The sequence below is a fragment of the Silene latifolia genome, chromosome 1, assembly GCF_048544455.1.
Source record: "Silene latifolia isolate original U9 population chromosome 1, ASM4854445v1, whole genome shotgun sequence".
NCBI classification, from domain to species: domain Eukaryota; kingdom Viridiplantae; phylum Streptophyta; class Magnoliopsida; order Caryophyllales; family Caryophyllaceae; genus Silene; species Silene latifolia.
Genome location: NC_133526.1, coordinates 192,533,644 through 192,605,732, shown reverse-complemented (window position 1 = coordinate 192,605,732; position 72,089 = coordinate 192,533,644). Strand labels below are relative to the sequence as shown.

The 72,089-nt window shown below is 42.7% G+C and overlaps 4 protein-coding genes across 6 annotated transcripts; all 4 read left to right on the top strand.

The window, feature by feature from the left end:
• Window positions 1–23,014: 23,014 nt before the first annotated feature.
• Window positions 23,015–25,497, top strand: LOC141614483 (uncharacterized). 2 transcript variants are annotated; one of them, XR_012529341.1, is made up of 4 exons: window positions 23,015–23,407; window positions 24,025–24,707; window positions 24,789–24,893; window positions 25,117–25,497. XR_012529341.1 is itself a non-coding variant. In XM_074433230.1 (2 exons), exons 1-2 carry the CDS (start codon window positions 23,335–23,337, stop codon window positions 24,378–24,380), a joined length of 429 nt encoding a protein of 142 aa, XP_074289331.1. In that variant the 5' UTR covers window positions 23,015–23,334; the 3' UTR covers window positions 24,381–24,769. The 2 variants fall into 2 exon arrangements, 1 of the variants encoding a protein (XP_074289331.1); XM_074433230.1 differs by lacking the exons at window positions 24,789–24,893; window positions 25,117–25,497 and having other exon boundaries at window positions 24,025–24,769.
• Window positions 25,498–32,032: 6,535 nt separating this feature from the next.
• On the top strand, window positions 32,033–33,465 carry LOC141614476 (uncharacterized). The gene is made up of 2 exons (XM_074433223.1): window positions 32,033–32,187; window positions 32,776–33,465. The coding sequence occupies exons 1-2, from the start codon at window positions 32,118–32,120 to the stop codon at window positions 33,114–33,116; spliced, it is 411 nt and encodes a 136-aa protein (XP_074289324.1). The 5' UTR covers window positions 32,033–32,117; the 3' UTR covers window positions 33,117–33,465.
• Window positions 33,466–34,297: 832 nt separating this feature from the next.
• LOC141614470 (uncharacterized) lies at window positions 34,298–43,301 on the top strand. 2 transcript variants are annotated; one of them, XM_074433218.1, is made up of 2 exons: window positions 34,298–34,496; window positions 42,672–43,301. In XM_074433218.1, the coding sequence occupies exons 1-2, from the start codon at window positions 34,427–34,429 to the stop codon at window positions 43,010–43,012; spliced, it is 411 nt and encodes a 136-aa protein (XP_074289319.1). In that variant the 5' UTR covers window positions 34,298–34,426; the 3' UTR covers window positions 43,013–43,301. The 2 variants fall into 2 exon arrangements, with proteins under 2 accessions (XP_074289319.1, XP_074289315.1); XM_074433214.1 differs by lacking the exon at window positions 34,298–34,496 and adding an exon at window positions 41,908–42,109.
• A 26,337-nt stretch (window positions 43,302–69,638) lies between these two features.
• Window positions 69,639–70,492, top strand: LOC141618596 (uncharacterized). The gene has a single exon (XM_074435709.1). It carries the CDS (start codon window positions 69,731–69,733, stop codon window positions 70,292–70,294), a length of 564 nt encoding a protein of 187 aa, XP_074291810.1. The 5' UTR covers window positions 69,639–69,730; the 3' UTR covers window positions 70,295–70,492.
• The last annotated feature ends 1,597 nt before the right edge of the window (window positions 70,493–72,089 follow it).

The following is a 72,089-nucleotide window of genomic DNA, read 5'->3' as shown; positions in this document are numbered from 1 at the left end:
AATCTCCAAGGGTTGCAGTAGACCACCAGGTCTCTAATGTTCGAACTTAACCTTCTGACAAACCAAGCAACGGCTCACAAACTCGGCGATCTCTTTCTTCATACCCGGCCACCAAAACTTAAGCTTCAGATCCTTATACATCTTATCACCACCAAGATGAACCGAATAGGGAGTACTATGAGCCTCTTTGAGAATCTTACATTTTAAGACCTCACAGCTAGGCACACACCAACGACCATGGAATCGTAGACCATCATCAGGTCCAACGTCGAAGTCTTTGGCACGTCCTTCGCTAATAGCGACTCGAACTCCTTCTAAGTATCCATCCTCTCTTTGCTTAACTCGGATCTCATGGAGGATCTCGGGTTCAGCAACCATCGCGCTCAAATCTAAAGTACCCGGAAGAACTACCTCAAGGCTCATCTTCTGGAACTCTTGACTCAAGTCATCTGGTAACACCAACACAGATCTCATACCATGGCACACCTTGCGACTCAAAGCATCGGCAACCACGTTTGCCTTACCCTCATGATACAAAGAAATCAATCTTGTAGTCGTTAAGCAACTCCAACCAACGTCTCTGCCTCATGTTAAGATCTTTCTGAGTGAAGATATAGTTCAAGCTCTTATGATCCGTATAAAAGTTGCAAGAGACCCCATACAAGTAGTGTCGCCACAGCTTAAGTGCAAACACCACTGCTGCTAACTCAAGATCGTGAGTCGGATAATTCATCTCGTGAACTTTCAACTGACGGGACGCATAAGCCACAACTTTACCCTTCTGCATCAAGACACAACCCAACCCAAACTTTGACGCATCGCAGAAAACATCGAACTCAACGCCATCTTCTGGTAGAGTCAACACAGGAGCGGTAGTCAACCTTTTCTTCAACTCCTGGAAAGCAGCTTCACAGGCCTCAGTCCAAATAAACTTGGATTCCTTCTTCATTAACTGAGTCATCGGTCTCGCAATCTTAGAGAAGTCATGTACAAACCGACGATAATACCCAGCTAGACCAAGGAAACTCCGAACCTCGTTCACATTCTTTGGACTTTCCCAATCGACCACGGCTCGAATCTTCGACGGATCAACCATAACTCCATCGCCAGATATCACATGACCCAAGAAGGTAACTTCCTTTAACCAAAAATCGCACTTTGAGAACTTAGCATACCACTTCTGCTTACGCAGAATCTCCAAGATAACACGAAGGTGATTCTCGTGTTCGGCCTCATCTCTTGAGTAAATCAGTATGTCGTTTATGAACACCACGACACACTTATCCAAATACTCGCTAAAAGTGCGGTTCATCTGATCCATAAAAACGGCAGGTGCATTCGTCAACCCAAACGGCATCACCACGAACTCATAGTGGCCATACCTTGAACGAAAAGCAGTCTTAGGAATATCCTCATTCCTAACTGGGATCTGATGGTAACCTGACCTTAGATCGATCTTCGAGAACACACTAGCACCATGGAGCTGATCAAACAAATCTTCGATCCTCGACAAAGGATACTTATTCTTGATAGTAACCTTGTTCAGCTCACGGTAGTCAATGCACAACCGCATACTACCATCCTTCTTCTTGACGAACAAAACAGGAGCACCCCACGGCGAAGCACTCGGTCGGATAAAGCCCTTATCGATCATCTCCTCAAGTTGCTTCTTAAGTTCTTGTAACTCAGCTGGTGACATACGATATGGAGCTTTCGAAATGGGACCAGTTCCAGGCAGCAACTCAATCGAGAATTCTACATCTCGCTCAGGAGGAATACCAGGTAGATCCTTAGGAAAGACATCGGGAAACTCCCTAACCACAGGGATATCCTCTAGCTTAGGCTCAACTGAAACACTATGGACACTGCACAGATAGATCTGATGACCCTTTCTACCCATGTTAACCATCTTCATAGCAGAAACCCACTTGACCGTAGGTGTAACCCTAACACCTTGATAAGAAACCCTAGAACCTGTAGGGCTCTTAAGCACGATCTTCTGATCACGACATAAGAACCTAGCGTCATAGCGAGATAACCAATCCATACCCAAAATCACATCAAACTCTCCGAGTTTGAATTGAACAAGATCGGCAGGAAGGATCGCCCCTGCGATACTGACAGGTACGTCCTTGAAAAGAAAGGAGCAAGAAACAATCTCACCCGTAGGAAGGGATATAGGGGTATGAACGGATGAAGAAGAAGAGAGTCCAGCACGGACGGAAAAGGATTCGGATACGAAAGACATCGATGCACCCGTATCAAAAAGAACAAAAGCAGATAAAGAGTGAATGAGAAAGGTACCCGTAATCACATCTGGATTAGCATCAGCCTCAGCACGACTCATAACAAACACTCGCCCAGTCTTGGGAGCATCACCTTGACGCACTAGTCTTCTTGAGCATCGGTCTTCGGCTTTTGAGGACAGTCAAAAGCTTTGTGACCCGGTGACTTGCAGAGATAACATGTAAGAACATTACCGTCGCAGTCCTTACCCGGATGGTAAGCATTTCCACACCGGAAGCAAGACCAGTCCTTCTTAACTTGACCTTGATCACGCGGGGCATACGGACGAGCCTCATACTTCTGCTTCTTATGGGAAGCGTTAGGAGCAACATAAGGCCTCTTCAAGAACTTACTCTTTGCACTCTCCTCAGCCTCGGTAGCAAGAACTGAATCATAGATACTAAGAGCACGATCATAAGCCTGTTGGAAAGAAGTTGAGGGAATGCCAGACATAGCAGTCCGGACCTTAGGAGCTAGATTCTTCTCATAGCGACGAGTCCTCGAAACCTCGTCCATGGCTACAGAAGTAACGAAACGTGACAGCTTCACGAACTTGTTGGTGTACTCCTCAACGGTCATGGAACCTTGCTGTAGACGAAGGAACTCCCCGCTCCTTCGCCAGCGCATCTCCTCAGGATAAAACCTCTTCTTCAGCGCTTCAGAGAAAACAGCCCAACCATATCCTGGTTGAACTTCCAGACCAGCTCTAGCAAGAGCCCACCAGTTGTCGGCCTCGTCCTTCAGATAATAGGTGGCGATATCCACCTTCTGATCCTCAAGACATCCAGTAGCGAGGAACAATTTCTCGATCTCTCGAATCCAAGCCTCCAAAGCAGTAGGATCATTCGTACCATCATACGTCAGAGGACGGTGACGAGCAAAGCGATCAAACACAGTCGGTTGTGGATGGTTGTTGTTGTTGTTATTGTTGTTGTTGTTGAGGTGGTTGGTGAAACCTTCAGCCATAGATGCCAAAGCGGCCTCTAGTCTCCTGATGCGGTCAGCATCGGTCTCACCATTAGCGTTACGCACCATCTGCAAGAACGAAATCTCGTTATAAGTGGTAGAACCTAAGTACCACTCCAAACAACTACTCATACACTTTACAAACATAAGGAAACCAACCAATCCTATTGGTTTCTACCCCATTTACTCTCACTCATTAACTAGGTCATTTATTTTAGTCATCAACTAAGCGAGAGTTGGGAGCGTGTTCGCTCTGATACCAACTGTAACAACCCGGATTATAAAACAAAGGAAAAACTTATATAAAATGAATATCAGAGTACGATGCTGATAAAAAGGGTCAAGGTGGCGGAAACACCTGACCAATCCGGTTCGCTACTAACTCCAAAACAAACTAATACATTATTCAAGGTTCTTAAAACATAAAGTAAGGTCCTAATTTATTATTAAGCTCGCTTCGCACATTCCCCAAGCAAGCATCAACCAAACAGCAACGAACTGAACAACCTGAAAGGGAGGTCGACAATCAGTCGGGAGTAACTAGATGCTCTCCCAGTCATGTTTACAACAATTGAATATAACTAACAATTATTAACAATTGAAATGCAAAACTAGTAAACATGCGAGACCATCTATACTCATGAAAAACTTGACAACAACTCACTACCAAAATAATGGCATAAAAAGATAAGTATTCAAATGTTTACTCCAAATCGATAAACATGTGACCAAACCAACAACCTACTAGAGCGTATAACAACTGCCTCTAATCACAAGCACGGTGTATAAAATGAACGCCTTAGAGCGTATAACAACTGCCTCTAACTGACGGAGCGTATAACAACTGCCTCCATCGGTGTGGACCGTATAACAACTGCATTCAAGGTACTATGTATAGCGTATAACCACCGCCTATATGTCTAAGACCTGGCGGACTCTCGGTGCAATAATCGTACACCGAACGACACTCGGGAATAGAGCGTATAACAACGCCTCCATTACCCCCCGACCATAGACCATACACTGGACCCCAAAGGGTTGCATTAGTTCATTCCGCTCGGTATATAAATCGATACCTCACGTCATCTATACAACCAGCCCACAAACAACGCACAAAGATAATCGACCATACATACATGTGAATAACATCACTATCAAATCATAGGATAATATAACTGACTATCCTACAACTATAAACAAGAGTAACAAACGATATATGCAAACATAACGTTATATAATGAAACTGAACACCACATAACATGTGAAACAAGTATCAACCATTCAATGTTATAGTAACCTCAGCTATAACTTTAACATTAACCATTCAATGTTATAGTAACCCTAACCATAACATAAACTCCGGACGCGAGGTCATAGTAACCTCTACATTAACTTTAGTATATATAACTTGAAGTTATACATACCTCAACTATAACCTTGATACGAAACTCAAAGTTATACTAGCATTAACCATAACCTTGAGCCATAAATCTCAGGGTTACATTAGTTACAGCTATAACCTTATCTCGTACTTCAATGTTATAGTAGGTCCAGCCATAACTAGAGTAGCTACCCAAAGTTGTATTAACTTAAGCTATAACTCTTGAATCATCATCAATGTTATACTAGTTTTAGCTATAACTTTGGAAAGAACCCTTGGCCGCCTATCATGCCGCCACTAGGGTTTATTCGTAAACCCTAATTACGCTCATGACACCCATAATAATCACATAAACAACATACGATATATAATTAATACATTAAAACATATATAAACATACGAAAACATAATTTAACATGATCATAAATAATCTAACATGTACCAATCATACAAGACAATCATTAAATCATATTAATTACATCAATTGGTATAAACACAATTAAAGGAAAACACCTAGTTACCTTATTAAGCAAATAAAACCCTAGAGATCGTCTTCAACGATATAAACGTCCTCTCCAGGAGCAACTTCCACGCCTTCATTAAATCATCCACGTGCCAAAGATAACAAATCTAATAAATATACTAACTATATATATATATATATATATATATATATATATATATATATATATATATATATATATATATATATATATATATATATATATATATATATAGAATTAGGTTCAACTAAGTCCACCTCCCTTAGATGAGTCCCTAAGTCCTATTTTACACCATTAGATCATAGAAAATCAACGGCTAAGATTAAAACCAAAAAAAAACTAAGATATAAAAGCACCAAACCCTATCTCTCACAAACCCTAACATACACACCTCTCTCATCTCTTTCTCTCTAAACACTCCCTATCTCTCTCTAAACTCTCCTCATCTCGCCGGCATCACCACCACCACCGGCTTGCTGTCACCAGTCCCTCCCTCCACCACCAGATCACCGCACCTCCTCACCATAAAAACACCGTCCTCTCATTCTCCTTCTTTCGTCTTCAGATCTGCCGCGCCTCTCCTGCCGCCTTCCTTCTCTCTGCCGCCTCTGCCACCAGCCGCCACCACAGCCCTCTCCTCCGCCGTCTTCTTCTTTTTCTTCCTCTTTCCCTTGATTTTTCATCCTCTCCTTGTCATAAAATCTGTCGTGAACCTTCCGCCACCATCAAAAGCCGCGCTACCACTCCTTGTCTCCCTCATCGCGTTTTCATCTCTTCCTATTTTTTAATGTGATTTTTATGGTGATTTTTATGGGACCGCGTTTTAATGTGATTTTTTTTAACTTTTGTTGTTGGTGGGTGAGAATCTGATCTGCGTTTTTAAACTTTTTTTTTTTTTTAAATTTGGTGCGTGGTGGTTGGAGAAGGCGAGGGTAGTGGAGTAGTTTTTGGTGGTGGTGGTTAATGGTGTTTGTGGTGGGTAATGGTGTGTAGTCTTTTTTTTAGATTTCCTTTTTTTGGGTTTTTGGTGGTGGTCAGAGGTGGACCGTGACGGTGGTGTTGGCCGTGGAGTGTGGGTTAGATGGGTGGTCGTTTTTTATTTTTATTTTTCAGATTTTTTTTCTGTTTTTTCCTCCTTTTGCGGTGGTGGATCTGGGTGGTGTCATGGAGGCGGTGGGGTGCTGATGTCGTGGTGGGGCTCGTGGTTGGTGTTGGTGGTTGACGTTGGATGGTTTAAAGTCACACAATTCGTCTGTATTGAAGTTACATATTCAACTATTAAAATTACATAAAATACATATATATAAAATCTCACTTAGATATTAAAGTTTCATTTGTAGACTATTGAAGTTTCATTCGTAGACTATTGAAGTTTCAGCGCATGGACTAAAGTTACTTTTATATGGACAAAAGTTACGCCCTGATATGGACTAATTATACTCGCCAACGACTTAAATTACATAAATTCAAACTATTATATCGTTACAATCCTAAAAAATATAAAGTTTCAAAATTTTTGACTAAAGTCACAATCGTATAACATTAAAGTTACATTCATAAAATTACAATATTTACATAAAATTTATAAATAAGTAAAATTAAATAAATTCAAATTTGTATATTACAAATTGTCAAAAAAAAAATAAAGTTTCAATTTTTAGCGTTAAAATTTCACTCGTAAAACATTAAAGTTACATTTATAAATTAGTAAAATTAAATAAATTCAAATTTTTATATTAGAAATTGGCTAAAAAAATTAAAGTTTCACTTTTAAGCATTAAAGTTTCACTCGTAAAACATTAAAGTTATATTTAAAAATACATAAATTTAATTTTTTATTTACAAAATGACTTTGAAAAACTAAAGTTTCAATCGTAAAGAATTAAATTTGCTCTCACAGATTAAAGTTTCACTTTTAAAACATTAAAGTTTCATTCCAAAATTTGTTTAAAAGTTTCAAATCTCAACCATCAATCTTAGAAGATCAATGGCTTAGATAAGGACTTAGGGACTCAATTATTTAGGTGGACTCATTTGAACTTCACTCTATATATATATATATATATATATATATATATATATATATATATATATATATATAAACTATAAAACTATAAAAACTACGCGAAACATAAAAACTTACGAAGAGGATAGATAAATCCAAGAAGTAGGATCGATCTAAGCACGAAAGAACGATGAAGAACGAAGAAGAAAAGAGGATAGCACGAAACCCTAGGCAGGGTGGCGCGCGGCACAAGGAGGAAGAGAAAAGGAGAGAATTAGGTTTAGGGTTTTGTGAGATTATGAGAAAAGAAGAGCAAGGGTTTGGTTTCCCTTCATATTTATAGAGAAGCTCATGGGTTTATTCTAGGTTTAGGCCCAAAACTCACCCATCAACACTAAGAATCACGTGAGACCCAAGGAGGAAACGGATCTTCACCGTTTTTCGAGCCCAACGAGCCCAAAAGACGACAAACGGATATTTTCCCGAAAATAAAATATAAAATATGGGAAAATAAAATTATAAAATTATATTATGGAAATTAGGGGTGTTACAACAAATAACAAAAATATATGCACAATATTTTCCTAAAACAACTAAGATATGGAGGATAGCAATAGAAGATTTTATGAGCTTATTTTGAGGAGGCAATATCTTCAACATTCCCGCTCAAGATGGACGGTCGTAGACGAAGGCCAATCTTGGACGTTAACTCGAGAAAGCGCGGTTTGTGTAGGGGCTTGGTAAGTGCATCAGCCAATTGATCACTGCCATTGATATGTTGCACACGAACATGACCAAGACGAACTTGTTCCTTGACAAAGTGAAACAAGAGTGCTAAGTGCTTCATCCGCGAGTAAAAAACAGGATTGGCGGAGTAATGCGTGGCAGATAAGTTGTCACAATAAATAGCTGGCGGCTGAGGGATACGAACATCGAGCTCATGTAAGAGAGAAATGAGCCATAAGAGTTCAGAGGTCGTGGCAGATACAGCTCGGAATTCGGCTTCAGTGGAAGAGAGCGATAAAGCACGTTATTTGCGCGAGGACCAACTGATGGGATTAGAGCCTAGATAAACGAGATAGCCCGAGGTAGAAACATAGTCTGAGGTATCACCGCCCCAGTCGGCATCACAGTAGGCATAAAGACGGAGAGGTGTGGTGTTATTAAGGTGAACACCGTGATGAAGGGTACCACGAAGATAGCGAAGTAATCGCTTTAAAGCTGTCCAATGGAGGGAGGTCGGGTGAGTCACGAACTGAGCAAGTTTATTAACAGAGAAAGAGATGTCAGGTCGGGTAAGTGAAAGGTATTGAAGGCTGCCAATGATAGCTCGATAGTCGGTCTCATCTTGAATGGGTTGAGCTCGGTCAGCAGTTAACGGTGGATGAGGAAGCATGGGTGTGGAAGTCGGGTTGCAATCTTGGTAGTTAAATTTGTGTAATAAATCAGAAAGGTACTTGGTCTGGTTTAGATGAAGCCCAGTCGTGGTGGGAGTGACTTCAATACCAAGGAAGAAGGAGAGTGGACCGAGGTCCTTGAGCGAAAATTGGGTGGCAATTTGGGTTATAAATGTTTCGATATGAGTGTGGTTAGGGCCAGTGATAATGATATCGTCGACGTAAACTAGGACGAGCCATTTGGTATGGGCCGTGGTGTAAATGAAAAGAGAAGGGTCGGATACCGAGTTCTTGAAGCCATAGCGAATTAAGTAGGACTTGAGCTCGGTGTACCAGGCTCTCAGGGCCTGTTTAAGGCCGTAGAGAGCTTTGTGTAATTGACAGACATGATCGGGTTTGTCGGAGTCCACGAAACCGGCTGGTTGCGTCATGAACACGGTTTCATGAAGGGTACCTTGGAGAAACGCATTATTGACATCGAGTTGACGGAGGTGCCATCCTTGCGAGATGGTGATGGTGAGAACAAGGCGAATGGTAGTGGGTTTGATTACTGGACCGAAGGTTTCCGAGTAATCAATACCGGGTCATTGATGGAATCCTTTCGCAACTAACCTGGCTTTGTGTTGTTTGAGGCTCCCATCCGGGTTATACTTGACACGATACACCCATTTACACCCAATAATATTGTGGGCTTGGGAACGAGGAACAAGGGTCCATGTTTGGTTTCGAAGAAGGGCTTGGTATTCATCAATCATGGATGCCCTCCAACGAGGGTCGATGAGGGCCTGTTTTGTTGTGGTGGGTGTGGTATGGGTGAGAGGAGACACGACTATTTTGGCATAGCGTGGGTTGGGTTTAATGATGTTGTGAGAGAGAAGAGTCTCAACACGGCGTGTTGGGGGCGGTGGAGGTGGTGGTGGGGGAGGAGAAGGGGAGGGAGAGGAGGTAGAGGGAGTGGTGGTCGTGGTTGATGAGGAGGCAGACGAAGGAAGGGAAGGTGAGGCAGGTTGTCGAGGAGAGGCAGGTGGCAAGTTTTGGGGTTCGTGGTCAGGAGGCGTGGGGGTGGTGTTAGGAATGGTAAGGTCTAGAATGGGTAGAGAAAATGTGCACCACTGATCGGGAGTAGGATGAGCTGGTTGGGTCGATTTGGTAAGGGTAAGGTAAGGGAAGTCGGTTTCAACAAAACGAACGTGACGGGAGGTAAATAATTTGCTCGAGGCCGGATCAAAACAGAGATAGGCGCTTTGGGTTGTCGAATATCCTACAAAAATACATGGTGTGGATCGATGTTCCAATTTGTGAGCGATATAGGGTCGAAGCCATGGGAAGCAAAGACAACCAAAAGGACGGAGTTTATGATAATTCGGTGGTTTGTGGTGAAGTATTTCATATGGTGATTTGTTTTGGAGAGTTGGTGTGGGTAGTCGGTTAATGAGATAAGCTGCAGTGGAGAAGGCATAGGGCCAGAACGTGGTTGGGAGATGGGCTTGAGTAAGAAGGGCGAGTCCGGTTTCGACAATGTGTCGATGACGTCGCTCCGCAAACCCATTGTGTTGGGGTGTGTGAGGAGGCGTGGTGAGGTGCGTGATACCGTCATTGAGAAGGACAGGAGTCAGTTTCTTGTACTCACCGCCATTGTCGGAGTAAAATTGACGAATAGGTTTATTAAAATATTTTTCGACAATTGATTTAAATTGGTGAAAAATAGTAAATGTGTCGGATTTATTTTTAATAGGGTAGAGCCAAAAATAGTGACTAAAATGATCGACAAAAATAATGTAATATTTAAATTTGTCGTGAGAAAGAACGGGAGCGGTCCAGACATCGGAATAAACAATGTCGAGGTGAGTGTCGAGAGAGAGAAGGGTAATTTTTGACTTTTTTTCATCAAGCATGAAGTACAATGACTGAAATTTGAAATACGAAAATTAAATTGTGAATTAAGCAATTTAAGAGTTGCATTTGAGGGGTGGACGAGACGGTGGTGCCAAGAACTTGAGGTTGCGGAATAGGCGTGGGTTGAGGATGGCGGTTGCCACTCGTAGGTTCCTTCACGGAATTGTCCCTGAAGAAGTGTTGCTCCCGTCGAGATGGCCTTAAAACAAAAAGAGGAGGGTGAGAATAAATCAATTGCATTGTTGTCTTTACAAAATTGTGAGACGGAAATCAGTTTACGAGATATGGTTGGCACAACTAAAACATTATTAAAAACAAGAGATTGAAAAGAGAATGAACCATGATGGGTGATTGGAAGAGATGAACCATCATCGATGACGAGATCATCGGGTCCATCGTAAGGAGCATGGAGGGAGAGGGTTGCGAGGTCATTGACGACATGGTGAGAAGCACCACTGTCAATTAGGTAGGAGGAGGACGGGTTGGACGAGGCAGTGGCCGTGTGTGCATAGGCACGGTTATGCCGTGGGGTGGGAGGAGGAAAAGTGACGTTGGGATAGTCTCGTTTGAAATCGGGACAATCACTAATCACATGACCTTTGCTTCGACAGTATTGGCAACGACCGAGGAAGGGCTTTGGTGCTTGATTGGTAGGCTGAGATTGAGGAGAGTAACGGGTTTGGGTTTGGTTGTGGTTGTGGTATTGAGGACGGGGCTGGTAAGATTGAGAGGAGTAGCGTGGCAGGGAGGGCGTATAGGGTCGAGCAGCGGCTGCATTTCGTAGGGGTGAAAGGGGTGGGAGGGGTTTGTTTTTGCACAATTAGTTCATGGTTAATCAATTTTTCATGGAGGTCTTCGAAGGTGATAGGGACATCACGAGCACGGACGGCATCGATGACGGGTTTGTATAATTTGTCATCGAGACCATCGAGGATTTGACTTGTGATGTCCTCATCATCGACTGGTTTTCCTAATTGAGCGAGATTAGCGGCACAGGTTTTGATGGCGAGCATATAGTCAGTGATAGTTTTGTCGCCAAGGGTTATATTTTTAAGACGGTCTTTTAGTTGGAGAATGTGGCCGCGGGAGGGGTTGGCGTAGGTTGTGGCGAGGAGGTTCCAGGCGGCTTGAGAGGTGGTACAGTCAAGAATTAATGGTGCAACGGTTTCATGGAGCGTACCGGCAAGTGCTCCGAGGATAAGTTGGTCTTGTTTGAACCATGTATTATAGGCAGGGTTCGGTATAGGGTCGGGGTTTGGTTTGGCTGTGGTGGCGGCAAGTGTGGTTGTTTTGGGTGGAGGGTTGGACGAGCCATCAAGGAAACAAAAGAGACCGAAACCTTGAAGGAGACGGGTGATTTGGAAACGCCATGAGCGATAGGTGGTTGGTGTGAGTTTGGTGCACGTAGGAAAAGTGATGGAGATCAAAGGGTGGTTGGGTTCGTCGGCATTGGGTATGAGGGTGTTGGATTGGGTTGCCATAGGTGTTCGAACGCCAAGTATAACAAGATGGAGAAGGAGGTTGAGGATCGTTAAAGACACTGATACCATATAAGAATGTATTTTTTGTATTGATGATGTTAATGAGAATTACATGTGTATTTATACAAGTTAATGAGTAAGTTTAACCTAGATAAACAAGCTAACAACTTCATAAAAATAGGAACAAATAACAAAAAAATATGCACAATATTTTCCTAAAACAACTAAGATATGGAGGATAGCAATAGAAGATTTCATGAGCTTATTTTGAGGAGGCAATATCTTCAACAGATTGTGGGGTACGGTTTTTCAATTTATGATCATTCATTCACGCCACCAACAAAGCAACAATATCCATGCGATATAGTATTACAATTGGTCTCATTTTTTAGAATTTGTAATCATGTTTTTCCTACCTACGCACTAGTTACCGACTTAGCTAGCATGGAAAAAAAATGTTGCAAATGTCATAATAATTGTACAATATAGTGTGAGAAATTGTCAGCTCGTTTAGATGGTTTTAATGTCTTGTTACAAACCAATCATAATCTATATATAAAATGCAACTCTTCTATAAGATCGTTCTATAATATATGACTGATCCAAAAGAAGAAAACCCAAAGTTAACATATACTCCGTAATTATATTTATATTTTAGTTTTAATTTGATTACCGATATCTTATAAAGTAATGAATAACGACATATTTAAATATGTACGTTATCAAGATAAAGTATTATGTTACCAAAATAAACAATTTTTTTACACATTTATTAAATTATTTTGCTGGGATTTGTGTCATTAGGCTAGTCTTTTGTTAAAAATGGTCTTATCGAGCAATTTGTGATAGATAAATGTTTGAAACATGACAACATCAATCTATTTACCTAACTAGTCTTGTTATAGACGAATATATCCGTCTATAATTAAAAACGACTCAAATAACCTAAAAGTGGTAATATTTTTTGCTCTCAATATTTCACTTGTTGTGATTTACCTAAATTAAGTAAAACTTATCTAAAACAAGTACTCCGTCTTTACTCTTTACAAATGAGCCTTGGTGTTGAAAACCCACCCTTCAGATTTGAGTTTGATGGGCAAACCCAATCAGCTAGCAAAAGGCCCATATTCGTTACAACTACTTAAGTATCGACAAACCCAATCAACAATATACCAGCAGAAGGCCCATAAATTAAGCAATTGTTACTATTTACATTTTGTTAATTCGACTAAATTGAATTGAACTTGATGGGGCATATTCTGCACCGCTGACCAAGTCAACACACTGAGCAAGGTCAAAGATATCCACAGCAAGTCAACGACTTAGACTGCCTAGCCGATGCAGCCCATCGGCTTGCTAGCCAGGGTATCGGCATGGCAACCCGCCAGCCGGGGCACATATCCGCGTACTCACATCCAAGACCCTCGGCCGGCCTGCCGTAAGTCCATCGGCCGAGGGTAGAACGGTCTTTCCACCTGATAAAGCCACTTGGCCACTTGGCCACTACGTGACAAAAGGTGAAAGCCTATAAATACTCCTCAACCTTCATTGAGGAAAGGATCCCACAACTAAACCTAATATCACACATAAACTGGTATTATCTCCCTCATCTCTCTACAATACATATCTAGCCAAGTAGCACAACTTAATCCCTTGAGTTTACTGACTTGGGCGTCGGAGTGAGTACGCTTGGCACAAAGCCAAGCCCTCAGTTCGTTCATTGTTGCAGGAGAGGCCGAGAGGAACGATAAGGACAAGAAGGATCCAACCAAAGGCATTACTCTACAAGCCACGGGTGGTAACGATACTTGCTCTGGAATTACACCCGGAACAATTGGCGCCGTCTGTGGGGAGCGACACTAGAAGCTAGTTACATTCATTCCCAAACAAAAAAAAAAAAAAAAAAAACCCAACAAAAAAAAAAACCCACCCAAAGAGCTAAGAAAATGTCGAAACAACAAGATGCAGTCGTAACCGACGAAACTGCATTTTACCAAGATGATACTTTCAACAATTCTGGAGTCATACAGCCCTCCACCGGCGGTGTAGTCCAACCGGAGTTCGGGATGCCATTAATACCCGACACACCGCTGCCAGCCAACCAGGTCACCGTCATGGGACATGTGGTTGACGTAACAAAACTGAAAATGCTCCTAGACCTAATTAGTAGTACGTCTGCTCACACTGTCACATCGACAAGAGCGGCGGAAACTGTCTGGGAGACCAGGGCCCAAAACGTGACTCCGAGAAATTTGAACGGAGCACTAGGAGAAGCTGACCCAGCCAAGTCGCCGGGGGAGCCCAAAGTGGGCGCGGTAGACCTAAGTCCTTCCCACACTCGTGGGAGGACAGCGTCCCCGCCACACGAACGAGGCTCACCCCGAAGGAGCCAGAGGAGTCCGACTCAGCAGAGTTGGAGAAGAAGTCCGAGCCGAAGAAGGAGCCCCTCCCGCTACGGGGGGAGGAGCCAGGTTAGGGACGCAAGGAGCCGATCGCCGCGTGTCGTTCGACACGTGGTCAGGCAGCCCCTTAACGGCTATGTCCTAGAAATCCCGGTGCCAAATAAACTCAAGCTGCCACCCCTGTCATACAAGGGGGATGGTGATCCAGTCGACCACGCTGAGGCCTTCGAGTCTTACATGTCGGTATGGGAGCAGCCCGACGAGGTCTGGTGCCGAATTTTCCCAACAACTTTGCATGGGATGGCTCGGAGAGTGGTATAAAGGGCTTCCGATGGCTCGGTGTACTACTACGCCGACCTCGAAGGGCGCTTTCCTAGCCCAATACTCCCGCAACAAGAGAAGGGCCGTAGAGACATCCGACCTCCTAACTATCGACAGAGGGGGAGTCTCTCCGGAGCTATGTGAAGAGGTTCGATGGAAAGGTCCAGCAGATTCGAGAAATTAACCCCGAGCCGGCGGCCTTCGATCGATGAAGGGCCTCCCAAGGGGAGCCTTAAAAACGAGCTCATCAAGAGCGGAGGCCTGGCCTGGACGCCGCGGAAGTTGGCCGACCAAGCCATCAAGGTGGAAGATTACCACAAGACCTGGGAAGATCCCCGCCGCCGAGCAATCGAAAAGAAGAGTCACAGTGCGGATATCCAGACGAAGGACGCCACGACAACAACGGCTCGCGGTCCGACAAACGCCGTGAGAATAATGATCACGATCGGACAGATCCGACCGGAAGCAAGACTCGGCAGTGCCGGGTGGAATTCAGAACGTACCACCGTGAGGCGGTATAGTGAAAAACCCCTCTCGTCGTATCACCGCCGAAGTCTTCGCCCGAGCAAAAGCGAGGGCCGAGAAGTGGGAGAGACCCCCAAGCCCAAAAGTGACGGTGATACGAGCCATCTTGTGAGTACCACGGCCACACCGGCCATTTAACCAACGATCGCCGCCACCGAAGAATGCTATAGAGGAGCCGATCCGGAAGGAAGCCTCGCAAGTACGTTGCAAAAGGCCAAAAGACGACGCCAAAGAATTCAGATAGGAAGTCCGTCTTCGAGCGGATAGCGTGATTCATGTTGTCATCGGGGCAACGAAAAACGAGGGTCCGCTCATGGGCACAAGCGGCACCTAAACGAGCTATATCAGGCCATCAACTTTGTGCCCAACTCGAGGATCCCCTCTGCAAGCATCCCCGATATAACTATCGGAAGAAAGGACTACGAAGGGGTCATCGCCCCTCACAACGACCCGCTTGTAGTCAATTTGGACATATCCAACCACCTGGTCAAGAGGTGCCCGATTGACACAGTGCATACACGAACATCATGTTTAGAGAGTGCTTTCTCGGCCTCGGCAAGATCAAGGATTTAAGCCCCCGCACCAACCCCTATACATGACTTCTCTCCGGGGCCGGCCGGGTACCGGGATCAATTAAACTCCCGGTGACGTTCGGCGAGAAGAACGCGGCTAAAAATATCCTAGCTGAGTTCGTCGTCATTGACGGCTCGTCCGCCTACAACGTTCTCATAGGCCGAGTCACCCTGAGCGAGGCCGACGCAGATGTCCATCCGGCCCTAACACTGATGTATGTCTCGGACCGGGGGGAAGCGCATAAGCTCGTCTCCAAAGACGAGAAGGATGAGGTGGTCAACGTCCAGATAGCTGCCCGAGGTTGCAACATGCAATCCCTCAAAGAGGCGAAGAAGTCCGAAAAAGGAAAAAGCCCGTCCTTACAAAGCAGGAGGCGACCTCATGGATACGGCTAGTGGGCGATTGGGGGGATGTGCTTGGGATGAGCCGTTAGGGCATTGGTAATCTTGTAAAATTTATGTAGCTACGGAGGTGTCCAAGATAGTCAGGACACCCCAACGCATGTTTTTACCTAGTGAAAAACCACCCGCGCCTTCCATCAAAACAAAATTTTCCCATCGATTATTTATCAAGAAATAGACGCCGCTCACACTCATTCATACCGACAAGAGCGGCGGTCTATATCAAGAAACAGACGCCGCTCACACTTTGTCATACCGACAAGAGCGGCATTCTCTCGTCAAGAAATTAGCGCCGTCGCAGTCACCCCCAGTAGTAGACGCCACGGCAGCCACCCCAAGAGGTTTGATGCCGTCGCAGCTCACTCCAAGTGGTAGACGCCACGTAACACGCTATCAAGAAACACGCCGCTCACACTGTCATACCGACAAGAGCGGCATTCTCTGTCAAGAAATCGCGCCGCCGTCGCAGCCACCCCAAGTAGTAGACGCCACGGCAGCGATCACCCCAAGAGGTTTGATGCCGTCGCATCACTCCAAGTGGTAGACGCCACGTAACACGCTATCAAGAAATGACGCCGCTCACACTGTCATACCGACAAGAGCGGCATTCTCTGTCAAGAAATTAGCGCTGTCGCAGTCACCCCAAGTAGTAGACGCCACGGCAGTCACCCCAAGAGGTTTGATGCCGTCGCAGATCCTCCAAGTGGTAGACGCCACGTAACACGCTATCAAGAAACAGACGCCACACATCGTCATACCGACAAGAGCGGCATTCTCTGTCAAGAAATTAGCGCCGTCGCAGTCACCCCAAGTAGTAGACGCCACGGCAGCCACCCCAAGAGGTTTGATGCCGTCGCAGATCCTCCAAGTGGTAGACGCCACGTAACACGCTATCAAGAAACAGACGCGCTCACACACACTGCATACCGACAAGAGCGGCATTCTCTGTCAAGAAATTAGCGCCGTCGCGCACCCCCAAGTAGTAGACGCCACTAGCCACCCCAAGAGGTTTGATGCCGTCGCAGCCACTCCAAGTGGTAGACGCCACGTAACACGCTATCAAGAAACAGACGCTCTCACACTGTCATACCGACAAGAGCGGCGGTCTCTATCAAGAAATGACGCTCGCTCATACTGTCATACCGACAAGAGCGGCGGTCTCGTCAAGAAACCAGCGCCGCCCACACTGCCCATCCAACAAGAGCGGCAATCACCCTCATAAGGTGGATACCATGACAGTAACGGCCATCACACGCTACACTCGCAGAAACAGACGAAGTGTCTTGGAGGCGTCGAAACACAGTTGAGATACGCACTCTAAAACGACCACGGCCAAGCCGAGGCGGAAAAAAAAAAAAGAGGGGCGCTCAATTAGGAATACAGGAAGACAATTCTGACAAGGATAAGATAAAGACCTCGGCCAAGCCGAAGGCGAAAGAAACGAACCATTATTAGAAGATAAGTTACAAAATTACAAGTAAAAAGAATACGGACGACGGCCGTCCCCATAGGGATAAGCCGAAACACGACCTACCGAGGTTGTACAAAAGAAGACAAAAACTATCACTATGTTCATGTATCAAGAGGCAGCAGGAAGGAAGGGCTGAGTAGTTGGCCCCTGACAAACAAGGGATCTCAGAAACTTGTTCTCATCAAGCCGCATCTTCCTCGGCGAGTAACCCAAAGAAATTCTTCGCGGCCTCGGCCTTGGCCTCAAAGCATCCTCACCGCCCTCATCCTTTCGGCTTCTTCTTTAGCTACCCTAGCCTTCTCAAAGAAGAGCGCTTTTTCCGCGCCGCCTCCTCTCCATCTTCGCCTTCACCGCCTCCTTGGCCTCCTCCACCGCGGCTTTCTCCTTAGCCTCGAGCTTGTCATCAAGCAACGCGTCGAACCTGCCCCACGGGAAGGAACCATCAAGAGGGAAAAGCTCCCCGATAACTTCCCTAGCAGCGTCTTCGGCCAAATCCCGGAACTTGGCGCACAGTTTGGGAAGCATGTCGGTTTGCAGCATCTCGATGTCCGCCTCTTTTTGCTTGATAATGGCATCTCTGCCCCGAACCACCTCCGCCTGAGCCTTAAACAGGTCCCGGGACTCATTCCTCTGCTTGAGGTAGAGGTCGGCACGCCCCTGAGCGAGCTCACATTTCCTCGCGATTCAGCGGCTTCGGCGGCCGCCCTCGCTTTAGCCCTCTCGAAGGACCTCCTTTTCAGCGTCCTCCCCGAGTTTTCCCTCCGCCAAGAGCGCCTTCTCGCTCCTTCCCTAAGCCTCCGCTCATTGAGGAGACCCGCCTTCGCCGATGCGACCACACCGCTTAGTGGCATTACGCTCATGAACAGCCCGAGCCACGGCCTTCTCTTGCTCCCCGAGACGAGCAAAATGCGCCCACGTTCCCACTTCGCCGCTCTCCCTAATAAGCTTCGTACCCTCCTCTATAAGCTCGGAGACGGAAGCCTGGGATGAAGAGACGGTGGTGGCAATCGGCCACTAGCCTGCGGGGGGAGACGAAAGCCTTCTGGGATGAAGGGTTGACGGTGGTGCCTTGACCACCAACCCGTGCAGGACCCCACCGCCCCGCCGCCCAACGTGGGCAATAGCCGATCGCGGGCCGATCTGCGAAAAATTCGGTTAAAACATCGATGTCGATGTCGACCCATCGAAATACCTAGTGGCACGGCTGAATTTAAGCCACGAGCTAGATAGGTACCATGTTTGGCCTTCTTGACCGGAGAAGACACTTCCTTGCCGGCCGGTAGAAGTCGTCCCTTTTCTCTTACGGATAAGGGGAGATGCCTCTGCGTCGAAATCCCCCTCATCGGGAATCTCAACAATCTCCATCTTTTTAAGGGAGGGGATGGGAGTTGAAGCCGGTGTCGACGCCGTTGCCACCGAGGGCCTTGTTTTCCGCGTCCGACGCACCACGCCGCTAACAACCCTCGCTGCGCCTCCTCTTTGCTCAAGACCTTCGATCATTGTTCCATGAGATCGTCCGCGACACCTCATGGTCATGGGTGCAGCCTGGGATGCAAGTCGAAGATTTTATCTTTGTGCGGCCCCATTCTCCGAAGAAGATCCTCGGATAATAGGTCCGGTCCAAAGTGGTCTACAAAAGAAACAAAGCAAGAGTCAAGAAGAAGAAATGAATCGAAATTCGAAGACAAAGAAACATTGAGAGCGGCGGAGGGCCTCACACCGACCCCACTCACCCCGTGCTAGGGCCGGTATGAGGCCGACATAGCAAAGCGGCTCATCCTGAAGAATGATCTGCGTCGGGGGAATCCATCTTTTCGGCATCCCACGCTTGTCCACCTCAAAGAGCCTCATTGCCACCTCTCATCCTCCGTAAGAGGGACCCCGCTAGCATCCATTTTAAGATGCTTCCGAGTGACCCATCCGTCATGCTCCGCCCCCTAGTCTCACACCGTAAATTAACCTGGTCTTTGGAAGGAGCGGGGCAGTGGATAGTCATTCGGCACTTTAACATACACCCACCGACCTTGCCAGTCCTTGCAAGAAGAAGGTTTGTCGTGCAGAGACATAACCCCGCTCCGTCCGTCAGACACTCGTACCATCCAACACGCCGAGAGTGACTGTTTGAGATGATGGAGTCGGCGGAATAAATTCACCGTCGAGCCTCTCCTTTAAAAAGACAAAGCCGACAAAACCAATTATGGTCCTCATGGCGGGGTGCGGTTGGGCAACAAGAACGTCCATGGCTCTAATTATGGCCACAACGTACCCATTCAATGAACCGGAGCCCGTACTCCAAATGCCGGAGGTATACGCCAAGATCTGACCGACGGAGGACAACATACGGCCTGACCCTCCTCAGGGATAACGATTTCGTACCCCCTACCAAAGAAAAAATGATCCTCGAGAAGTTTCCCGCCGGAGCAACGGGCAAGCTTACGGGACCAAGCACGATCAAGGTGGATCTTACAGACATAGCCGTGATCCATGACGTACCGTCTCCCCTCACTAGGGCGAGACCTTTCCGCATCATCACCAAAATCATCACCAAGATCACCAAAAGAGTCAGAATCCTCCCATTCCTCCAGAATTTGGGGATCAACTTCAGGAGAAGGAGACCTCGGGCCCCCCGACGCAGGTTTACTAGGTCCAGCATCAGCAGAAGACATGATTCACAACAAATTATTAGCAAGGAAAATGAAAAGTTTGCTCGTTTACCTTAAAGAAAAACGCTCGCCGGATCAAGTACTCCGAAGATTAAGAAGAGGAAAACCCTTGAAAGTTTGGAGAGATGAAGATTTTAGAGAAAAATTTTCGAAAATAAAATGGAGGCCAAAATCACGGAATAACTACCCTATTTATAGAGAAAAGCCCATGAAGAAGGACCAATCAGGGCACAGCCCATGAAGCGTCAACCAATCAGCGAACACACACGTGTCAAGCATGCAACCGCGGAGTGTCAATCGTCGCAACAGTTGAATGTCAATCAATGCAACAGTGACCAAACGTCTTCCACACGCCTATTCACATCTCTTCGACTGTTCATCTCCCTCAACAAATTCCTAGGTACCTAGTCTCCGCCGGCTACCGATCAACCAAGCCAGGGAGCACCGGCCGGGGGCAATCAAAGTCAACCGGCACTCTCAGCCCTGATCTCGGCCAGCGTCCTGATTCTTTTCCACATCGGATACCCTTCACGCATCCATGTGGAGGGGGGATATGGTATATGGTACGGCCTAACAAAGAGCCACGCCGGTACACAAGAAGACGCCGGTACAGAAAGATTTTCGAAATTTACTCTGCAGAATATACGCTCGCCATACATCGGAGCCCATACCACGGCATAGACTACGCTGGGGGCAAATTGATGGGGCATATTCTGCACCGCTGACCAAGTCAACACACTGAGCAAGGTCAAAGATATCCACAGCAAGTCAACGACTTAGACTGCCTAGCCGATGCAGCCCATCGGCTTGCTAGCCAGGGTATCGGCATGGCAACCCGCCAGCCGGGGCACATATCCGCGTACTCACATCCAAGACCCTCGGCCGGCCTGCCGTAAGTCCATCGGCCGAGGGTAGAACGGTCTTTCCACCTGATAAAGCCACTTGGCCACTTGGCCACTACGTGACAAAAGGTGAAAGCCTATAAATACTCCTCAACCTTCATTGAGGAAAGGATCCCACAACTAAACCTAATATCACACATAAACTGGTATTATCTCCCTCATCTCTCTACAATACATATCTAGCCAAGTAGCACAACTTAATCCCTTGAGTTTACTGACTTGGGCGTCGGAGTGAGTACGCTTGGCACAAAGCCAAGCCCTCAGTTCGTTCATTGTTGCAGGAGAGGCCGAGAGGAACGATAAGGACAAGAAGGATCCAACCAAAGGCATTACTCTACAAGCCACGGGTGGTAACGATACTTGCTCTGGAATTACACCCGGAACAGAACTAAATTGAATGTTTGATTAAATTGAATGGAATTGAAATGAGTAATAGATAAGACAAGGACTTATACTTTGGATGATTTTCTAATTAAGAACCCAAACTTTCAAATTATCCAAATAAGGACCTGGCATCATTTGCCGTTAAACTTCCGTTAGCATTCGTAAGAAATGATTTATGGATTACATTACTCATCTTATTTTCATTAAAAAAAATCAAAATCATTATTATCTTTGTTTGGGGATCCATTCAGCTACACCACCATCTCTAATCACAATCTTCATATCACCATCGAATGAAAGTAGTTTATACCGTATTTATGCTACAGAGAACTAAGGTTATATTTTCAGGCAAATTCTTTTTTAAGACGGATATACTCTTAAGCTTAATTAAGTTGGTCAAATATGCTATAGAGAACTAAGGTTATATTTTCAGGCAAATTCTTTTTTAAGACGGATATACTCTTAAGCTTAATTAAGTTGGTCAAATATGCTATGTGGGAGGAATATAACAAAATTAGAATAAAAAAAATAAAAATTTGTCCTATATGTCACGTGGGATATATTTGACCCGTTTTATTATTAGTTATTCATCTTCTGCAAGACTAGCTGATATTTCTCGCCTTTTATTGTTTTGCTTAAATGTTTTCTCCCCTTGTCATTATAAAGTTTTTTAAGTTTACAAAAAATTTCTTACTAATCAGAACTCTTGCTATGAGTTCATAAAGCGGTTTTCTCGATAATTGACTTTTTTTGTCGAAAGTGAAATTTTGTAAGTTTTTACATTAATTATAGATATGAGTGGTACGGGGTAATAAAGAGTTATTAACGGTAAAAAAATATAAAATCATCGCTTCCTGAAATCTTAATTGAGAGTTATCGTTCAAAGCTTTCCAACAACGATCTTATTTGAAAAAATCACCGCTTTCCAAACTTGTTGCCGTGTATTTAGGCGAGTTAAAGTTTTTTTTTACACAGAGGAGATTTATAATTTAGAAAACTAATCATATAAAGACGGAAATGAAAAAATCCTCTAAACAACATTCATGTAAAAGCACAAAATTAAGACGAAAGTATCCGTTTTAAGCTTAAGAAAACGGGTCAAGTAAAACTAGTTAAATGAAGATAGAGATTTGTGATTAAAAATGGCTGACAATTTGGTGTTAAAGTCGAATTGACTACACAACAAGGAGAATTTGAATGCAAATAAGATAAGTGAAGAAATAAATCTGACAAATGCATACTAACGGAAGTTTAACGGCAAATACTTTCAAGTCCTTAACGGAACAATGTGATAGTTTAGGTCCTTGATGGAAAACTTTGTCAAAGTATAGGTCCTTATCTTACCTATTACTCGAATTGAAATTAAGTACAAAAGAATCATGCCTAATCTGACTTTATAAAAAGTTGAGCTGACAAAAAAGAATATAAAGTCATGGACGATAAATAGTCTGGAATGGTTGCTAGAATGACAAATAGTCTATGAAAAAGCATTAAAACGAAAACAAATCCAACTCGAACTCCAACACCCACTATATTATTATGAATTAAAAAATGAGTCGCTGTGAGTGATAACCAAAAATAGAAAAAATGAGGTAGATTATCGACACGGGACGGCGCCGGGATACAAAAATTAATATTCATTGCTTGAAAAACGAGTAAACTAATTCAATAGTGACAAATTAGGAAAGTGCTCCTATTTTTAGTGGTAAATACACAGTCACACACGTAAAGTTGAAGAAGAAAGAAGAAAGAAGAAAGAAGAGAAAAGAAAGAAAATATGAAATTGTTGAGATTAGCGTTATTATCTCTACTAATCATCTTTCTAATTCCGTCTCAATCCTCTGCTTTAGGTAATTATTCTTAATTCCTTTCTTTTTAATTTTAATTGATTCCATGTCAATTTGTTATCTAATTAATGAACCCTAATTGTTTTTTTTGGGGATTTTCAATTTTGTCAAAGATTATGGTAATTGTTTATTGGATTTGTTTGACGTGGTAGATACGAATATACAATTGATTAATTAGGTAGTGTTATTGTGTCCCAGTCATTTGTTTAATTTAATCAAATGAAACAAATGATTGAGACGAGGGAATAATAATTAGGATGATATATCAAGATTCACATCCACATTTAGGCCTTGTTCTTTTCGGCGGAAAGGAGCTGAATTGAACTTAATGGAGCCGAGATGAAGTGAACTTAATTGCAAAAATGAAACGAGCTGAAATTAAGCCGGAAAGAGAAGGGCCTTAGACTTAAATTATAAGTACGGTATCAATCGAACAATTGTGTCGTGTTGACAGTAATACAGACTCGAGTAATGAGTATCTTCCTTGGTAACTTTTCAGCGGTTTCATTTTTACATTACAAATTCAAGAATAAGACGGTCTTCTTGTGTAAGACCAAAAGTATTTATGTGGTAACTAGTTAATGATTTGAATGGAACATTAACAACACTACTGATTACAGAAGCTGGTGTCAAGAACGCAACTGTTGTAAGTAAAAAAGGTGGAGGTGGAGGTGGCGGTCATGGTGGGGGAGGCGGTCATGGTGGGGGAGGAGGTCATGCTGGAGGAGGAGGTCATGCTGGAGGTGAAGGTGGAGGTTACAGTGGCAGTCGCGGAGTAGGAGGCCATGATGATGGAGGTGGACGTGGACGTGGACTGCCAATTATCGGTGGAGCAGGTGCAGCAGCTGCAGCCAGCAGAGGCCACGGGGGATCTGATCACCACCGTGGATCAGCCGTTCCAGATGCTCGTCTTGGACTCCCAACGCTTCTGGTTTCATTAGCTCTTGCAAGTTGTTTTACCTTTTGTTGTTTTTAATTGAAGTTGAGCAAGATTTAGAGTTGTGTAATTAGGGGATTCAGGAAGTATTTTTCTGCACATAAGGTGATTCTTTTGTTTCTAGAACTTAAATGATATGTCTCGTGCTATTAGCTCTAGGAGACGGTCTGTGTCAGGAGACCAACAAAGACATCCAATACGAGTATTAAGGTAGAGTTAAAGATTTAGAGTAATGCAGTGACGGAACAGTTTCCATGTTAGGCAGCGTAAGAGTGTAAGTAGCCCAATGTTCTGCTGTTACTTTGGCTTGTTTGGTTTCTCATTTTTGCTTCTTCAGTGTGACGGTTTCAAACTCTTCATGTAAATGTGAGACTCGGACTTGTTACAGTTACAGTTAGCATATTTTCTAGTTAGTTCGCGTTTTACAGTGAATTTACTCCATTTCAGGTGCGAGAGAGTGATAATGTGATCTCAACTCGAATTGATTTGAGCCGAATTGTAAAAGCCCTAAACTGAAATTGGAGATTGTTGTTGGATGCCATCGCCCATCGGGTATGTCGAGAAAAAAATCATAATTATGAATTTATTTAAAAAATTATAGTTTATTTATAAGAATATATTTATTGAAAAGATAATAATGTAATGGAGGAAAATTTTACTTGCCTTATTTAGCTAGATACTTTTTGGAGGGAAAACTAAGAGAATTTTATTCTCTTAGTAGTAGGGGGATATCGTGGTTCCGCTACTGAGATAAAAAATAACTTGTGTGACGCAGATACCAATATGGATAATATTAATGTTACGAATGCAACAGCACCACTGATTGAAGAAGCTGGTGTCAAGCACATAAATGTTGTAAGTAAAAGAGGTGGAGGTGGCGGTCATGGCGGGGGAGGAGGTCATGTTGGAGGAGGAGGTCACGCTAGAGGTGAAGGTGGCAGTCGCGGTGCAGGAGGCCATGAAGAGGGACGTGGAAGTACAATGCCAATCACCGGTGGAGCAGGTCACAGGGGATCTAATCACAGCCGTGGATCAGCCGTCCCAAATGCGCATCTTGGACTCGCAACGCTTTTGGTTTCATTAGCTCTTGGAAGTTGTTTTTGTTATTTTTAATTTATCCAAGTTATGCAAGATTAAGGGCTTGTTTAGTTGCCCATTAAAATCATGGGATTTTAAACTTCCTAGGAAATGTAAAACCATGATGTTGTTTGGTTGCCAAAATCATGGGAAGTAGAACTTCCCACATGAATCTACTTCCTCCATTATGTGGGAAGTCACTCACCAAGCCCCCTTGGTCATTGGAACTTCCCACATGAATTAACTTCTCACATGCAAACCAAACACTTTTTGGGAATTCACGTGAATTGGAAATTCATGTGAACTTGAAGTTCCAGGGAACTTTAGTTCCCTTATGTATTGAGTAGCGGAATTCAGAAGCTATTTTTTGCACACAAGGCAATTCTTTTGTTAGCACTCAAATGAGAGACGGTTTCTCAGAAGGCGAGTATTAAAGTAGAGCTTGTTGGGTTTCTCATTTTTTGCTTCTTCAATATGACAGTATCAAACGCTTCTTTTAAATTCGAGACTCGGACTTGTTACAGTTACAGTTTGCACATATTCTTAAGTTAGTTCGTGTTTTACAGGGTGTGAATGAGTGATCTCAACTCGAATTGATTTGAGACGAATTTAAGAGCTCTAAACTGAAATACACTCGAAAGATAGTGAACCAGATTTAACCAATTCATGGACTATACAACCAGATGTATATGTTGTACGGTGTAGAATCTGAGCTTTTTGTCAAAGTATCCGAGATTTATATTAAAGAATATGAGCTTTATGAGTTCATTCATTTACACATTAAAAACATGAAATTTAAATTAGCTCAGAAAAAAATACACGTAAGCTCGAATTCTTATACTTGGTTGTACCATGCTTATGGTACAACTGGATGTATAATCCTATTTGTGAGATTTAACGCGAATCTTTTTTATAAGTATTTCGTAATTTATTATCCCTATGAATTTATGATGCTATTAGATTTTAGAAGTAGTCCATGCAAAAATGGCCTTATGATGCTGAAAAAGCCCACACACTTGAAAGTGGATGATCCTCAGGCTACACCCAAATACTTTAAGATAGATGTGATAAAAAGCATATTGGCTAAGTTCCTATGGATTAGCAAAAACACTTTTCATCTATCCAAATGGTAATATTATTTGACCTATTTTAACCTTAAGACTAAAAACTACACCCTTTAATTTATAGGAAACACTCATTATTATTCTACTTTTGTCAAATTAATAGTATTGCTCCATATTCCATTTTTGAGCTTTTATTGTGATATTGTGGGGCTAAATAATTGTAAAATGGTGAGACCCATCGTCAAGAGAGAAGTATTCACATTCCTTAACTTTTGTGTATAAAGTAATTGCCGCAATTTCTAAGACACACATGAGAACAGTGCTAATTCTCCTACGAGGTGGTCATCGGGTCGGGACTTTGCAAGTCCCATGTTGGGGCGTGTCTGGTCGAACTAAATTATTATTTTACTCCATGTAAGTCACTATTTTGTTCCCTCTTTTCTTTTTCATGCTAGTCAGGTTTTGTTTACTCTTTCCTTATTTGAAAACCTTTGTATGGTCTAAATGAATTCAATTTTATGTGGGGTGGAGTCTTTTGTATAGTCTAAATTCATTTGCTTAATCTATAAATACTATTAAAAGGGTAACCTTAAAAGTCCACGTAGACAATGCCACCTCATACTACTAAATGCCACCTTGCATTACCAAAATTCCACGTCACCAATCCTCCATGTAATATGACGTGTTTAATTAAGAGGGTAATTTATGTTCGTATAACGATCCATTTAAAACAATACACAAATTAAAAAATATTTACATAAAAAATAAATTAGCATAACAAACATTAAATTTTGGCTTTTTTAATTTCTAGACTAGATAAACTAAAAAACAATTAAGAATCAAAATTCATACTAAATTTTCAATTTCTACATTTATTCTTAGAATATTTTAAGTAACAAATAAATATCACATTATTCTAATTTTACGCCATTTATGAAATAATAAAGAATTTGTAAATATTAAGGGCAAGTAATAACATACTTAACATTAAAAATTGACATTTTAATTTTTAACACTACAATTGGTTAAAAGAAAAATAAAAATTTACATCACTCTAATTTTAAATTATTTATATTTGCAACTCCTTCTTAAATATTATTGTAATAAACTTGCTCAAATTCATTAAATTGAATACATATGTAAATCTATAAATATGATTTTTAAATAAAAGGGAAGACAAAATATCTACCATTTTTTAGTTGGGAAGATAACTCCCTAAACAATTCTCATGCAATATGTATTTTGTAAAATAATAAAAAAAAAGTTAGACCTTTTATAGTTCATTTCTCATTACTCTATATTTATGTCTATATTAAATTTTCCTAATAATGAAAATATATACAATATAGTTAAAAACATACTTAAAGCATTTAATTTTTAATCCACTTGTAATTTTTCTATTGGTTAATAATAATTCAATTATATTAATTACTTGATTATCTAACTAAAAATAATCTCTAAATACCATGTGTTACATACTTATAAAATACAAACAAAATAAAAAATATTAGTTGCAAACACAAAAATAAATTAATACAAACTCTTTATTTTCCTCTCATAAATTTGTATCAATCTACCTATTCGTTTAATTTTTATTTCTTTTATTTAATAAATGGTCTTTTGATTTTTCCTCACAATTATTATACTTTGTATTTATTCCACCATAATTTTATTTATCTCCCCCTTAGTTCACAAAACATTCTTCTTCTCTCAAATAAATTCTTGAAATTAATTAGATAATTAGTTATATAATTTTTCTTACATAAATATTACAACAATCCTCTTTTTTATTTTTATCCAAAAAGTTGGTAGGTAAAGTATGCATATATAACCAATTGAATTATTTAAATTTTTTATTCTTATTATATTTTGAATTAATTAAGAGTTAGAATCATATTTAGTTATTATTTTTGTGTAATTTTTCTATTGGTTAATAATAATTCAATTATATTAATTACTTGATTATCTAACTAAAAGTAATCTCTAAATACCATGTGTTACATACTTATAAAATACAAACAAAATAACAAATATTAGTTGCAAACACACAAAAAAAATTAATACAAACTCTTTATTTTCCTCTCATAAATTTGGTATTAATCTACCTATTCATTAAATTTTTATTTCTTCTATTTAATAGATGGTCTTTTGGTTTTTTCTCACAATTATTATACTTTGTATTTATTTCACCATACTTTTTTATCTCCCCCTTAGTTCACAAAACATTTTTCTTCTCTCAAATAAATTCTTGAAATTAATTAGATAATTAATTACAAAAAATTTCTTATATAAATATTACAACAATCCTATTCCTCATTTTCATCCAAAAACTTGATGGGTAAAGTATGCATATATAACCAGTTGAATTATTTAACTTTTTTATTCTTATTATGTTTTGAATTAATTAAGAGTTAGAATCATATTTAATTATTATTGTTGTGTTTGTATTAAAATTGCAGGAGGATGACATACTCGCATATCAAAAACATTGCACGAAATCTGGAAATAATGGTAATGGAATTTCTTTGCAATTATCTTTTGACTTGAATATAATTTTCATATTTATTGAGTTTTCCTTTTTTTAATTATTATAGTGTATGCGCAATATCAAATTTTAGTATGAATATCTAATTATTGGTGACATGTTACATTATATATTTCAACTCTTGGAATATTAATTGACAAATTTAATGAATTGTACAAATTGTCTTACACCCTTTCGTGCGCTTTATTAGTTTTCCGTGTACTCTTCAACTCGTATTTTGTCAATCAGGTTATAAATCAAATATCTTAGTCAATAACAGATTATAAATCAAATGTCTTAATGGAAGTATTGAAGTTATATGCTCCAAGGATATAAATTGGATCTTTTAATGTGGATCAAGGTAAATATTTCGCATGGTTTTTGATTGGAATCCGATGATCATTCTCCAATTCATTGTTTCAACTTTGAATGATTTCAAACCTTTAAATTATTTTTTGTTTTCCATCAAATATTTTCTTCTAGCACTCCCAATATTTCTTCGAGAATTGTTTATTTTTTTTGTAATGATTTGTATATATTTTTCTTTTCTCATAATCAATTGTTAAGAATATTTTTTAATTATCACCCCACTTCTCTTTTTTGTCTATTTTTATATTATCACTCTTTTTTCTTTAATTTGTACTTTGGGATGTGCTTTTTACTAAATGCTTCTTATAATTTTTTAAAAAATTACAAAATAAATGTCATCGTTTAAGGGTTAAATTCTCACATTACTCCACCAATTGCAAACTTTTTCCTAATCTTAATTATTGCGCAGATAATTAAAAAAATGGAAGTATAATAATACAAATTGTGCATCCTTATTTCTTTAGAATTTATTGGGATAGGTGTTAAAACTTCTCAGATAAAAATTCACCAACAACAAGAGATATAGAGATGACTCTAATTGACAAGATAGAAATGAAATTAGATGATGTCATTGTTGAACAGATACATTTTCTCGTGTATCCTCCCAAAAATTGCTCACATAAAATTTATTTTAAAAAATATTGAATGCGTATTTATTCTAAAATTTTATTTGTATAAGTCACATGTCATCAACTCCTTGCTAATAATTTAAGTATATCACTTAGGTCTTTCGTTATACAAAAATCATTTCAATAATATTTTTCCCAATACGTTGGAAATCAATTGAATTTACAAGGACGATGTTGCAAGACCGACAAATCGACAAGAATTATAAATGTATTATTTGCTGAAAAAGTTTAACAAACTCCTTTGCATTTAAGAAAATAAACTTGTAATTTTAGCCTAATTAGTAAGATAAACATAAGTTGTATTTTAATAGAACGCTTTCTACGCATTATTCATATCGTCTCTAATTGACTAAAGACAATATGTAAAATTCAGTTATAAAAGATCATTATTATCCATTTATTTATTTATTTTACATTTTTACTTTCTTTTACATTTCTTTTTTCATTAGAATACACTAGGTAATATGGAATAAAATTAGATGTTTAAGTGTCCAACCTTTTGTTTCTTTGCCGGATAAAAATGGGACCAAGATTCTTAGAACGCACCAAAACAAGACTAAAGACAATATATCAAGTACTAGAATACCAAAAGTCGTCAATGTTGAGTGAATCAATAACCACCGTGACAAAGTCAAGCGCCCTCGAAATCCAGAGACAATCTAAACACCATAAAAAAAGCAGGGAACAAAAATAGAAAGGGGACCGATAATGATTAATACAACAAGACAACAATCATAAAAAAGACAAAGACAATGAGGGCCTTAGCAAAATAAGAGTAGTTTGCAAACTTAATATTCCACTGTTTGAATGCAATTTTACGTTTTTTCATAATTTGTGTTGACTTTTGCTTCTAGGCTTTGTGAATAAATTGTTTAAAGTGCTCTCATGAAACACAAGACAATACAATTTTCCATTAATCTATATGCAATACCAGCCTTCGAAATCAGAGAATGGACATTCGTATGTTCTTTAAAATGAGGGATTCATGAGTTTTGGTGTCATTGTTCAATAAAGAGGTTGTGATTTCCAACAAGTTCCAACTATTCTAATATAATAAATTCTCAAACCCCCTTAGATATAATACTCCCTCCTATCCACCCTTTTTTTCCCCTTTGAAGTGGGCACGGAGATTAAGGGTGAGGAGTATAATATTGGTAAAAATATGAGTGAGGTTTGGTAATTGGAGAGAGGTATGAATAATAATGATTAAATATTAATAAAGGAGATGGGTGAGGTTTGGTTATTGGAGAGAGGTAAAGATAATTAGAATTAAATATTAATAAAGTATATAGTGGGGTTTGATGAGTGGAAATAGGTAAGAGTATAATATTAATAAAAACTTTCTCAAAAAGGAAAAGGGAAGAAAACCTGAATAATCCGTTTTAGGAAATAGGGAAGAAAAGAGTGGATAGGAGGGAGTATATCTTATCCTCAGGACCCTCCTTATTGCCTTGCTTAGGTATCCTACCAACATATCTTCAATATAATAAGCAAGAAGACAAATAAGCCGAATAACGCATTCATGAACGATACCGTAAAAATAAAAGAACAAAAACAATAAAACCCGTGATTTTCACGGGTCACAAAACTAGTTCTTGTGTTCAAAAGAGAAAAGGGAACAAAACGTCACTTGGAGGAAGTACTTTTTTTTTTTTTTTTTTTTTTCCGGGCCAAAACAGGGCGCATTTACAAAAGTAGGCCCAGGTTCGTGTCGACTTTCGTTCGGGCCACATCAACCTTTCAAAAATGAACCATGAGATTGAGGCATGTCTAGTCGGGCTAAATTTATCATTGTATGTGATTTCCTTTACCTTTTTGAGGCCAAGACGGACCGGGTTGACAAAAGGTAGAAGTAGGCCCAGGCCTGTGTCGAGTGTTGGGTCGGGCCATTATAGACCTTTAAAAAAATGGACCATGAAAATAGAGATTGAGACGGGCAGGGCCGGACCAACCGCCCAAATTTTCAGCTCTAGTACGCGTAATAGGAACCAATACCATCTCGTGAATTAGAATCTATTTATACCTATAAATACATGTACATAAAACACACAACTTCGTAATCACGACCCTTTAGATATTTACATTGATCAACCAAACCATACTATACGGAAATATGAGGATGTTGATGTTAGCGTTGCTGGTAGTACTACTCTTGCAAATTGTGTCTCATTGCTCTTCTTTAGGTATGTATGTACTCCATATTTCTCAATTACGCGTACTTTCTATTTGATGGGATGATTCGGTTGTACTCGTACATATTTTTGTATAAGACGGTCTTACCCAATTATCCAAGATGTTTGTATTAAAACGGTCCTTGTAACACGAGAATAATTGATTTTGGTCTTAATTATTTCTTAATTAATTTCTATTTTATGGGATAATTCCATAATTCATATTTGTTGTGTAAGACGGACTTACCCAAGAAGTTTGTAAAACGGATTTTGTAAAACAATTGTTGGGTAAGGCCGTCCTAATAGTAGAATAATTGATTTTGACAATTACTCATTTTATTTAATTCTTAAATTGTGTTTAATTATTTTCACGATTTTTATGTCGGATTAAAAAGAATAATTGCTGTGTTAGGGTTGGTTTTCTGTATATTTGCATGGTTGGATGGTTGGATTAAGAGAATTATAGGTTTGATCATTATCTTGGGTTATATATGCTACTGTGTACTTTTAATAATTATCTTTTTTATTATTATTATTATTATTATTATTGCTGACGGAATTCAAACTCAAGTCACGACTAATTTAACATGTGTGAAGCAGAGGCCCGTATGAACATTGGTTTCAGTGGCGGTCGTGGTGGAGGATTCAGTGGCGGTAGTAGTGGTGGAGGATTCAGTGGAGGCCGTGGTGGCGGGGCAGGTTTCAGCGGAAGTCGTGGTGGAGGGAGTAGTGGTGGAGGTTTCAGTGGCAGACGTGGTGGAGGGGGAGGTCGTGGTGTAGGGGGAGCATTTATTCTTGGTGGAGCAGTAGGAGCAGGAGCAGGTGCAGCAGGTGGCGGCGGATCTCATCACCACCATGGATCAGCCACTCTTAATGCCGATGTTGGTCTACCATCACTTCTCTTTCCATTAGCTCTTGGAACTTGGTTTTTATATTTCTAATTCAAGTAATTAGTCATACCAGGAGTTGTTCTTAGACATGGCAATCGGGTTAGGTTCGAGTAGATGTTAGTTCAGATTTGTGTCACTTCCGCTCCAAGTCGGGTTAGTTTTGAGTGCAGGATGGTTTGGATTTGCGCCACTTTAGGTCTGGTCAGGTCATTCCGTGTTCAGGTTTAGTTGTTTTTTTTCACATAAGGCAAGTTATGTGTTCCTAGACACACCTAATTGTGAGCAAGTAGTAATTGTAGTATGGTAGCGTTATAAGACCGGAGTAATGTAAGAAAGGAACAATTTTCATATCAAACATTGTAAGGTAAGTAGCTAATTAGCTATGTATGTGTTTTGTTTTTATTCTGCCTTGTTTGGTATTTAATCGAACAATTGTTTCATGTTGACTCGAATACAGACTCGAGTACTGAGCATCTTTGTGACTTTTCTTGGTGAAAATTGCTAAAATTTTATCATATTACGATAAGAAAAATGGCCAACTAATAGCTTCGGTACATATCACCGAAAACAAATCTTTTCCATTAAAAATGCCCTTAAACACACAAAAACAAACATCTCAAATATCAAGCATTTCAAACACCCCAAAACCAAAAACTTTAAACCCCTGTTCAAAAAATCAAAAATTACCAAGTCGGCAATATCAAGAAAAACAAACTCCGAGTTCGCAAAAAGACTTGGATTGTGGGGGAGGGTAAAGAAGCTACTAATGAAGCTGTTAGTCAAAGTAATCACAATTACAATAATCCAAGCAATTGACTAACCAAGAGAGCCTGCCTACTCCTACTTGAAATAAAAGCAACGGTCTACATCAGTTTTTGTAGTGTACTATCTTTTACACAGTTTAGGAGTATGTCCTTTGGATAATAACCACTCTAGCATACTATGTTTATACGAGTAATGTCTTTATACTGCAACTATCATTACAATTCAATACAACTACATTTTCACTCCACGTCAATGCCATGCTGTTGTACTACAATGCATTGAATTGCAAACTCAACGCCCACGGGCTGAGGTGGGCCGGGCTGACCAAAGTAAGCCCAGACCATGTCCAGGGCACGTTGGCCCTCTGAAAAGTGGACCACGAGAATACGAGATTAAGACGGGCAAGGGCAAGGGCAAGGGCAAGGCGTAAATATGAAGATTTTGATGGATAATTTATTTGGTATTTAGAAACCGTTATCCTCTCAATCTTTTTTAACTATAAATAAATAAATACAATTCATATAACCATGTCTATTACATTACGTACAAAATATTAAGTACCGTACAAGATTCATTACTTGAGAAATAGCGTAAATATGAAGATTTTGATGCTAGCGTTGTTGGTACTACTACTCTTGCAAACCGCGTCCCGTTGTTCTTCTTTAGGTATGTACACCGTATTTTTTAATTATTACTCGTACTTTCTATTTAATGGATAATTCGGCTGTATATAATTTTGTGAAAGGCGGTTTTACCTAAGATGTTTGTAAAATGGTCCTTGTAACGCAATTGCTGGGTAGGGAGATTCAAACCTGTGACCTATTGCAGATATACCATATATATTATACTTTGATATGAATATTAACGTTACGAATGCAACAACGATACCAAATTACCACTAACTACAGAAGTTGGTGTCAAGCACACAAATGTTGTAAGTAAATTTGCTGGCGAGGGTGGCGGTCATGGTGGGGGAGGAGGCGAAGGTCATAGTGGCATTCACGGTGTAGGAGGCCACGGGGGATCGAATAATCAACGTGGATTAGCCTCCCCAAATGCTCATCTTGGACTCCCAATGCTTCTGGTTTCATTAGCTCTTGGAAGTTTTTTCTGTTGTTTTTAATTAAAAGTTGAGCAACATACAGTATATTTTCTGCACATAAAGCCAATTCTTTGTTTCTAGAACTTAATGGTATGCGATAAGATACAACATATATTAAAGTATATTGTAGAGAATAATATTGATATATACGAGTATTTGTTATAGGAATAATATTGATATTGTTTGGGGCGCTTAACGAAAAAACTGATTTTACATTATGAATATTACAAATATTGGTTGTATTGTTATCATTGCTACAACAACGTGTATGTCTTACACTATTAGCAGAGGAAGAAAATAGTGAATATAAGAGAGCACAATGCTATACTTTTAGTTAAAGTGGTGATCAGGTTGGTTCGGTATGGGTCCTAAGGCGAAGGCATACCAGGTCGGACTAAATTTAATACGAGTATTATATTTTCTCTCTTTTTTGCGGGCCGGGTTGACAAAAGTGGGTATGGGACCGCATCGAGTGTTGGGTGGAGCCACGTTGGTTGTTGAAATTGGACCATGAGATTGAGATGGGTTGTGCCAGGCAGGGCCGTACCGACCGCCCAAATGTTCACCTCTACTCGTATTACGAATTATGTCACGTGAATTAGAGTTTATTTTCTATTTGAAAACCGTAATAGGAAAAATAATAATCACAACCTTTACACTACTTTGGAAACCAAATAGGAAAAAAAGATAGCGGCTGCGGGTTCCTCGTCATCCGAAAAAATAGAGAAAATATGAAGCCGTTGATGTTAGCCTTGTTGGGACTGGTACTCTTGCAAACTGCGTCTTATCTACTCTGTATTTCTTAATTACTCGTACTTTCTATTTGCAGGATAATTCGGGTGTACATATTTTTTTGTAAGACGGTCTTACCCAAAATGTTTCTAAAACCGACTTGTAACACAATTGTTAGGTAAGCTAAGCCCGGTTTACATGAGAACAACAGTTAATTGGTCATAATTATTAATATCAAGAATTTCATTAACAATTATCTCCAAGAATTTAATTGCTAAATTGGATAAGTCGGTTTTACATATTTTTTTGTAAGACGGTCTTACCCATATGGATAATATTAACGTTACGAATGTAGCAGCTCCACTGATTGAAAAAGCTGGTGTCAAGAACACAACTGTTGTAAATAAATTTAGTGGCGGTCATGCCGGAGGGGGGGGTCATGGTGGGGGAGGTCACGGTGGAGGTGAAGGAGGAGGTCACATTAGTGGCAGTCGCGGTGTAGGAGGCCATGATGAAGAAGGTGGACGCGGACATATGTTGCCAATTACCGGTGGAGCAGCTGGAGCCAGCAGAGGTCACGGGAGATCTCATGCTATCCGAAGTGCTCATCTTGGATTCCCGTCGCTTCTGTTTTCGTTAGCTCTGTTATTTTTAATTGATCGAAGTTAAGCAAGACTTAAATGGCATCTGTCACGCTATTAGCATTGGGAGACGGTTTCTCAGAAGACTAACCGAGACATCCAATACGAGTGTTAATGTAGAGTTACTATAAGATTTAGAGCAATGTGATGACGGAACACCGTGTTAGGCACAGTGCAAGTAGCCCAATGTTCTGCTGAAAAAGCCCAAACACTTGAGAGTTATTAATTGTTAGGCTAAACCCAATCAAGAAACGAGAGACCTATACTCGTTTAATCGAGAGTCGAAACATCTTTATAAGACGGTCACAGACATATTTATCTTAAATTTAAAATGGATCAAATAAGATAGATGAAGTAAATGTAAGAAATAGAGATGAATGATTTTGAATGTGTTATGTTATTCATCAAAGAGGTACAATATTTATAGTTGCATACATACATGAATATGGAAAGCGAAATAACCTAATTACCTAAACTATACAAGAGAATAGGAAAGTAAATAATTACAAGAAAGATAGAAAGAGTAGCGATCAAGGCTAAAATATACGAGAATATTCTAATGACTAACACGCCCCCGCAAGATGGACGATCCGGAGGATAGACCAATCTTGGAACATAAGGAAGTAAAACGTGGACGAGGTAAGGGCTTCGTGAGGAGGTCAGCAAGCTGATCAGAGCTAGCAATGTGTTGAACCCGAAGCTTCTGAGAGGCAATGCGTTCACGGACGAAGTGAAAAGCAATAGCAACATGTTTCATTCGAGAGTGAAAAACTGGATTGACAGAATAATGAGTCGCACTTAAGTTATCGCAGTAGAGCACGGGAGGAGCAGACAATGAGATGCCGAGGTCAGTAAGAAGAGCATGAACCCATTCAATGTCAGCAGTAGTGTCAGCAATGGCACGAAATTCAGCTTCAGTAGTAGATAGAGCCAAGGCACGTTGTTTACGAGAGGACCAAGTGATAGGATTTCTTCCAAGATAAATAATATAGCCAGAGGTAGAGACGAAATGATCCTTATCACCGGCCCAGTCCGAGTCACAAAAGGCGTGAAGACTAGCAGGAGAATTACGATAAAGTTGGAGACCAACATTGAACGTACCTTGGAGATAACGAAGAAGACGCTTGGCAGCAGTAAAGTGCAAGTCAGTCGGTGCAGACATAAACTGAGCAAGCTTGTTAACAGTAAAGGAAATGTCAGGTCGAGTAAAAGCAAGGTATTGAAGACTACCAACAATTGCACGATAATCTGATGCATTCGAAATTGGAGAGCCATGAGAGAGGAGTAACGGAGGATGCGCAGCAATGGGTGTTGGTAGAGGCTTGGCCTCATGCATTTTATACCGTTCGAGGAGATCAAGAATGTATTTGGACTGTGTAAGAAGGAGTCCTGCAGGGTTGGGAGTCACTTCGACACCCAAAAAATATGACAGAGGACCAAGGTCCTTAAGAGAGAAACGTGAGGCAAGGTTAGAGATAAAAGTAGAGAGACGAGCATGGGATGGTCCTGTGACAATAATATCGTCGACATACACCAACACATAAATAGGAGACGAGACTGAGTCACAGACGAATAAAGATGGATCCGCAGGAGATGATCGAAACCCATAAGATAGAAGAGCCGTTTTGAGTTCATTAAACCAAGCACGGGGTGCTTGCTTTAATCCATAAATAGCTTTAGACAGAAGACAATGATGAGAAGGAGCCGTGCTATTAACGAACCCAGGTGGTTGTGCCATATAAACTGTATCGGACAGAGAGCCTTGCAGGAAGGCATTATTAACATCCAATTGACGAATAGACCAATTACGACAGACAGCGAGAGAGAGCAAGAGACGAACCGTGGCCGGTTTTACAACCGGGCTAAATGTTTCTGAGTAATCAAGACCAGTCGCTGAAGAAATCCTTTGGCGACAAGCCGAGCTTTATATTTATGTATGGTGTTATCGGGATTATATTTAATCCGAAACACCCACTTACAACCAATGAGATTTCGGTCAGATTGAGGGGGAACGAGAGTCCAGGTTTTGTTGGCAGTGAGAGCGTTGAATTCAGCAACCATGGCAGCATGCCAATGTGGTATAGATAGGGCCTGTTTTGTGGATGTGGGAAGGGAATGAGGGTCAGAGAGAATGGCGGTCTTGGCGTATTTGGGATTCGGTTTGCGAATATTGTTTTGAAGACGGGTCGTTACTGTTCGTAGAGGAGGAGGAGGGGGTGGTGGAGGCGGTGGTGGGGAAGGAGAAGATGATACGTGGGGAAGGGAGGTGGGGGTTGCAGGGGTAGTAGGGATGTTGATATGAGGTGTAGAGGTGTCGACAGGGATGGATGGGGAAGGGGAAGCAGGGGAGGCAGTAGGAATGCTGGGACTGGTTGGGGTGTCTGGGACATGAGGAGCAGCTGTGGGGTTGGTAGATGGGGCAGGATCATCAGTTTCAGGAGGGAGGATGGGGAGCACGATTTTGCACCAGTTGGTGGAGGTGTAATCAGGACGAGGAGTGGTGTTTGTGAGTGTGGGAAAAGGGAACACGTCTTCGACAAATTTAACGTGTCGAGATGTGTAGATGCGGTTAGAGGTAGGGTCGAGGCAGTGGTATGCACTTTGTGAGGCGGAGTATCCCACAAAGATACAGGGAGAGGAGCGAGGAACGAGTTTGTGAGAGGCGTATGGACGAAGCCATGGATAACATAAACATCCGAAGCTCCGTAATTTGATGTAATTGGGAGGGGTTTGGAATAGTTTTAAGTAGGGAGAGCTATTGTATAAGGTAGGTGTGGGAAGACGATTTATAAGATACACGGCAGTAGTGAAGGCGTGAGGCCAGAATTCAAGGGGTAGACAGGCGTGAGAGAGGAGGGAGAGTCCAGTTTCGACAATGTGTCGATGACGTCGTTCAGCATACCCATTGTGTTCTGGGGTATGTGGAGGGGAGGTCATGTGAGTGATGCCGTTTGTGGATAGAGACGGAGTGAGTTTGATAAATTCGCCGCCGTTATCAGAGAAAAATTGTTTAATTGGTCGATTAAAAAATTTTTCAACAAGGGCTTTGAAGCGATGAAATATAGAGAAGGTGTCGGATTTCTTTTTGAGGGGATAAAACCATATATACTTCGTAAAATGATCGACAAAGATGACATAATATTTAAAACCATCATGAGATAAAATAGGAGAAGTCCAGACATCAGAAAAAAGTAATTCAAGAGGAGCGGTAGTACGAAAAGAAGACTCGGAAAATACTAATTTGTGACTTTTATTGATATCGCAGGCATTACAATTTGAGTAATCTAAAGACGGAATTTTTAAAGAATAATTAGTACGTAAATAAGATAGAATAGATTTGGACGGGTGTCCTAATCTATGGTGCCATGCGAGTGAGGGAGCTAGAAGACCAATGTGAACTTGCGGTGAAGGAGGATGCCAGAGATAGACGCCGTCTTCAAGATTTCCTTGAAGCAGCACTTGGTTCGTGGTGATGTCCTTAATAAGAAAGGAAGAGGAAGAAAATTCAGTTTTAGCATTATTATCACGACAGAATTGAGCAACAGAAAAAATTTTACGAGAAATACGAGGAACATGTAAAACATTGCAAAAATTTAATTTGGAGGTGGCAGTGGAAAACGTGAAGGAGCCAATATGAGAGATAGAGAGTGAAGTACCATCACCGATGATTACATCGTCTGAACCATCGTAAGGAGAGTGTAGGGAAAGGTTGGTTAGATCATTGGTGATGTGGTGACTAGCACCACTGTCAACGATCCAGGGACGGGAGGTAGAAGGCATGGTGGCAGCAGCCGTGTGAACTTGCGGGTGGGCTGGTTGTCGATTGGTGTTGTTGTTGTTACGGGGTGGTGGGAAGGGAAGGTCAGGGATGGTGAGGGTTGGAAAATCTCGCTTGAATTTGCGACATATAGTGAGGTAATGGCCTGGATGTTTGCAGTATTGGCAACGGCCTTTGAAAGGGGTTTGGGTCTCAGGTGTGGTAGGAGAGTCGGGTGTGGGAAGGAGGGGTGGTTGGGTAGTGGAACGATTATAGGAACGGTTGTACTGAGGACGGGTTTGGGCGGCCAGAGCCGTGACTGGGTAAGATGTTGGTGTTGGTGGAGTGGTTTGTGTAATGGTGAGTTCATGGTTAATGAGTTTTTCGTGGAGGGAGTCAAAGGATATGGTTGTATCACGGGCTCTTATAGCATCGATAACAGATTGATAGGTGTTATCGAGACCACGAAGAACCTTGGCGATGATGTCTTCGGCATCCATAGGCTTGCCAAGAGCGGCTAGTTTATCGGTGTAGGTTTTGATTTGGGTCATATAGTCGGAGATGGAGAGATTTCCTTTGGAAAGTGAGTCAAGTGTATCTTTAACTTGGAGGATGTGTCCTCGGGATGGATTGGCATACGTGTTAGCAAGGATGAGCCATGCTTCACGAGAGGTGGTAGCGTTGGTGAGGAGGGATGCAATGTTTGTTGGTAACGTGCCGATGATGGCACCAAGGAGAAGACGATCCTGACGTAGCCAGGAGTTGAGAGCGGGATTGGGTTTGGTTGTTTTGTCGTCGTTGGTAACGGTTGGAGGAGGAGCGGGATGTGTGCCATCCACGAATTTGAGAAGGTCATAGCCAAAGAGGATGTTTGATATTTGTGTTTTCCAATTGAAGTAGGTAAGGGGGGTAAGTTCTTTGCATTGGGAGAGATTGACATCGAGGAAGGGAGATTTGGGATCGTTGGGATTGGGGATTGTGTTGCCATGAGGAGCCATGGGAAGGACGGTTGAGGGGAAGACCGAAAAAAATTGATTGTGAATGAGTATGACGGATCTTACAAGCTCGATACCATGTAAGAAATAGAGATGAATGATTTTGAATGTGTTATGTTATTCATCAAAGAGGTACAATATTTATAGTTGCATACATACATGAATATGGAAAGCGAAATAACCTAATTACCTAAACTATACAAGAGAATAGGAAAGTAAATAATTACAAGAAAGATAGAAAGAGTAGCGATCAAGGCTAAAATATACGAGAATATTCTAATGACTAACAGTAAAAAGGCGAATGTTTAGACACTAGTAAAAAGCTTATATGATCTATTGAAGTGTGGTATCATTTAATTCACTTTAAACTTAAGACAAATATTGCAATCTTAAGAGATACTCGTATCACCTGATATATTTCCTCCGTTTCTTTTGCTCATATCTTTAGCTACACATTGCTGAAAATTATAAAAATTTGATATTCATAATGTACTCGATAAGACGATTACAAAAAGATCTCACCTGACTATTTTTTATATTATATATTAGAAGTTATAATGAAGATTCTTATCACTTGTGAATATTGCCCAAAAAGCAAACGTATACAATTCATTGGAACAGAGTATTAAATAAAGAAATCAAGGAAACGTGAGTAAAAAAACAGACCAAAAGGTCTGGTCGGTTTGGGTCACCGAGTTGAGGGGTGCCAGGTTTGGGCCGGGAAGTAGGCCTGAGACCGAGCCGAGCTCTGGGTCGGCCATATTGACGTAGGAAAAATGGGCCCATGAGATGGATGGGGACGGATTGGACCACCCGCCCAAATATTCATCTCTCACAAGTCACAACTATAAATACATGTACTTCAATGACTCGAGACATGACACAAAATTGTAATCACAAATTCACAAGCGTCACATTACTCGGAAAACAACCAAAGAAAAAGAAAGAACGCGCTTCTATTTTAGTAGCTGAAACGGGAAATATGAAGATGTGGATGTTAGCGTTGTTGGTAGTACTACTCTTGCAAACCGCGTCTCATTGCTCTTCGTTAGGTATGCATTTCTTGATTACTCTCTATTTGGCGGAATAATTCTGTAATACATATTTTTGTGTGACACGGTTTTACATGTTTCTAAAACGGACTGGTAATAAGTTGTAAACTTGTAATACAATTGTTAGGTAAGAATAACTAATTTGGTGATTAATCATTTGATAATATCAAGAATTTAATTAAGAATTAGTCTCAAGAATTTATAATTCCGTAATATTTGCATTGGTTCGATGGTTGGATTGATCATTATCTTGTTTTATGGCTGACGGAATTTAAACTCAAGTCACGAGGATTGTGACATTTGCTGAACTATTCTGTTTACATTTGAAATTTCAACTGGTTTAGACTTTTAGTCACCAATTAAGAGTTATTGATGAAAATAACATGTGTGATACTTTTTATGATGAATGATCTTGTTTTATTGTTGACGGAATTGAAATCCAAGTCACGAGTATGGTGACATTTGCTGAACTATTTTGTTTACATACGAATTTCAACTGTTTTGGTCATCAACTAAGAATTCTTGGTTCCGCTACTGAGATAAAAAATTGTGTGTAATGCAGAGGCCCGTATGAACTTTGGTTCCAGTGGTGGAGGGGGAGGAGGAGGAAGAGGGGGAGGATTCAGTGGCGGTCGTGGTAGCGGAGGAGGAGGAGGATTCAGTGGTGGTCGTGGTGGTGGGGGAGGATTTAGCGGTCGTGGTGGTGTTCCTAATGGAGGGGGAGGTCGTAGTGGCAGTAGCGGATCATATCCTTTTATTGGTGGAGCAGCAGGAGCAGGTGCAGGTGCAGGTGCAGCCAGCGGGTCTCCTCACCACCGCGGATCAGCCACTCCTAATGCCGATGTTGAATTACCGTCTCTTCTGTTTTCCTTGGCTCTTGGATATTTGTTCTTATATTTTTAACTGAAGTCGAGCAAGAGTAACTAAGTAAGTATCGCGTAATTCAGTAAGTAGTAAAACCAGGAGTAATTTTTAGACATGGCAATCAGGTTAGGTTCTAATAGAGGATAGTTCGGATTTGTGCCACTTCAGTTTCAGGTCGGGTTTATTCTGTTTTCATGTTTTTTCACAAGAAGGCAAGTTCTGTGTTCCTAAAAATCTTGGATTGTCTGTTTCATTGTTTAGCCCTTTTCTTGGCAATTAGCACATTTAATTGTGAGTTGTTTTCATTATTAATGAAGGAATATTGCAAGAATTGAAGGAGCCATGTGTTTGGTTTCTCATTTTGTATTTTGCTCCTTTCAGTTTCCAACTTTTCATCTAATTCTGAATGGCTGAAAACAGAACATAATCCTAAAAATATCAAGTTATCTGAAGAAACGTGAAAGACAAAAAATAGGAGGAAATTGTATGTATTATTCAATGAATGAAAACAGCAATTACATCGTAGCTTATATACTATAGCTATAGAAAGCCCTAGAAACTTAATAAAATTACAATCTTTATGTGCAAGGCAAATATAATATACACATTACCATAACAACCAAGATACGGTATGATATCGAATCATACCATATAATATCGTATCTTTCTATACTCCCCCTCAAGTTGGAGCATGGGGCAAACCAATGCCCAACTTGCCCTGTAAATACTCGTAAGCTTCAACTCCCAACGCCTTCGTAAAAATATCCGCTAACTGCTCCTTACTGCGTACATGGGAGGTCGAGATGGTCTTAGCTGACAAATGGTGACGAATAAAGTGACAATCTATTTCAATGTGCTTTGTCCGATCATGAAAAACGGGATTCTTAGCAATATGTATCGCTGCTTTATTATCACAATAAATATGCATAGGTTGATGATGATTAACTCCAAGGCATTTCAAGAAAGATTTCAACCAAAGCAATTCACTCGTAACTGCTGCCATTGCGCGATATTCTGCTTCGGCAGTCGATTTTGCAACGGTAGCTTGCTTCTTAGCTCTCCATGAAATTGGGCTAGTACCCAATGATACAAAGTACCCCGTCAATGATCGACGGGTTAGTGGACATCGCGCAAAATCAGAATCAGAGTATCCATGGAGCTGTAAGTTCGAATTTCGATTGAGAATAATGCCCTTGCTTGGTGTTCCTTTGACATATCGAAGTACTCGTAAAACAGCATCCATATGCTCCTTGCGTGGAGCATGAACAAATTGCGACAATACATGCACCGCATAAACTAAGTCAGGCCTCGTAATAGTTAAATAGAGAAGACGACCGACTAACCTTCTAAATTGCATGGGCTCCTTGAGCAAATAACCATCAGTTAGCGCCAAGTTGTGGTTGGGTTGAATAGGCGTGGCAATTGGTTTAGCTCCTTCCATACCTCCGTCTTTGACAATTTCGAGTGCATACTTTCGTTGGCTTAAAAAAAACCCTCTCGGCCCAGATGCCACTTCAATGCCCAAGAAATATCGCAATCGTCCGAGGTCCTTGATCCCAAAACTACTGTCGAGAAACCCCTTGAGACGCGTGCATGCTTCATCATTGTCACTGACGATAATCATATCATCAACATAAACCAAAATACCAAGGAATATCCCATTGCAATTGTATGTAAACAAGGAGTAATCCGCAAGAGACTGAACAAAGCCATATTTCTTTAAAGATTCGGTTAATTTTGCAAACCAATTTCTCGAGGCTTGCTTTAACCCGTACAATGATTTTAATAATTGACACACTTTATTCGGCCCTTGTGATTCGAACCCCTGTGGTAGTCTCATATACACTTCTTCATCTAAATCTCCATGAAGAAATGCATTGTTCACATCTAACTGCGTAATCGACCATCCTTTGTGTAGTGCAACAGTCAGAAGGCAACGCACACTAGTCATTTTAGCAACCGGCGCAAAAGTCTCATGATAATCAATGCCTTTAATTTGGGTGAAACCATGCGCTACCAACCTTGCTTTATAGCGCTCGATTGTGCCATCGGCTTTGTATTTCACCTTATACACCCATTTGCAACCAATAGCTCGCTTACCTGCCGGCAAATTAACAATCCTCCAAGTGCCATTTTCTTCTAATGCATTGACTTCTTTCGACATCGCCTCTCGCCATTCTACCTTCGTGGCTGCCTCGTAATAATTCCGAGGTTCCTGAATATCATCAATAGCAGCTAGAAAGCATTTGTGAGCATTAGAAAAACAATTGTTTGTAACATAATTATCTATTGGATAACGGGTACCTTTCTTACGAATTGACGATTGGACTTCGTGAGCTTGATGCGTGGGGTTTATTATACGAGTGGATTTGCACAGATAGTCTTTCTTCCAAGCCGGTTCAAATTTTTCACCAGCACCTCGTCCCATTGGTACACTTGTTTCGGTCTGGTCTGGCACTCGTTCACCAGCCTGTTCATTGACAGGTTGTTCCTCAACATCATGTATCATTGTACTGCTATCATTTCTCTCTTCCCTCTCGTCACTGCGTCCCTCATGTCCCTCTGAGTCATCATCTATGACATGCTCTGTTGGCTCATAATTCGTCATCGGTGGTTCATTATTTGTTCTCTGGTAGTTGCCCATAGGGGTGTCCTTGCCAACGTCCTTATTTGTAACTCCCATGGGAAATACATGTTCATAAAAAACCACATCCCGTGACTCATAAATGGTGTGTCGAGCAAGGTCATAGACTTTCAATCCCTTCTTACCATGGGGATAACCAATGAAGATACATCGCTTACCTCGTTCGTGAAATTTGTCATTCGGTTTGTCTTTGCTATGGGCGTAACAAAGGCAACCCAAAACACGTATATTATCTAAACTTGGTTTCTCGCCATGTAACAATTCATAGGGAGTGAGACCATCAAGTATGCGAGTGGGTGTTCGATTGATTAACTAGGCTGCAGTTAAGACACACTCCCCCCAAAACTTGAGTGGTAGTTCGGCCTGAAATCGTAGGGCACGGGCCTTTTCTAAGATATGCCTATGCTTACGTTCTACCCTCCCGTTTTGTTGTGGGGTATCTATATTACTCGTTTGAAAAACAATCCCATGTTCGTTATAATAGTCTTTCAGAGTTCCCGAAAGAATTCGGTTCCATTATCACTTTGTACGATTTTAACTTGCTTACCAAATTGTGTCACAGTCATTTGGCAAAAATTCTTTAATAGTTGGCTTACCTCTCCTTTATCTCTCATGAGATATACCCATACGCTCCTGCTATAATCATCTACTATAGTCAGAAAATAATGGGCTCCTGACAGACTGCTCGTGCTATACTTACCCCATATATCGCAATGGATTAAACTGAATAATTCCACACTTCTTTTATTATTCAACTTAAAAATTGATCGTGTTTGTTTAGCACGACAGCACGAATCACAAACATCGTCTAAATTCCAAGATAAATTTTTGCCAACTAAATTAGAAAAGGAAGGTAAAATACTATGAGATGGATGACCTAGTCTCCTATGCCATAATCGACCATCACTGCTTGCCTGCGTCCTGGCCACGGTTCTTCTAGCAGGCTTTAGATAATAAACCCCATCCTTGTGCTCACCCCGTCCAATCGTCGTCTTCGCGGATTGGTCCTGTATAACACAATGGGTAGAATAAAATGTTACAATACAATTATTTTCTTTAATTAATTGTTGTATTGAAATTAATTCACAATTTAAGCTTGGCACAAATAGGACGTCTCTTAAGACGAAATCACGGTCCACAGTTACTTCTCCATGCTCACATGCTACGATCGTGGTTCCATTGGGCAGAGAAACAGTAGAAGGTACTCCTTTCTTTATATTTGTGAGTAATTCCCGTTTTCCCGTCATGTGGTGTGATGCACCACTATCTAATAGCCAGTTAATAATAGGTTCATTTGCATTACCTGACAATTTTTGACTACCTTCGGATTTGCCCACCAGTAATTGCGTATTTGTGTCATCTCTTGCTCTGTGAATCCTTGCTTACTCGACTCACCTTCATTCGTGGTGGCTGCGTTAGCTGTCTGGTGGCCTCCTCCTTGTCCTCTGCCTCCACGGCCGTAGCCTCTGCCTCCTCTTCGACCTCTTCCTCGGCCTCTAACAGGTGCTCTCTCGGGGTATTTCTCCCAACAACTGTCTCCAGTATGGTACCACTTCTTGCAAACTGCGCATTGTGGAGGTTCATATTCGCCCATTTCCTTACCACGTCCTCTACCGTCTCCTGTGCTAATTTTCGCTGCCATGGCTGCGTCATTAATTTCTTCTCTCAGCTTCGTCACATTCATGTGTCGTTCTTCTCTCAGAACCAGTGCATAAGCTCTGCTAAGGGTCGTAATCTCATCTTCCATTAACAGGTTTGTGCGAATGTTGCCGTAGAGAGTTGTGTCGAGCCCCATGAAAAACTGATGGACTTTCTCCTCTTCTCGCTCTTTCGTCAATGCCTTCGCAGCTCCACAGGTACATTGGGGAACTTGACTATAGTTTCCTAGTTCATCCCAAATTGCCTTCAATCGAGTGTAATATTCAACGACCGATTGATTTTTCGTTTGTTTACACTCGTTCAATTCTCCTTTTAACTGGTGTACACGAGGTGCATTACCAGTCGAGTACCGTTCCTTGAGTTCTTTCCAAATCTCCATGACGGTCCCTGAAAACGTGATACTTGGGTGAAGTCTAGGTTCAATTACATTCCTTAGCCACGATTTTATCATGGCGTTGCACTGTCGCCACGCAACCGACTGAAGAGTCTCCTCTTCTCCTTCGATGACTTCCGACCGTTTTATGATTCCCTCGACGAACCCCAATTTGTTCTTGGCGTCGAGTCCGTTCCGGACAGTATCTGCCCATAAATCATAGTTTTCACCATTAAAAATCAGATTTGTCAAAGACAAGTTTGGACTATCAGATGGGTGTAAATAGAGCGGCGAAGATGGAGCAATTTGTTCGATTGTCTTGCTACTAGCTCCCTTCTTTCATTCGCCTCCTTTTCCTGTCTCTCCCATCGTCATTCTGATGTTTGTTTATTTTGTTTTCTTTGTTTGATTTTTTTTTTTTTTTTTGCGGAAGGTGTCCTCAGGATCCTAACACGCTCTTGATGCCATGAAGAAACGTGAAGGACAAAAAATAGGAGGAAATTGTATGTATTATTCAATGAATGAAAACAGCAATTACATCGTAGCTTATATACTATAGCTATAGAAAGCCCTAGAAACTTAATAAAATTACAATCTTTATGTGCAAGGCAAATATAATATACACATTACCAGAACAACCAAGATACGGTATGATATAGAATCATACCATATAATATCGTATCTTTCTATATTATCACCCACCACATTAATTGGCTGATAGTTTTTTGTTGTTTTACGCGAAATAAGACTCCCTCCGTCTTAATCATTTGTTTACTGTGATGGAGGAAATATCACTGAATCATTTTGAAGTCATGAGAAGGTGTTAAGAGAAATGGTGAATGTTCATGCAATCCCGCAGAAGAAACCTGACAAGTGTTGGGATTTGAGAATGTTGTAACGACGCGTCCCGTTACCCAATAGATTATCGATTAAGGTGATAAGACAAAATATAGCAAATAACAAATAAAGTGACACACAAATATAGTAGTTCACCAGTCAAATAACTGGCTACGTCCCTGAAGGAGAGCAATTTTACTATTGCGGAGATAATAGTACAACAATAGATCGGTACACACGCGCTCAATAAGAGTCAAAAGTATACCTTATTCTATCAATAAAATAGTAATCTCAAAGGGACAAGGACAAACGATCCTGTGGCCACCAAGATCCGAACAGACTTCTTCCATCTCCAAATTCAGACGAACGCCAATCTACTTGAATCCGGGACAAACTGAAGCTTCCTCCCGGAGGTAACCTCACAAATCGACTCTCATAAGATTGTGCTCACAAATATTATCTTCCTCTCCTTAACTAACCTAGACTAATACCCTTAATAAAAGATTTAGACTAATTAGGAAACAAAGACTAATAAGAAATTATATAATAATTTCCTAATACAAGAAGACTAATTGCCTAAAACAAAGACGAATCTCACGTGGAACCCAAAACCAATAGAATTAGGAAAGTAGGAGAACCCACCAACTTTCCAAAATACTAAGCCAAATTCCATGTAGAATACGTACGAGAGACAACCTCCTCGTACAATACCTTTGCTTTAACTTGTTTCTTCTTCTTGCTTAACTTAGTCCGTTTTCGACACAAATTCAAGGCACAAATTCCTAACAATCTTCATCTTGATTTGAATTATCCAAAAACGAACCAAACCCAGAAACAGCTTCAATAGAGTTGGTTCTCAAGTCACTATCTGTCTCGATAGTCTCCACTTTGACTTGAACACAACTCACAAAATGGATAAACGAACCAGATGCAGCAGAGGCCCAACACGGGATATTCACGCTTCCGCACAACAAGTGGTATCAGATCCCAAGGTTAAATGGATGAAAGGCGTCATAGGTCTTGTGGGACAGAGACCATTTATGCACTAGAACTGTTGATCAGATAGACCCTTATCAGGTTGGGTGTCACAGGTCTGGTGGGTCCTTTCCAGGTTGGATGCCAGAGACCGCTTGTGTTCTATGACTTCTAAAGTGGCGGACCCGGTCCAGGGTATATTTGATGCAGAGGATGTTCGATATGAATGTGTAGCAAATTCTCAAAAAGGGCACATGGACATGCAGGCTCAGGAGCATGTGCGGGTACTCACTTGACCAGGCGGTGACAAGTGGTGCAAGACATGGCTCGTGGTACCATGGTGTGTCGGCTAAGGGGAGATTATCAAGACGTGATGTTTCGGGTGTCTAGAAGTTGGGGCTGTAGAGTGGGGGGGGGGTTTTCATGGAGGTCAAGCTCTGAGTCAAGATGATGGTCCTTGGTTTGAGGGGAGGATTGTTAGGGTGCAAACTCTTGTCCCACATCTGTAGAATAAATATGGAAGATCATCTTTATAAGTGTCTACAAAATATAATAGTACGAGGCCTTTTTGGAAGGAGCCCAAAAGCAAATCCGTGAGGGCTTGGCCCAAAGCGGACAATATCGTACTATTATGGACAGTGGACAGAGATACAGCAGAGGCCCAACACGGGATATTCACGCTTCCGCACAACATAGGGCTTGATCCTGCAAGTCGGTCTTGTAAGAAGCATTCGCTGACAGTAGGCAGTAGTACATTTACTGGCAATTTTGGCCACTTCCTGTCAACATGGGACCTGATAATGCAATGTACACTTTTTCTCCAATGAGGTCGATATCTCCCCCTCCTTCACCATCTAAGAACCTTTATCTACTACATTCCCACAAGTTTTCTTTGTCCAAAAGTCTGTCTGCCCTATGAAGCGGATTTGGCACACGATGATCCAAATTATCAAAGCTTTTCCTGGGACCTGATAATGCAATGTACACTTTTTCTCCAATGAGGTCGATATCTCCCCCGCCTTCACCATCTAAGAACCTTTATCTACTACATTCCCACAAGTTTTCTTTGTCCAAAAATCTGCCTGCCCCATGAAGCGGATTTGGCACACGATGATCCAAATTATCAAAGCTTTTCCTGTCTCAAGGAACTGTAAGCTCATTACTTCTGATTAAAGTGTTATGGTCTAAAACAAGCATCAAGAAATTGGTTTGTAAAGCTAACTGAGTCATTAAAAAGGTATGGTTTCGTTCAGTCTCTAGCCGATTATTCGTTCTTCACGTATCATAAGGACAAAGTTTTCATTGGAATTTTGGTTTATGTCGATGACATGATCATCGTGAGTAACGATGAAGGAGCAAGCACTCGGTTGAAACACTTTCTCAATACCAATTTTGGGATAAAAAACTGGGGGCGCTTGAAATATTTCCTTGGGATCGAAGTAGCAACGGGACTAAAAGGACTTTTCCTTTGTCAACGAAATTACGCAATGAAAATCATAGCAGATGCGGGAATGGAAGGAGCTAAGCCACTTGATATTCCTATGCAACAAAATCATAATTTAGCTTTGGCAAAGGGTTATGCCCTGAAGGACCCAATGAAGTATAGAAGAATTGTGGGTCGATTAATATACTTAACAATTACCAGACCAGATTTAGTATATTTTGTGCATATTCTATCCCAGTTTGTTCATGAGCCGAGGAAGGAGCACTTGGAGGCAGCTTTGCGAGTGTTGCGATATGTGAAAGGGAGTCTGAGTAAGGGAATCATTATGGATAGGAGATCGTCTTTGCAGCTCTATGGATACTCGGACTCGGATTGGGGTAGATGTCCTTTGACTCGACGGTCTCTCACTGGTTATTTTGTTGCGTTGGGTAACACGCCAATCTTCTGGAAAGCTAAGAAGCAAGGGACGGTATCGAAGTCGCCCGCAGAGGCGGAATACCGACCTATGGCAGGACTGACTAGCGAGTTGCTTTGGTTAAAGAGTTTCCTTTCGTCACTTGGGATCGATCATACGCGACCAATGGAGATGTATTGTGACAATCAAGCGACCTTACATATCGCAAAGAATCCTGTGTTTCATGATAGAACCAAGCACATTGAAATCGACTGTCACTTCATCCGGACTCACTTGCAAAATCGTACCTCAACCTCTCATGTTCGGAGTAATGAGCAAATTGCGGACCTATTTACTAAAGCCCTTGGATGAGAAGCCTTCGAGTATTTACAGTTCAAGTTGGGCATCGGATTACCGACTACTTCAACTTGAGGGGGAGTATGGAAATAATATTAGGAATATATTATGTAATATTATTATGATACAATGTATATTTAGTTACCGTAAATATGGGATGGTCTTTAGGTAAGTCGATGTCTTTAGGTAAGTCCAATAGAATTTCGTCTTTGGTTGATGTAGTATATATACGTACCTTGTATATGAATGCTTGATATCAATAATAACATACACATTCATACCCCCAATTACGATTTCTACAACATGTACTTCAATGAGTCGAGGCATAAACACCAGCACACAAAATTATAAGCACAAATTCACAACCGTCACATTACTGGGAAAACCTAAGGAAAATATAGAACGCGCTTCTACTTTTATTTTGTATACGCAAAATTAAAAATCAAGTAAAGTAGCGGAAACGGGAAATATGAAGCTGTGGATGTTAGCATTGTTGGTACTACTACTCTTGCAAACCGCGTCTCATTGTTCTTCTTTAGGTATGTACTCCGTATTTCTTAATTACTTTCTATTTTGACGGAATAATTACGTGATACTTCTTTTTGTGTGACACGGTTTTACATGTTTATAAAACGGACTGGTAAGTAATTTGGTAATAGTCATTTGATAATATCAAGATAATTTTAGTAAGAAGTAGTCCCAAGAATTTATAATTCCGTAATATTTGCATGGTTGGATGGTTGGATTTAGAGAATTATAGGTTTGATCATTATCTTGGGTTAAACTACTGTATACTTTTCAATTTTCATAGTTATCATGTTTTATTGTTGGCGGAATTTGAACTCAAGTCATGAGTATCGTGACTTTTGCTGAACTGTTTTGTTTACATTCGAAATTTTAACTGTTTTAGACTTTTAGTCACCAATTAAGAGGTTCTTGGTTGCTCTACTAAGATGAAAATAACTTGTGTGATACTTTTCATAATGAATTATTTTGTTTTATTGTTGACGGAATTGAAATCAAGTCACGAGTATGGTGACATTTGCTGAACTATTTTGTGTACATACGAATTTCAACTGTTTTGGTCATCAACTAAGAGTTGTTGGTTCCGCTACTGAGATAAAAAAAATTGTGTGTAATGCAGAGGACCGTATGAACTTTGGATTCAGGGGCGGTCGTCGAGGATTCAGAGGCGGTCGTGTCGTGGTGGAAGATATCCTTTTACTGGTGGAGTAGCAGGTGCGGGTGCAGCAAGCGGATATCCCTATCACCACGGATCAGCCATTCCTAATGCCGATGTTGGATTACCGTCTCTTCTGTTTTCATTGGCTCTTGGATGTTTGTTCTTATATTTTTAACTGAAGTCAAACGAGAGTAATGAGTAAGTACCGCGTAATTCAGTAAGTAGTAAAACCAGGAGTAATTTTTAGACATGACAATCAGGTTAGGTTCGAGTAGAGGATAATTCAGATTTGTGCCACTTCAGTTTCAGGTCGGGTTTATTCCGGATTCATGTTTAGTTGTTTTTTCACACACAAGGCAAGTTCTGTGTTATTAAAAATCACGTTAGGAGATGTTTGCACAATTTATGAGATAATTTCAACAAGTCAACTTAAAAAATGATATTTTCAGTATCATTTTTCTAACATATTTTCGGTACAATTTTTTTAGGAGATATTTGCGCAATTTTTAAGGAGATATTTTTCGCAGAATATTTGACAATAAAAAATGTGCAAAAAAGTCTAACATATATCTAAATTTTTAATTATGGATTGTAACTTAATCTCCCCTACTACTAAGAGAATAAAAATTCTCTTAGTTTTCCCGCCTAAAGAGACTTCTTCTTAATTGGGCCTATTTTTATGGATACTAATAACACAACAAGATTTGATAGATTGTAAATTGTGAACCTTATAAGTAGCCCACTTTTTCTATCTCATCTATCAAAGTAAAAGCTATTAATAACCCATAATTTTGGACTCTACATGTCATATTATAAGCTAGATGAGTGAACTCGATTTCGTATAAATTTAAACTTATATCATATTTATATGTTACCTCTTTTGTTAGAAATCTTCAGTTATTTATTATGTAAATTTTTGTCTTAGTAATATGAACTATTTTTTGAAGGATGTAAAATCACTTATGTATTTTCTATTAGAAATATAAAAGTGAAAACATTATTTTAATAATTCGTAAATCGTCTTTTTCGACGCAATGAATAATTTTTACTGCTTTTTGTTTTAAGGTCAATACGCGTTTTAATAAAATTATACAACTAACTTAATAATTGTACTATCAGTGTCATAAATTAGTTGCATGTAATGGTATAAAATTATTGTGTTATTTTTAATGGTAAAAAAATAACTTAACTTAAAAGGTCTTCTTATGGTAGTAAACTTTTTTTTTCAACCTCTTATTAATATTATATTTAGTAGTGTTCCGGGAGTAATTCCGGAGCAGGTATAGTTACCACCCTTGGCTTTGTAGAATAATGTCTTTGGTTGGTGTTCCGGGTGTAATTCCAGAGCAAGTATCGTTACCACCCGTGGCTTGTAGAGTAATGTCTTTGGTTGGATTCTTCCTGTCCTTATCGTCCCTCTCGGCCTCTCCTGCAACAATGAACGAACTGAGGGCTTGGCTTTGTGCCAAGCGTACTCACTCCGACGCTCAAGTCAGTAAACTCAAAGGATTAAGTTGTGTTACTTGGCTAGATATGTATTGTAGAGAGATAAGGGAGATATTACCAGATGAATAGTGTATTTAGGTTAAGTTGTGAGATCCTTTCCTCAATGAAGGTTGAGGAGTATTTATAGGCTTTCACCTTTTGTCACGTAGTGGCCAAGTGGCCAAGTGGCTTATCAGGTGGAAAGACCGTTCTACCCTCGGCCGATGGACCTACGGCAGGCCGGCCGAGGGTCTTGGATGTGAGTACGCGGATATGTGCCCCGGCTGGCGGGTTGCCATGCCGACACCCTGGCTAGCAGGCCGATGGGCTGCATCGGCTAGGCAGTCTAAGTCGTTGACTTGCTGTGGATATCTTTGACCTTGCTCAGTGTGTTGACTTGGTCAGCGGTGCAGAATATGCCCCATCAATTTGCCCCCAGCGTAGTCTATGCCGTGGTATGGGCTCCGATGTATGCCGAGCGTATATTCTGCAGAGTAAATTTCGAAAATCTTTCTGTATCGGTGTCCTCTTGTGTATCGGCGTGGCTCTTGCTAGGCCGTACCATATACCATATCCCCCCTCCACATGGATGCGCGAAGGGTATCCGATGTGGAAAAGAACAAGACGCTGGCCGAGACCAGGGCTGAGAGCGCCGGTTGAATTTGATTGCCCCCGGCCGGTGCTTCCTGGCTTGGTTGATCGGTAGCCGGCGGAGACTAGATATCTAGGAATTTGTTTGAAGGAGATGAACAGTCGAAAAGATGTGAAAAGGCGTGTTGAAGACGCTTGGTCACTGTTGCATTGATTGACATTCAACTGTTGCGACGATTGACATTCCGCGGTTGCATGCTTGACACGTGTGTGTTCGCTGATTGGTTGACGCTTCATGGGTCATGTGCCCCGATTGTCCTTCCTCATGGGCTTTTCTCTATAAATAGGGTAGTTATTCCGTGATTTTGGCCTCCATTTTATTTTCGAAAATTTTTCTCTAAAATCTTCATCTCTCCAAACTTTCAAGGGTTTTCTTCTTCTTAATCTTCGGAGTATTTGATCCGGCGAGTATTTTTCTTTAAGGTAAACAAGCAAACTTTTCATTTTCCTTGCTAATAATTTGTTGTGAATCATGTCTTCTGCTGATGCTGGACCTAGTAAACCTGCGTCGGGAGGCCCTAGGTCTCCTTCTCCTGAAGTTGATCCTCAAATTCTGGAGGAATGGGAGGATTCTGACTCTTTTGGTGATCTTGGTGATGATTTTGGTGATGATGCGGAAAGGTCTCGTCCTAGTGAGGGGAGACAGTACGTCATGGATCACGGCTATGTCTGTAAGATCCACCTTGATCGTGCTTGGTCCCGTAAGCTTGCCCGTTGCTCCGGCGGGAAACTTCTCGAGGATCATTTTTCTTTGGTAGGGTACGAAATTGTTATCCCCGAGGAGGGTCGGCCGTATGTTGTCCTCCGTCGGGTCATCTTGGCGTATACCTCCGGCATTTGGAGTACGGGCTCCGGTTTCCGCTGAATGGGTACGTTGTGGCCATAATTAGAGCCATGAACGTTGCTGTTGCCCAACTGCACCCGCTGGCCATGAGGACCATAATTGGTTTTGTCTGGCTTTGTCTTTTTAAGGGAGAGGCTCCGACGGTGGATTTATTCCGCCGGCTTCATCATCTCAAACCGTCACTTTCTGGCCGTGTTGGATGGTACAAAGTGTACGACGACGGAGCGGGGTTATGTCTCTGGCGACAAACCTTCTTCTTGCAAGGACTGGCAAGGTCGGTGGGTGTATGTTAAAGTGCCGAATGACTATCCGCCGCCCGTTCCTTCCAAAGACCAGTTAATTTGCGGTGTGAGACTAGGGCGGAGCATGACAGATGGGTCACTCGGAAGCATCTTAAAATGGATGCTAGCAGGGTCCCTCTTACGGAGGATGAGAGGCTGGCAATGAGGCTCTTTGAGGTGGACAAGCGTGGGATGCCGAAAAGATGGATTCCCCCGACGCAGATCATTCTTCAGGATGAGCCGCTTTGCTATGTCGGCCTCATACCGGCCCTAGCACGGGGTGAGTGGGGTCGGTGTGAGGCCCTCCGCCGCTCTCAATGTTTCTTTGACTTCGAATTTCGATTCATTTCTTCTTCTTGACTCTTGCTTTGTTTCTTTCGTAGACCACTTTGGACCGGACCTATCTTGAGGATCTTCTTCGGAGAATGGGGCTGCACAAAGATAAAACCGTTGCTGACTTGCATCCCAAGGCTGCAGCCCATGACCGCAGGATGTCGCCGGACGATCTCATGGAACAGCGGCTGAAGGTCTTGAGCAAAGAGGAGGCGCAGGCGAGGGTTGTTAGCGGCGTGGTGCGTCGGACGCGGAAAACAAGGCCCTTGGTGGCAACGGCGTCGACACCGGTTTCAACTCCCATCCCCTCCCTTAAAAAGATGGAGATTGTTGAGATTCCCGATGAGGGGGATTCTGACGCAGAGGGATCTCCCCTTATCCGTAAGAGGAAAGGGACAGCTTCTACCGCTGGCAAGGAAGTGCCTCCTCCGGTCAAGAAGGCCAAACATGGTACCTATCTAGCTCGTGGCTTAAATTCAGCCGTGCCACTAGGTATTTCTGATGGGTCGATACTGATACTGATGTTTTAACTGAATTTCTGCAGATCAGCCGCAGTCGGCTATTGCTCACGTTGGGCAGCAGGCGGTGGGGTCCTCTGCACAGGTTGGTGGTCAAGGCACCACCGTCGACCCTTCATCCCAGAAGGCTTTCGTCTCCCAGCCGCAGGCTAGTGGCCAGATTGCCACCACCGTCCCTTCATCCCAGAAGGCTTCCGTCTCCGAGCTTATAGAGGAGGGTACGAAGCTTATTAGGGAGCTGGCGAGGTGGAACGTGGCTACCGCTGCTCGTCTCAGGGAGCAAGAGAAGGCCGTGGCTCGGGCCGTTCATGAGCGTAATGCCACTAAGCGGTGGTCGCATCGGCGAAGCCGGGTCTCCTCAATGAGCAGAGGCTTAGGGAAGAAGGCGAGAAGGCGCTCTTGGCGGAGAAAAACTCGGGGAGGACGCCGAAAAGGAGGTCCTTGCTTGAGAGGGCTAAAGCCGAGGCCGCGGTTGCCGAAGGCGCGGAACTGCGAGGAAATGTGAGCTCGCTCGGGGGCGCGCCGACCTCTACCTCAAGCGGAGGAACGAGTCCCGGACCTGTTTAAGGCTCGGGCGGAGGTGGTTCGGGCGAGATGCCATCATCAAGCAAAAGGAGGCGGACATCGAGATGCTGCAAACCGACCTGCTTCCCAAGCTGTGCGCCGAGTTCCGGGATTTGGCCGAAGATGCTGCTAGGGAAGTTATCGGGGAGCTTTTCCCTCTTGATGGTTCCTTCCCGTGGGGCAGGTTCGACGTGCTGCTTGATGACAAGCTTGAGGCTAAGGTGAATGCCGCGGCGGAGAAGGCCAAGGAGGCGGTGAAGGCGAAGATGGAGAGGAGGCGGCCGCGGAAAAGGCGACTCTTCTTGCGAGAAGGCTAGGGTAGCTAAAGAAGAAGCCGAAAGGATGAGGGCAAATGAGGATGCCGAGGCCAAGGCCGAGGCTAGCTAGAAAAGCTCGCTGGGTTGCTCGCCAAGAAGATGCGGCTTGATGAGAACAAGTTTACAAAGCAGACTGTTTCACTCCTCACATGCTACCACGTGCTGCTTGATGAGAACAAGTTTACAGCAGATCTGCTTCAGCTGTCCGGGGGCCAATTACTCAGCCCTTCCTCCCCGCTGTCTCTTGATACATGAACATAGCGCTAGTTTTTTGCCTCTTTTTGTACAACCTCGGTAGATTATGTTTCGGCGTGTCCCTATGGGGACGGCCGTCGTCTGTATTCTTTTCACTTGTAATTTTGTAACTTCTAATAATAATTCGTTTCCCTCGCCCTCGGCGTGGCCGAGGTCTTTGTCTCATCTTCGTCAGAGTTGTCTTCCTGTATTCCTAATTGAGTCCCCTCCTCTTTTTTTTTTTTTTTTTTTTTTTTTTTTTTTTTTTTTGATTGGCTTGGTCAGGGGCCGTTTTAGAGTGCGTATCTCAACCGTGTTTCAACGCTTCCAAGACACTTCGTCTGTTTTTGCGAGTGTAGTGTGCGATGACCGCTACTGTCGTGGTATCCGCCTTACGAGGGTGACTGCCGCTCTTGTCGGGTTGACAGTGTGAGCCGGCGTCCATTTCTCGATAGCGTGTTACATGGCGTCTATCACTTGGAGTGACTGCGACGGCATCAAACCTCTTGGGGTGACTGCCGTGGCGTCTACTACTTGGGGTGACTGCGACGGCGCTAGACTCTTGATGGAGACTGCCGCTCTTGTCGGGTTGACAGTGTGAGCCGGCGTCCATTTCTCGATAGCGTGTTACGTGGCGTCTACCACTTGGAGTGACTGCGACGGCATCAAACCTCTTGGGGTGACTGCCGTGGCGTCTACTACTTGGGGTGACTGCGACGGCGCTAGACTCTTGATGGAGACTGCCGCTCTTGTCGGTATGACAAGTGAGCCGCGTCTTTTTCTTGATAGCGTGTTACGTGGCGTCTACCACTTGGAGTGACTGCGACGGCATCAAACCTCTTGGGGTGACTGCCGTGGCGTCTACTACTTGGGGTGACTGCGACGGCGCTAGACTCTTGATGGAGACTGCCGCTCTTGTCGGTATGACAGTGTGAGCCGGCGTCTGTTTCTTGATAGCGTGTTACGTGGCGTCTACCACTTGGAGTGACTGCGACGGCATCAAACCTCTTGGGGTGACTGTCGTGGCGTCTACTACTTGGGGTGACTGCGACGGCGCTAGACCCTTGATGGAGACTGCCGCTCTTGTCGGTATGACAGTGTGAGCCGGCGTCTGTTTCTTGATAGCGTGTTACGTGGCGTCTACCACTTGGAGTGACTGCGACGGCATCAAACCTCTTGGGGTGACTGTCGTGGCGTCTACTACTTGGGGTGACTGCGACGGCGCTAGACTCTTGATGGAGACCCGCTCTTGTCGGTATGACAAAGGTGTGGCGTACGTTTCTTGATAGCGTGTTACGTGGCGTCTACCACTTGGAGTGATCTGCGACGGCATCAAACCTCTTGGGGTGATCGCCGTGGCGTCTACTACTTGGGGTGACTAACGACGGCGCTAGACCCTTGATGGAGACTGCCGCTCTTGTCGGTATGACAGTGTGAGCCGGCGTCTGTTTCTTGATATAGACCGCCGCTCTTGTCGGTATGACAGTGTGAGCCGGCGTCTATTTCTTGATAAATAACTGATGGGAAAATTTTGTTTTGATGGAAGGCGCGGGTGGTTTTTCACTAGGTAAAAACATGCGTTGGGGTGTCCACAGCTATCTTGGACACCTCCGTAGCTACATAAATTTTACAAGATTACCAATGCCCTAACGGCTCATCCCAGGCACATCCCCCCCAATCGCTACTAGTCGTATCCATGAGGTCGCCTCCTCCTTTGTAAGGACGGGCTTTTTCCTTTTTCGGACTTCTTCGCCTCTTTGAGGGATTGCATGTTGCAGCCTCGGGCAGCTATCTGGACGTTGACCACCTCATCCTTCTCGTCTTTGGAGACAAGCTTATGCGCTTCCCCGGTCCGAGACATACATCGTTGTTAGGGCCCGGATGGACATCATCGCGTCGGCCTCGCTCGGGGTGACTCGGCCTATGAGAACGTTGTAGGCGGACGAGCCGTCAATGACGACGAACTCAGCTAGGATGTTTTTAGCCGCGTTCTTCTCGCCGAACGTCACCGGGAGTTTAATTGATCCCAGCGGTACCAGCCCGGCCCCAGAGAAGCTGTATAGGGGGTTGGTGCAGGGGCTTAAGTCCTTGATCTTCAGGCCGAGGCCGAGAAAGCACTCTCTAAACATGATGTTCGTGTATGCACCTGTGTCAATCAGGCACCTCTTGACCAGGTGGTTGGATATGTCCAAATTGACTACAAGCGGGTCGCTGTGAGGGGCGATGACCCCTTCGTAGTCCTTTCTTCCGATAGTTATATCGGGGATGCTTGCAGAGGGGATCCTCGAGTTGGGCACAAAGTTGATGGCCTGATATAGCTCGTTTAGGTGCCGCTTGTGCCCATGAGCGGATCCTCCGTTCTCGTTGCCCCCGATGACAACATGAATCACGCCTATCCGCTCGAAGACGGACTTCCTATCTGAATCTGCCGCGTCGGTCTTTTGGCCTTTTGCAACGTACTTGCCGAGGCTTCCTTCCGATCGCTCCTCTATAGCATTCTTCGTGTGGCGGCGATCGTTGGTAAAATGGCCGGTGTGGCCGTGGTACTCACAGGCTCGTGTCACCGTCACTTTTTGGCTTGGGGGTCTCTCCCACTTCGGCCCTCGTTTTGCTCGGGCGAAGACTTCGGCGGCCGATACGACGAGAGGGGTTTTTTCACTATACCGCCTCGGTGGTACGTCCCTCGAATTCCACCCGCACTGCCGAGTCTTGCTTCCGGTCGGATCTGTCCGATCGTGATCTCGTTATTCTCACGGCGTCGACCGTCGGACCGCGAGCCGTTGTTGTCGCGGCGTCCTTCGTCCCGATCGTCCCGCTGTGACTCTTCTTTTACGATTGCTCGGCTTGCGGGGGATCTTCCCGTGTTTTGTGGTAGTCTTCCACCTTGATGGCTTGGTCGGCCAACTTTCTGGCGGCGTCCAGGCCCAGGCCTCCGCTCTTGATGAGCTCGTTTTTTAAGGCTCCCCTTGGGAGGCCCTTCATCAGTGCGAAGGCCGCCAGCTCGGGGTTAATTTCTCGAATCTGCTGGACCTTTCCATCGAACCTCTTCACATAGCTCCGGAGAGACTCGCCCCCTCCCCGTCGATAGTCGGGAGGTCGATGTCTCTACGGCCCTTCTCTTATGCGGGAGTATTGGGCTAGGAAAGCGCCCTTCAGGTCGGCGTAATAGTACACCGAGCCATCGGGAAGCCCTTTGTACCACTCGAGCCATCCCATGCAAAGTTGTTGGGAAAATTCGGCACCAGACCTCATCGGGCTGCTCCCATACCGACATGTAAGACTCGAAGGCCTCAGCGTGGTCGACTGGATCACCATCTCCCTTGTATGACAGAGGTGGCAGCTTGAGTTTATTCGGCACCGGGACTTCGAGGACGTAGGCGTTGAGGGGTTGCCTAACCACGTGTCGAACGGCACGCGGCGATCGGCTCCGTGGGTCCCTAACCTGGCTCCTTCCCCCGTAGCGGGAGGGGCTCCTTCTTCGACTCGGACTTCTTCTCCAACTCTGCTGAGTCGGACTCCTCTGGCTTCTTCGGGGTGAGCCTCGTTCGTGCGGCGGGGACGCTGTCCCCCCACGAGTGCGGGAAGGACTTAGGTCTACCGCGCCCACTTTGGGCTCCCCCGGCGACTTGGCTGGGTCAGCTTCTCCTAGTGCTCCGTTCAAATTTCTCGGAGTCACATTTTGGGCCCTGGTCTCCCGGACAGTTTCCGCCGCTCTTGTCGGCGTGACAGTGTGAGCAGGCGTATTACTAATTAGGTCTAGGAGCATTTTCAGCTTTGCTACGTCAACCACATGTCCCATGATGGTGACCTGGTTGGCTGGCAGCGGCGTGTCGGGTATTGATGGCATCCCGAACTCCGGTTGGATTACACCGCCGGTGGAGGGCTGTATGACTCCAGAATTGTTGAAAGTATCATCTTGGTAAAATGCAGTTTCGTCGGTTACGACTGCATCTTGTTGTTTCGACATTTTCTTAGCTTTTTGGGTGGGTTTTTGTTGGTTTTTTTTTTTTGTTTGGGAATGAATGTGACTAGCTTCTAGTGTCTTTCCCCACGGACGGCGCCAATTGTTCCGGGTGTAATTCCAGAGCAAGTATCGTTACCACCCGTGGCTTGTAGAGTAATGTCTTTGGTTGGATTCTTCCTGTCCTTATCGTCCCTCTCGGCCTCTCCTGCAACAATGAACGAACTGAGGGCTTGGCTTTGTGCCAAGCGTACTCACTCCGACGCTCAAGTCAGTAAACTCAAAGGATTAAGTTGTGTTACTTGGCTAGATATGTATTGTAGAGAGATAAGGGAGATATTACCAGATGAATAGTGTATTTAGGTTAAGTTGTGAGATCCTTTCCTCAATGAAGGTTGAGGAGTATTTATAGGCTTTCACCTTTTGTCACGTAGTGGCCAAGTGGCCAAGTGGCTTATCAGGTGGAAAGACCGTTCTACCCTCGGCCGATGGACCTACGGCAGGCCGGCCGAGGGTCTTGGATGTGAGTACGCGGATATGTGCCCCTTTGGCGGGTTGCCATGCCGACACCCTGGCTAGCAGGCCGATGGGCTGCATCGGCTAGGCAGTCTAAGTCGTTGACTTGCTGTGGATATCTTTGACCTTGCTCAGTGTGTTGACTTGGTCAGCGGTGCAGAATATGCCCCATCAGTTGGATTCTTCTTGCCTTTACCGTTCCTCTCGGCCTCTCCTGCAACAATGAACGAACTGAGGGCTTGGCTTTGTGCCAAGCGTACTCACTCCGACGCTCAAGTCAGTAAACTCAAGGGATTAAGTTGTGTTACTTGGCTAAATGTATATTGTAGAGAGAGAGGGAAGATATTACCAGATGAATAGTGTATTTAGGTTTAGTTGTGGATTAATTGGATCCTTTCCTCAATGAAGGTTGAGGAGTATTTATAGGCTTTCACCTTTTGTCACGTAGTGGCCAAGTGGCCAAGTGGCTAGCAGGTGGAAAGACCGTTCTACCCTCGGCCGATGGACCCATGGCAGGCCGGCCGAGGGTCTTGGATGTGAGTACGCGGTATGTGTCCCGGCTGGCAGATTGCCATGCCGAGACCCAGGCTGACAGGCCGACATGATGCATCGGCTAGGCTGTCTAAGTCGTTGACTTGCTGTGGATATCTTTGACCTTGCTCAATATGTTGACTTGGTCAGCGGTGCAGAATATGCCCCATCAATTTGCCCCCAGCGTAGTCTATGCCGTGGTATGGGCTCCGATGTATGCTTGAGCGTATATTCTGCGTAAGTGATTTGTAGAAATTTTCTGTATCGGCTTCTTCTGCGGCGGCTTCAGTTACCTCGGCCTGGTCTTTCTGATGCCGTACCATATATCCCCCCTCCACATGGATGTGCAAAGGGCATCCGATGTGGAAAAGGAACTGACGCTGGCCGAGACCAGGGTTGAGTGAGCCGGTTGTTTTTGATTGCCCCCGGCCGGCGCTACTTAGCTTGGTCGATCATGTGGCCGGCGGAGAACAGATGCTTGAAAATTTGTTGAGGAAGGTGAATGGGCGGAGAGATACGAATGGGCGTGCTTTGAGACGCTTGGTCATCGCTTTGCATTGATTGACGTTCAATCGTTGCAACGATTGACATCCCGTGGTTGCATGTCGACACGTGTCCGTTCGCCGATTGGTCGACGTTTCATGGGTCAGCCCCGATTGGTCCTTCTTCATGGGCTTTTCCCTATAAATAGGGCATAATTCCGTGATTTTGGCCATTAATTTCATTTCCTCAAATTTTTCTCTAAAATCTTCCTCTTTCTAAATTTTTCGAGTGCTTCCTTTTCTTCTAATCTTCGGAGTCTTTGATCCGGCGAGTGTTTTTCTTCGAGGTAAACAAACAAACTTCTTCATCTCTTATTTTGTTAATAACTGTTGCGAACATGTCTTCTGTTGACGCCGGGTGTAGTACTTCTGCGCCGGGGGGTTCCCCGTCGCGTCTTGACGAGGAGGGGATACTAGATGCCATCCCGCTAAGGTTTGGGGGCCCTAGGTCTCCTTCTCCCGTAGTTGATCTGCCCCTCTTGGAGGAGTTGGAGGGCGAGGATGATGCTGATGATGCTAATGATGATGGCGGGAGGGCTCCCGTTGATGGCGAGAGGACGACTATACCGGATCACGGTGAGGCCTGTACGACTGGCCTTGACCGGGTCTGGACCAATAAATTTGCAAGCTGCTCCGGGGGGGCCCTTTTCGGAGGTCACTTCTTCTTTGGTGAGGGGTATGAAATTGTTACCCCTGAGGAGGGTCAGGCAGTTTGTTGTCCTCCCCCGGGTCATATCGGCGTGTACCTCAGGCATTTGGAGTTTGGGCTCCGGTTTCCCTTGAATGAACACGTCATGGCCATTATCAAAGCTATGAACCTCGCCGTGGCCCAGCTGCATCCGTTGGCCATGAGGACGATAGTCGGCTTTGTGTGGCTCTGTCTCTATAAGGGGGAGACCCCTACGGTTAACTTATTCCGCCGACTTCATAGTCTTCGACCGTCAATCGCCGGTAAGGTGGGATAGTACAACGTGCAGATGGAGCCAGGTTATGTCTCCGTGAACAAGCTTACCTCTTGCAAAGACTGGCAACAGCGATGGGTGTACGTCCGAGTGCCGGCGGACTATCCATTGCCTCGGTCTTTCCAGAGCCCCGTTCACTTGCGGTGTGAGACCCGGGAAGAGTACGAAAAATGTATCTCCCGGGGTAAGGTCAAGATGGACGCTTCGTCGGTCCTTCTTACCGCGGATGAGGAGCGGGCAATGCAGCTGTTTGATGCTGAGAAGGGATGGCTCCCCCCGACTCAGATTATTCTTCAGGATGAGCTGTTATGCCGCGTCGGCCTCATACCGGCCCTCAACTGGGGTGAGTGGGGTCGGTGTGAGGCCCAACCTTGCTTGTTATGTCCCTTTTTAGAGCTTTGTTTTACTTCTTTTATGTAACTCTTGCTTGATGCCTCGCAGATCGGTTTGGTCAGGAGCTGTCTGAGAAAGACTTGGGGAGGTTAGGCCTTGATAAGGACGGGAAGGTTGTCCAGCGGCGTCCTACGGCTGACTTTCGCGATCGTAGAGTTTCTCCCAACGAGCTTATGGAAAAGCAGGCGAGGGCGTTGGATCAGGAGACGGCCCAAACACGGGTTCTCGGGGGCGTGCCGAAGAGGTCAAAGAAAGCAGCGTCCAAATCGACGACGGCGTCAGTGTCCGCTCCCTCCTCGACCCCAGTGGCGCAGAAGGATCACGTGGAGATTATCGACATCACTGACAAGGTGGTGACCGTTGCTAAGGGCCCTTCTTCTCCAAAGAAGAGAAAGGAGCCACCATCTGTTTCCACCGCTGCCGGGGAGACGCCTGTCTCAGCCAGCCCTTCGACTAAGAGGGTCCGAACTGGTACGGATTTAACTTGTGGTTCGGATTTAGCCGGTTCGTTGGACATTCCTGATGACAGGCTTTCTGATGTGTCCATGCATGGTGACATGGATGCTCTGTGTAAATTTTTTGTAGATCCTCCTTCGGCTGCCGCCGCTATCACTGAACGGCAATCAGGGAAGCAGCCTGAGAAGGTTGTTGAGAAGGTGGGTGACAGAAATGTCATCGTTGACTCCTCGGCTCAGCGGATTCCTGCCTCCGAGCTTGTGGCGGAGGGTGTGAAATTGTATAAGAGGCTGGGGAGGTGGACTCAACAGGCCGGCTCCTACATCACGGAGCAGGAGAAAACCATGGCCCAAGCCGCGCCGCTGATCGCGAAGCTTAAACTGGATCTCTCTGCCGCAAAGGGAGAAGCCGCGAAGGCCAAACTGGATTTCTTTACTGCCAAGAAGCGTGTTGAGGAAGTTGAGAAGCTGCTAGGGGCCGAGAGGGCCAAAGTTGAGGAAGCTGATGGCGCCACGGCCAAGATGATGGAGGAGCGGGACAGGTATAAGGGTGCCTACGACGCTGTGGTTGCCAAGAGGGACGAGTGGGAGGGTCTGTTCCAGAAGCAGGCGGAGGTGCTCAGGGACACACAGGCTATCCTTGCTCAAAAAGAGAAGGATATTGAAATGCTACAAGATGAACTCCTCCCCACAGACGGCGCCAATTGTTCCGGGAGTAATTCCGGAGCAGGTATAGTTACCACCCTTGGCTTTGTAGAATAATGTCTTTGGTTGGATTCTTCTTGCCTTTACCGTTCCTCTCGGCCTCTCCTGCAACAATGAACGAACTGAGGGCTTGGCTTTGTGCCAAGCGTACTCACTCCGACGCTCAAGTCAGTAAACTCAAGGGATTAAGTTGTGTTACTTGGCTAAATGTATATTGTAGAGAGAGAGGGAAGATATTACCAGATGAATAGTGTATTTAGGTTTAGTTGTGGATTAATTGGATCCTTTCCTCAATGAAGGTTGAGGAGTATTTATAGGCTTTCACCTTTTGTCACGTAGTGGCCAAGTGGCCAAGTGGCTAGCAGGTGGAAAGACCGTTCTACCCTCGGCCGATGGACCCATGGCAGGCCGGCCGAGGGTCTTGGATGTGAGTACGCGGTATGTGTCCCGGCTGGCAGATTGCCATGCCGAGACCCAGGCTGACAGGCCGACATGATGCATCGGCTAGGCTGTCTAAGTCGTTGACTTGCTGTGGATATCTTTGACCTTGCTCAATATGTTGACTTGGTCAGCGGTGCAGAATATGCCCCATCAAGTAGATTATAACATTAAACTAAAAGTATATTTCGTTTATGCAAATAATTTAATAGATAATAACTCTTTATAAAATAAATCTGAAAAGTACCGTGCTATAGCACGGGAACTATACTAGTTAGTTAGAAAGATTATAGGAAAAATATCACAAATCTTGCCGATTTCAGTTCGCCAAAAATCTCGCCCAAATCAAATCTATTATACGAAATATTATTGAAATATTCGTTCAATCACTTTTATACTTTCTTAGCATAACAGTTGAACTGATTGTACAAAAATATTCTAAATCAAAAATATTCTACAAAATAATGTTCATATACCGAAAAATATTGTCCAAAAATATCATACCTATAAAATTGTTACAAAAAAAAGCAAAAATATTCTACAGAATTTCGCTCATATCATTCTACGGAATTTCGCTCAAAATAAAGCAAAAATATTTTACAACCGTAATCTCAATCTAATCACAAATCTCGCTCATATCATTTTAAAAAAAAACCAATATTGTTACAGAGTTTTAATAAACCTACAATTGTGCTCCCTCCATTCAACAATTATCACCACATTTCTCTAATTTATGTGAGGGGTATTATATTGAAGTGGGGTGATAATAGTTGAGTGGAGGGAGTGTAACTTATATAAATATGTCAATATTCATTCCATTTTTCCACCATTCATTCATCCTCTTTCCAAACTAGAACTAAACGTTACAACAATTCATTTCTCAACCATACCATGGCACAAAGCATGCTGATCACCAGGTTCAACCAGATTTATACAGCAGGAAATTCGCACTACTTGCAATAGACATGATTCTACAGGATGATCAGGTTTGTTTTCATTCACAAAATTATTGTCCTACACGATAACATAAAATAAATTTTCCTTGGAATTTTCATTCTATTATTTTTCAAAATATGGAACTGACACCTTCTTTTCTTGAATTAAAGTCCAACGTCATTCAAGCAAGTATACGATAAGGATTGATCAGAAAGTTTCAAAAAAACAATAGAATAAGGAAATAAATACAACTTTACTAATATGGAGGTTGCGGATCGAGAACACCGGTTCAGATGTTAACAGGTGTCAATATACCACAAACAACGCCAATATTTCAGCTTCATAACCCGTGTTGACCACCAGCGCACTCCATCCATTTTACATCATGGTTTCAGATTTAGCAAGTACCAAGACATCTTGGATAAGAATGTTTCAGATCGACACTACTTGGATATGTACTACGAATATCTACTCATCTATATTAATATCAATTTATTGTGATTATTTTTCGCGTTATATTTAACTACGTTTCAACAGATGTAATTGGAGAGTTAACTGAGTGTTCAAAAGTCACTTTGTCCAAGAACAAAGGAGAAAAGCTTAGGATGGTTGAGTTGACTAGTCTTATGTAAGTTGACAAACACATCTTAGAATGATTTTAATTTAGCATGTTAAGCCCTTCACACTTTAATCCACAAACGTTTCACCTTCATATACAGTAAAACTGTATTGAAATGCTCGGTTTAGGGAGACTATGCGGATGACTTTTCGTTTGTGGATGATTGGCATTGCTCGGAGCCAATGATTTGCATCATGCAAAACGTTTAGCTTACTACTTATAATGGTACACTTTATTATTATAAACTTTGGTTTGTTATTATACAATTTGTTTCACGTATAGACATTGATACCAAAAATAAAGAAAAATTTAAATTGCAGGTGAGGTTAGAATAACCACTACTAGGTACGCAACACATATTGGTTTTAACAAAGATATCCCCAAAGTTGAAGAGTACCGCGAAAGGTGAGTGTTCATACTATGTGCTAACAGTAACGACATTTATTTGACTCCTATAATAATTACTCTAATGACAACTATAGACCATTCTTATTCTATTACACCTTCATATCCCAATTCTATCAGGATGAAAATAGAAATTAACCTGGGTAGTAAGGATTTGGATCACATCGTATTTCATCATATCCAAGATGAATTCATCATATCGCACAGCTGTCGACAGCAAATCCCAACGAAATGGCACTTCTATAACCACACAGCAGTCGACAACAACTTCTAAGCTTTCATCATTTTTTCCTAAGCCTTCATCAAACACGACCAACCAGGCCCAATCATGATATCACCCTTGGTTGGAGCACCTTGAAAAACTTGGTTTTGGGGTGGTTTCTCCGTGGACAATGACACCTCGCTCCGTATTTTGGTGCTATTTTGAGTCCACTTAGTCCTTCTCATTTGATCCAGTATTGCGAAATGAGTGCGTTGACAGAAAGGGAGGCCAATCGCTGCATGCGGCCATAGATCCGGCTTGGTTATTGATTTTAGAGGCTTGATAAGAGGATAAATTATATGTGTGATGTTTTTGGGATTGAAGGGTAGATGTCATGAGATTTGATGCTGGGAAGAAAGTATTGAATTGAGGAATATGAAGATGAGGTATAGATCAGGAGAGAGGGGCGGATTCTGGGATGATAATGCATTTGATCGGTTTTAATCGGGTTTTGGGATAGGGATGAATTTTTGGATGTGTTCGGGGATAAGGATGTATTTTGGGAATAAAGATGATGATGAGGTATAAATTTAAGATTGTTTGTCTTAGTGTTTAATTGGATTTGTCTTAAATCTGGTTTTGTTTGTCTTAGTTTTTTATTTGCCAGTGGGCTTGGTACTTTGTATTAGGTTTTTTTTGTTATTTGTTGAACTGTTCGATCCCAATGTGTATCACCCGTTTCTTTTGATGTATACTATACCTTTTAAAATAAACTAATAACATTACACCTTTCATTCATAATATTTATACATATTTAAGACTCACCCTAAATAGCACTTTATGTTACTACCCGTACAGTGCACGACTTCAAAAACTAGTTATAGATCTCTTTTAATTTGACTCAAGTCGATTCAAATTAAAATCAAAATATCCCACAAGTCCTATCCATCCTTCCACAGTTCCTTCCACCCCTCACTCCCTCACCCACTCCCAAAACAAATGGCTCCAAAACCGCGCCAATGGAGTTGGCCCTCGGCCGCAGTTGGCGCCATAATTGGCGCTACAACCGCGGCCCTAGTCTCCGCAAAACCACTAGACCCAACCTTTGAATTAATCTCAATAGACATAACCTCCTTCAAACTCAACCTAACCGGTATCGACGCCGAATTAATCATCACTGTTCATCTCAACAATCCAAACATCGTATCCGTCAATTACAATTCCGCGACCATGTCAATCTCCTATGACGGTTCAACTCTCGGTTCGGCTCAGCTCGAGGCCGGTTCGCAGCCGGCCCGGACTTGCCGGGTCATCCGGTTGCCGGCCCGATTGAGTGGATTGGAGCTCCTGGCTCATCATAAAGCCCGATTCATGGCTGACGTGGCGAAGAGAGAAATGCTGATTGATGCCAGGGTGGATGTGGATGGGGCGGCCCGGGTTGGGTTGTGGTGGGAGCATCGGTTTAGGGTTCATGTGGAGAGCCGGGTTTTAGTTGACCCGGTTTTTTTGGATGTTATTGAGCAGGATAATAAGTCTGAGATGGAACTCTTTGTAACTAACTAACAAATTCTTGCTTAAGACCGTCTTAAATTAAGATAACACTCATGAGGGATTGTAACGTGTGAGAAGTCTTAAGAAAGACTTACTAGATGATAATTGAGTTGGTTTTTTTTTTTTTTTTTTTTTGGGTTTTGAATTGTAAGAATGATGTGGTTAATTTTAATTGGAATGGTAAATTTTGATGTCAATTTTTTTGCTGAACATATATGTGAACAATATACAAGCATGATAATATGATATGGACATTATTCAAGAGGAACACTTGGAGAGCTCATGGTTCAGGTTGTTTTCTGTTGGCAACTCGTAGACTCGAACGAGAAAATATTGACTCCTGTTGCTTTAAAAAATGACCTGAAAGAGCTTTGCCAATTCTGTTGTTGTTAAGATAACCAAGGGAATGTTAAGCCTTACAGGTGCTTTGTGAAACAGTGAGAGATTCCAGCGCCGTTAAATCTAAAAGAACAAGGGTCCTTAATACCCGTTTGTTAAATTCTTGGAATAATCTTTCTGGAAGTGATTAGGAATCATTTAGTGTACTTTGCTTGGAAATCTTGCAGTTATTTGATGGTTCGCCCAATGATCTTAATGTTCCTGTTAGTCTGGCCGCTTTCTTAGCATTGGAAGTTTTAGCCACTAAATTTCCTTTTCATCATATTCCATTTTCAGCAAATGTCTAACCTGTGTTGTTAGAAAGATCTCTTCAAATGATCTGGTGATTGTTGCTTCTTCCATTCGAACATTTGGTACATTAATCAGTGTTCTCGGGCTGAGAGCACTTCCCGAGCTTCCTCAAATCATGAAATGTCTCATGCAGATTACTAGAAACGTATGTCTATCATTAGGTGTTGACAAATGATCCACTTATGCTATCTATAATTATCATCTTAGAAGCACTGGCTAATAATCTCGGTTCTCTTCCAAGTCCATATCTTGGTGACATCATTGAACTTCTCGCGCTTCATCCAGACTGTGTATTTGCGTTCAGTGCAAAACTGAAATCGAAGGCTGCTGGGTTAAGGAAGCTACATAGCGAGAAAGTTCCAGTCAGACATGCCCTACCTGCCATTAAAAATGTTTATCCGAAACCTGTAGAATCAGGGGATTTGAGTTGCTCAAAACTTTTGTCAGTAATATGGACAATCCGTCAGTCTCAGGCTACCACACAAACTCTTGATCTGCGTAGTTAACGCCTTGTGTCACTTGGGAATATAAATGTAGGGAATTTTGTGATCGATACCATAGTTTCTTTGTCAATGAAGATGTCTGAGAGTACTTGATATAGCTGTAAATCAAGTTTGATTTCGCCTTAGTTGCCATATTAGTGCAACTGATTCACTAATTTTCTTAATATTCAGTATTTCTTGGTTATTATAATAATGTTGATGAATATATGAAGAAAACGTAAGAGACTTCCTCGCGCAATGTAGCCTGTCTGTGTATTCAGAATGTAACCCTTGCCTGCAAATTTTGCATGCAGATCACTGTTTGTACCATATTTCAAATACTTGCTTGACGGTTATATCAAGTACCTTACTGACGATGATAGTAAGACTGATCAGTCAAGGAAAAAGAAGGCGGCAAAGCTTCAAAACTCGGAGAATGGAAAATAGACAGACATAAGCAAGGCTGGATGGACTCCTCGGAGTTTGAGAGCTTTGGTCTTGTCATCTCTTCATAAATGCTTCCTATACTCTGATATGATTCCGGTAGTTTCAAGTTCATGGACTCCTCGGAGTTTCATCAACTGTTGAAGCCTATTGTCTCGCAGCTTATTGTTAACCCACCAGCTTCTCTCAAA

Bases quoted from the DNA above. Each gene is read 5' to 3' on its own strand.
- LOC141614483 (XM_074433230.1), top strand. From the start codon at position 23,335: ATGAAATTGTTGAGATTAGCGTTATTATCTCTACTAATCATCTTTCTA. The intron at 23,408-24,024 runs GTAATTATTCTT...TACTGATTACAG, and splicing joins GTCTCAATCCTCTGCTTTAG to AAGCTGGTGTCAAGAACGCA.
- LOC141614470 (XM_074433214.1), top strand. From the start codon at position 41,923: ATGACTCGAGACATGACACAAAATTGTAATCACAAATTCACAAGCGTC. The intron at 42,110-42,671 runs GTATGCATTTCT...TGTGTAATGCAG, and splicing joins GTCTCATTGCTCTTCGTTAG to AGGCCCGTATGAACTTTGGT.
- LOC141618596 (XM_074435709.1), top strand. From the start codon at position 69,731: ATGGCTCCAAAACCGCGCCAATGGAGTTGGCCCTCGGCCGCAGTTGGC.
- LOC141614476 (XM_074433223.1), top strand. From the start codon at position 32,118: ATGAGGATGTTGATGTTAGCGTTGCTGGTAGTACTACTCTTGCAAATT. The intron at 32,188-32,775 runs GTATGTATGTAC...TGTGTGAAGCAG, and splicing joins GTCTCATTGCTCTTCTTTAG to AGGCCCGTATGAACATTGGT.